General features: G+C 41.1%; 1 protein-coding gene across 3 annotated transcripts; it reads right to left on the bottom strand.

The window, feature by feature from the left end:
- Positions 1 to 11,540: 11,540 nt before the first annotated feature.
- Srek1 (splicing regulatory glutamic acid and lysine rich protein 1) lies at positions 11,541 to 48,322 on the bottom strand. Of its 3 annotated transcripts, none has more exons than XM_040728857.1 (12): positions 48,037 to 48,322; positions 39,592 to 39,725; positions 34,125 to 34,240; positions 32,870 to 33,034; positions 32,235 to 32,413; positions 30,787 to 30,917; positions 29,828 to 29,942; positions 24,004 to 24,123; positions 23,349 to 23,669; positions 18,332 to 18,427; positions 14,605 to 14,743; positions 11,541 to 13,667 (listed from the first exon to the last, which is right to left on the bottom strand). In XM_040728857.1, the coding sequence occupies exons 1-12, from the start codon at positions 48,195 to 48,197 to the stop codon at positions 13,518 to 13,520; spliced, it is 1,827 nt and encodes a 608-aa protein (XP_040584791.1). In that variant the 5' UTR covers positions 48,198 to 48,322; the 3' UTR covers positions 11,541 to 13,517. The 3 variants fall into 3 exon arrangements, with proteins under 3 accessions (XP_040584791.1, XP_005065650.1, XP_012981573.1); XM_005065593.4 differs by having other exon boundaries at positions 34,116 to 34,240; positions 48,037 to 48,320; XM_013126119.3 differs by lacking the exons at positions 39,592 to 39,725; positions 48,037 to 48,322 and adding an exon at positions 34,530 to 39,091 and having other exon boundaries at positions 34,116 to 34,240.
- Positions 48,323 to 72,089: the final 23,767 nt, after the last annotated feature.

Below are 72,089 nucleotides of genomic sequence, written 5' to 3'. Positions count from 1 at the left end.
CTCCCATGTTCCATCTGAACACACACACACACACACACACACACACACACACACACACACACACACACACGATTCTAATGGAAACTAACAATATTTAATCACAGGACAATGTAAGCCTCTAGCTGGAGTTTAAATTGTTCAACTTAAGTGGTTAGTTTCACAGCTTGTTCCATCATCAGCTTAATCTCTCTGTTCAATGTCTGCATTTTCATACCTTGTCTCAAGTGTGCCTACCTCCATATGCTCCTGAGCCTTCTGGAATCCAAGTTCCCTGGCAATGAGATCAGCCTCTGGCTGAGTCGGGTTCCCGGGGTCTTTAAAGAGCTGAGTTTCTGTGGTCTGCCCAGGAACCCATCCTTATAAAGCCTGCTTCTTCTTGGAGCAAGGGCAGGATGCTCAAGGGACTGGGCTGAGGCGTCAATCCTGCCAGTACCTGCTCCTTCCTCTTAAAACCTGGGAAGGATTCGCTTTAAACCTAGCGTCTGAGCCTTTCCCAGGGAATTTGGCAATGTGTCCCCACCGTCCTATTTTGTGGCTGCTGTTTGTTTCTAGACAGGGTTGTACTATGCAGCACTGACCGCCCTGGTATTTGCTATGTAGCACAAGATGGCCTTGAACTCCAGCACTCCTGCTTTAACTTCCTGAGTACTGGAATCATACATGCGCCTCCACACCGGCCCAAGTGTTTTTATGAAGTGAATTTTTTTTAACAAAAAAGAAAACAAAAACAAAACAGTATGTAGTTTGGGGTGTGTGGCTCAGAGGGTGACACTGCTTGCTCTGCCAGCATGAGGACACAAGTTCAAACCCTCAATAGCCACCCATAAAGCCAAGATGACTGTACATGCCTGTACCTCCAGCATTGAAGAGCAGAGAGGGGTGGATTCAGTCAATCTAGCCGAACCAGTGAGTTTCTGGCTCAGTGAGAAAGCCCTGTCTTAGAGATGGTTAAATCTGAGAGCAATAAAGACACTTGCCATCTTGCTCTGGACTCTGCATGTACCTGAAAAGGCATGCAACTGCACATTTGTACATCATACGATATATCATACACAATCATGTGTACACACACACACACACACCACACACACACACACACGCACACGCACACACACACACACCACACAGAGCCTAAAGCCACAGATTAAAAATGATGACCGCAGATTTCTGCTTATGGCTAAAATAGAGTAACAAGAATTATAAACTACGCCGGGCGTTGGTGACGCACGCCTTTAATCCTAGCACTCAGGAGGCAGAGCAGGCGGATCTCTTTGAGTTCGAATACAGAGCGAGTTCCAGGATAGCCTCCAAAACAATACAGAGAAACCCTATCTCAAAAAAAATTATAAACTACATTTACCACCATATTTGTAATAGTAAAAAAAAACATATATACAACCATTGTGACATGATAGATAGGTAGATAGGTAGACAGACAGAAGACAATCAGAAACTGAGCATCAGGCATTGCAAATCAGTGCCCCAGATTACATTAGAAAATCATAGCTAAAGTCAAGGGAGGGGAACTCGGGCCCAACCTAGTAACCTGTGTTTAGGAGATAAAGTTAGAAATCCACTAAGGTCAAGGTAGCCCGAGATTATAGGACAGAATGTGGACAAAGGAGCTGCACAGAACAAGCTCTGGGGATCTGCAGACCACCACAGGGCCATTGTGTTGTCAGCAAGGGACAGCCAAGATGCTAGCCCAAGCTGGGGAGATGTGGTTCTACCTCTTCCTCGGGATCGTTGGTGCAGTGGTTCACAACAGTGGAGGAAGCAGAAGCGGGGAACAGGGTCGGATGGCTGGGGGTACCATGGAGACAGCACTCTGGGAGATGACTTCGATGAATCAGTTCAGCTTTATTCCAGAGTATAGGAAATATATAGGATTGGGAGCCTGGGGACAAAATCTAATCTGCATTAAGTGGCATACTCCTATCATAGGGCTTGTATATGGCAGCAGGGTTCTATAGCAGAGCTCCTAGTCCAAGTCTTAGTTACCATTGTGCAGCAAGGGAGTCTTCTAGCCAAAAACTGTGACAAGGGTCACCCTAGAGATAAATCAGGCATCCAGGCTTAGAGACAGCTTTCAGATAAGGTCAGTCCTCTGGGCCCAGGGACATTCTCAAGGCAAGGGCAAGTAGAGAGAAGGAAGTCTCTATGGGGGAGAAGGGGTCTCCACATCTCTGAGCTTTGGAAAAAGCTGACAGGCCATGACAGACTCCAACCTTTGACCAGCCAAGCCTTCCAGCAGGGAAATGGCTTAGTCCGTTAGCTATGTGCAGTACAAACATGAGACCCTGAGTTCCATCCCCAGTGCTCCCTTGGGAAAACATGGTTTGGTGATGCGCCTGTAATCCCAGCACTGGGGAGGTGAGCAGTCGCTGAGTTGAATCAGCCAAGTGCCAGGTCCTAGTGAGAGGCCTTGTCCAGAAGAACAAAGTGGATGCCTCCAAGGAACCACACTTGAAGTCAGCCGAACACATCTGCACACATGTCCCCAGTATGAACATGCACAAATTTCTGCATGCCCACAAAGAAATCCTCCAACCAAAGCCCAGAAAATAACCTTTGAACAATCATAGTCTCCCCAGAGCTGAAAAGGGCTGACAATTGTGATCTGGGAAAAGTGGATAAGAAAGACAATTCCCAGCTCAGCAGGTGTTTGGAAGAGTTACTGCTTCAGTAGTGGAATAAAATGGGCCCTGGAGAAAAGGCCAACCAGGGCCTCCTTAACAAAACTTTAAAAACTATGCTTAGAAAGAAAGTCCCTGAGGAACTCAGGTGACTCATAAAACATGCATAAACACACACACACAAACCCTCAAGAATATCCACAAGATACGAAAATACTCAGTACCCAGTATGGTAAATCTTACAAATTACATGTTACAGCACTTCATATGTAAGCCTGTAAAGATATAGAGGAAATAGGAATTTGAACAAACAAGTATCTGAGGCTTCAGCTATCTGTTTTAAGGTACCAGAGGTAAGATTAAAGCAGATAAACTATAATCATGGGCTCAGGATGCAGCTCAGTGATAAAGTGCTTACCCAGCATGCACCAGGGTTCAATGTTCAATCCCCAATATTGCAAACAAACAATAAAAGACAAAAATTATTTTTTATTTTCATTTTTTGTCAAAGTTTTTCCCTAGATTTTTTTATTTAAATTAGAAATAATCTTAGTTTACATATCAATCCCAGCTCCCTCGCTGTCCCATCCTCCCATGTCCCCCACCAACTCCCCCATCCCATCCCCCTTTTGCTTCCCAGGGAGGGTGAGGCCTTCTATAGAGGATCATCAAAGTCTGTCACATCATTTGAGGCAGGGCATAGGCCCTACCCCATGCGTCTAGGTTGAGAGAGAATCCCATTGTGGAATGGGCTCCCAATGTCTATTCCTACACTAGGGATAAATACTGATCCACTACCAGAGCCCCATAGACTTCCCAGGCCTCCTAACTGACCATGGGGGTCTGATTCAGTCCTATGCTGGTTACCCAGCTGTCAGAATGGAATCCGTGAACTCTGTCATTCTGGGGACCATGAGCTCCCCGTTGCTCAGGTCAGCTGTCTCTGTGGGTTTCCCCAGCATGGTCTTGACACCTTTGCTCATCCCTCCTCCCTCTCTACAACTGGATTCCAGGAGTTTGGCTCAGTGCTTAGCTTGTTTCCATCAGCTACTGGATGAAGCCTCTAGAATGGCATATAAGGTAGTCATCAATCTCATCATAGGGGAAGAGCATTTAAGGTTGCCTCTCCATTATTAGATTCTTAGTTGGGGTCATCCTTGTAGATCTCTGGACATTTCCCTAGTGCCAGATTTCTCTTTAAATCTATAATGACTTCCTCTATTATCTCTTTTCTTGCTCTCCTCTATTCTTCCCCTGACTCAATCTTCCTGGTCCCTCATGTCCTCCTCCCCCTTCTTCTCCCCATCTCTTTCTCCTAAGTACCCCCACCACGTGCTCCCAATTTGCTCAGATCTTGTCCCTTTCCCCTTCTCCAGGGGACCCTGTATTTCTCTTAGGGTCCTCCTTGTTTCCTAGTTTGTCTGGCAGTGTGGATTGTAGGCTGGTAATCCTTTGCTCTGTGTCTAAAATCCATATCTGAGTGAGTACATACCATGTTTGTTTTTTTGTGACTGGGTTACCTCACTCAGGATGGTTTCTTCTAGTTCCATCCATTTGCCTGCAAATTTCAAGATCCCATTCTTTTTTCCACTGAGTAGTACTCAATTGTGTAAATACACCGTATTTTCTCTCTACACTCTTCAGTTGAGGGGCATCTATGATGTTTCCAGGTTCTGGCTATTACAAACAATGCTGCTATGAACATAGTGGAACAGATGTCCTTGTTGTGTGAATGTGCATCCTTTGAGTATATGCCTAAGAGTGAAATTGCTGGATCTTGAGGTAGATTGATTCCCATTTTCCTGAGGAGCCGCCATACTGATTTCCAAAGTGACTGTATGAGTTTGCACTCCCACTAGCCATGGAGGAGTGATCCCTGTTCTCCACATCCTCTCCAGAATAAACTGTCATTGGTGTTTTTGATTTTAGCCATTTTGACAGGTGCAAGATGTTACAACAGATTTGTTTTGATTTGCATTTCCCTGATGGCTAAGGATGTTGAACATCTTATGTGTCTCTCAGCCATTTTAAATTCCTCTATTGAGAATTCTCTATTTAATTCTGTACCCCACTTTTTAATTGGATTATTTGGTGTTTTGGTGACTAGCTGCTTGAGTTCTTTGTATATTTTGGGAATCAGTCCTCTGAAAAGACAAAAAATTATAAGCATGTGTCAGTCCATGGAATTCTGGCGCATGACAGGCCTTGTAAATGACATTTCTTGCTTAAGAGTGCATTCCCTCATACTAGGGCTACTGAGTACACACCCTGGAAGCTCACACACAAATAAACAAGCCACACTTCATCAGCCTTGTTAATCACTGAGCATTAGTAAACTCAGAACACTGTAACTTTCAAAGAAAGCAGTATTAAGTTCCAGTTTTTGGTTTTTCAAGACAGGGTTTCTCTGAATAATAATCCTGTGAACTCAATCTGTCTGCCTGTCTCCCAAATGCTGGAATCTATGACATGTACTACCACACCTGGCTAAGACCCAATTAAAAAATAAAAAAGAAGAAACTATACACTTCTTAAAGATGAATAATTTAAATACTAACATGCTGAAAAACTGAATTAAAACAATGGTAAAAGAGATCATGCAAATGCAAAAAAACTCACATACTAATTTTTAAAAATATTTTATTTATTCATTCATTCATGTTTGCTTACTTATTTATTGTGTACACAGTCTTCTGCCTGCATGCCAGCAGAGGGCACCAGATCTCATTCAAGGTGGTTGTGAACCACTATGTGGTTGCCAGGAATTGAACTCAGAATCTCTGGAAGAATAGTCAGTGCTTTTAACTGCTGAACCATCTCTCCAGCCCCCCATATACTAATTTTTAAACTGTTAGCATTAGTATAAAGGAAAGATTTCAAAGCAAAGAACATTCCTAGGAATAAGAAAGGCAACTTAATAATGATGAAAGGATCAAATTAATGTCAATTATTTGACAGTACTAAACATTGATGAGCCAAATAACAGGACCTCAAAACACATAAAACAAAAAAGAAACTATAAAGGACCTCTCACTGACAGAAAGCAAACAAAATGAACAAGAATATAAAAGAACAAAAGTTACATCTTCGCAACAGGTACACAAGGAACACTTACCAGATGGAATTTATGGACCATTAAGCAAGAATAATTAAGAGAAATAAAATCATACAAATGTTTTCTCACTACATGAAATTAAATTAGATTTTAAAAAAAGGAAAGATCTTTGGGAATTTCCAAGTATTTGGGCACTAAGTAACACACATTTAAATAACTCATGAGTTAAAAACAAAACCCAAGGGAAATTATGAAGTGGTTTGAACTGAATGAAAACAAAGAAATAATATACGGTTATTTGTGGGGGTGCAGAGCATTAAAATGTCAGTATAGAAAAGGTCTCAAGTCCAGCTGATCCGAACAGGGGAGAGCTCTTGGACTCCAGACTGACAGCTGGGAGGCCAGCATGGGACCGATACAGACCCCCTGAATGTGAGAGTCAATGAGGAGGCCTGGGCTACCTATGGGGTCCTGAGCAGTGGATCAGTGTTTATCCCTCGAATACTAACAGACATCGTGTGTCCATACACAAAGAGGGTTGCTCTCTCAGCCTGGACTCTTAGGGGAAGTGCCTGGACCCTACCCTGAGTGAAATGATAGATTCTAGATATCCCCTATGCTGAAGTAATTGGCAATAGGGTGGGAGGATGGGGGGGATAGTGGGGGGGGGTGTGGGAGGAGGGGAGGGAGAGGGAACTGGGATTGACATGTAAAACAAGCTATTTAAAATTTAAAAAAAGCAAAAAAAAAGAAAGAAAGAAAGAAAGAAAAGGTCTCAAGTCAAGGATTCCAACGAATAGGCTAGGGGGAGAAAATAAAGATAAAAAATAACAAAATACCTAAACCTGTAACACACAAAATTACAGAAAGACAATGTAAACAATGTGACTTGAGGAAAATAACTGTTAAGTGTCCCTCTAAACTGATCCAAACAAAGAGGAAGGCAAGTTTAAAGAGAGGACAAGTGACAGATCTTTTTTTGTTTGTTTTTGTTTTTTTGTTTTTACAAGACAGGGTTTCTCTGTATTGTTTTGGAGGCTATCGGTCCAGCCCGGCCTCGAACTCACAGAGATCCTCCTGCCTCTGCCTCCCCAGTACTGGGATTAAAGGCGTGCGCCACCACCGCCCGGCCAAGTGACAGATCTTACATGTTTAGAGGAAATATGAACAATTTCACATAAATAAATTTATCAACTTAAAAAGACTGCACAACAGCTTATTTTAAAGCACAAGTAAGTCTACTTGTTAATATTGAATTTGCCATTAAAAAAAAAAACCCAGTGTCAGTGAGATGCTCAGCTAATGAAGGAACCTGGGAATCTAAGTGTAATTCCCAGGACCTATACCTATGTCATGGAAGAACAGACTCCCTAAAGTCCTCCTCCAACCTACACACACACACACACACACACACACACACAGACACACACAGACACACACACACCAAAGTAACTAAATATTTCAGGCTCCAATTGGCTTCGCTAGGGAATTACACTTAACAATGTAGTACAAATTCCCTCAAAAAATTAAAGATGAAGGAACATTTTTAACTTGTGCAATTAGACTAGCATGAGCTTTTTACCAAAATGAGAAAGCCTGAACAGTTTAAAGGTTAATTAAGAAGCAACATATACTGTAATAAGTTGGGGTCAGATGAATTAGGAGTCTACAAAAATAATGAAAATGAAAAGGCCTTAACTCCAATACTGTAATTACCTTCCTGCCAGAGGAATTTACCCCATGTGTTTACAATCATTCCTGAGAAAGGATTTGTTGAGAACTTGGGTGGGGGGAGGGTGGATTGGGCAGTGATGCAGGCCTGACCTGATAGTGCACTGAGTTCAAGTCCAGCCAGGCTGCACAAGACTCAGTCTCAAAAGAACAGTGACAAGGGTCTTTCAAAGGTGAACGAAGGCCGGGCGTTGGTGGCGCACGCCTTTAATCCCAGCACTCGGGAGGCAGAGGCAGGCGGATCTCTGTGAGTTCGAGGCCAGGCTGGACCGACAGCCTCCAAAACAGAGAAACCCTGTCTCGTAAAACCAAAAAAAAAAAAAAAAAAAAGGTGAACGAAGAGCCAAGACACACACTTAGGATCATAAAATATTTGTAGAAAGAATAGTTTATGACTGACAGCCTCCAAAACAATATAGAGAAACCCTGTCTCGTAAAACCAAAAAAAAAAAAAAATGATAATAATAGTTTATGACACTAGTAAGCTATCCAGTCTTATTCAGTAAGCTCTTTGTGTCAAATGTTTGGAGACTGGAGCTCAGGAAAATAAAAGAGAGGTCATGCCTATATGACTCCACTTACAACCTCCAGCAAGCATATTGTGACTATTAAACATACATACTCTAAAGATAACTAGCTAGTCATTCACGCTGAGGCTGGCTTTCCCGATGTTAAAAAGAAAAAAAGGGTTGTATTATAAAAAGCACATTACAATACTGTAATTATACTTGTGATCCAATGTGTCAGCAGTGGCTGCTCCAAGTGGCATCCCTGTATGAAGTCATATGAGAAAGCCACATATTGCAGTCCGCATCTGCTATGGAAAGTTTCCTACAAAGCCTCTCCAGGCCCTGCATATGCCGCATAATCCTTTGGGAAACCAAAATGGCTAGTTCTGTCTGAGAGGGCAGCTAAGACAAGGGCCTCACTCCCCACAGACGGACCAGCCAAGCCACAGGTCCTATTAAATCTAAGTCCTGATCTGCACAGCTGGCGGTCCACGGTATTTGGTGCGCATGCACACTATGGCACACAATTAGAATGATTTCCGGGAGTCAATTCTCTTCTACTATGTGGGTCCTTGTGATGGAGATCGGGTCACTGGGCTTGTGGGCACATGCCTTTACCTGATGAACCATCATCAATCCTAGTTAATTTGTTTGGTTTTTTTTTTTTTTTTTTTTTTGGTTTTTCAAGACAGGGTTTCTCTGTGGCTTTGGAGGCTGTCCTGGAACTAGCTCTTGTAGACCAGGCTGGCCTCGAACTCACAGAGATCCACCTGCCTCTGCCCCCCAAGTGCTGGGATTAAAGGCGTGCGCCACCAACGCCCAGCTTAATTTGTTTTTAAGGAGGTAACTTTGACTAACTGGTTAATCTCACTTCAAAGGCCACCCTCAGCACACAATTGACTCTTACCTCCCCCAAAGCAGAGAAAGTCTTTCAGTTGCTATTAAGACACGGTAGCCATTATCACTAGACAAAACCCCCCAGGAAGCTGATGCCATGAACAGAAAGGACTCCAAGCAGCCATCACTGGAATACCACCAAATGTTTGATGTGGAAAGCCTCAATTATAATTACCTATAAGACAGGACTGCCCAATATGTAAAAACCTGCCTGGGTGGTCATTTCTGAAGCCTGGAAGAACAAATCACATTCCAGTTATAAAAACAAGCTGTGAATATGTAAATGTGTCCCAGAAGATAAAATTATTACAACAGTGGATTTCAAGATTTTCATTTTATTAAAAATATAGCAACATAATAGCAGCAGCATTTGATAGCTCTTCACTAGTACCATGTCAAAGTAGTTCTACTCACAGACACACCTCGGCAGTATCATTATGCTTACATTAACTTTTCCCTTGATAATCGATAGCACTGTCCTAGTAAACTACTTGAGACCAAGAGGGCATTTTTAACTACCAAACTGTCACAGTATAAATACACAGTATTTTTAGTCTCGTATTGAACTCAGTCCTGGGTGCTCTCCCTCAGCCATGTCTTGCCCACTGGACTGTTTACTGGTAGAATTCCACAATTCTCTCAGTTTGAGTTTAACGAATCTGCACTTAAATAGTCAGAATGTTCCCACCAGCAAATATTAATAAGAATACAGAGACTGATACCCCATTTTGATCCTGGAATTTAAATGTCCTATCTCCCAAACTGGCAATTTTCCAGATTAAATTGATAGCTATGTATAAACATCAGGTTACAAATTAGAAATCTATCTTTAAAATATCGTTATGCACTGGGCTGCAGTTCAGTGATAGAGTACCTTGAAACCTGGGTTTAATCCCCAACACCAAGGGGAAAAAATTTAACTATAAACAGATCAATTCCAGAAACTACAAAAGTATCTTAGCCCAGACTGTAAAAAGATCTATTACTAAATCTAACCTGATTATGAACCAGAAATCATAAATGGCTTTTGTTTTTAATCTTCTAATTATGTATCACTCACTACTCAGGTGAAAACAACACTAAGTGTACAATAAAAGACAAAAAGCTGACCTACAGATTAAGTGGAAAACAATTTTGCTTTAAAAGATTATTTTGTTACATTCATATAAGATTCCTGCTTCCAGAAATAGGATGAATCCCTTTGAAGAGCTTTAAATCTGGCATTTGAAAACAATGTAAGTGACTATTAGCAAGTAAACATGAGAAAACATCACAGTGGGCAAACATATAAATACATAATGAACAGTCACTGCGTTTCTCCATTGTGGGGATGGCTCAACGTCATAATCCACTCAGGTAAATCCTCTTTTCAATGACTCACAGATGCAACCCTTATCCAATGCATCCCTCCAAAACGACCAATGCTAGCTGCTAACTCAACTAACATGAAATGAAATCATACTCCATCTGAAATGCACTGTAAATTGAAAATATTTTAAAGGCTATTAGTGAGCTCCCTAATCCTTAAAATTAAATAATCTCATAGGTTAACATGGGTATAGTAAAATATTTGATCTTTTTAAACTTCGAAAATAAAAGATAACGCAAGGGAACAATATTAGTATCTTAAAAGAAACTTTTCTTGACCAAAAAAAATAATAAACCATCTTGATTATAAACAAGGTTTTTATTTGTAATTGAGTATACCAAAGTTTAAGCCTCTAACATAAAGACAAATACATAATAAACACTGAGTCTGTTCAAAAGAGAATAAACACGGAGATTACAGGCTGAGTAGTGTTTTCAGTCTAAGTTAACTAGATTAAGGTAGAAACAATAACTACGGCGACAGTTACAGAAGTTAAGGACCTACTGCAGTCTTCCTGTAAACCACCAGGTCAGTACTTACACCAGCTCAGGGTGCACACAGCCACCAACAGTGTCAGATCGTGTCCAGAGCGAGGGAAAACCACCACACTTGCTGTCAGCAGGGGAGGGTTCTCTCATCTTACCTCAGGGTCCCCTGACAGTGTGAGTGACAAAAAATATTTTTGGTTTTTGTTATATTTTTCAAGGTAGGGTTTTCTGTATAGCCCTGGCTGACCTGGAACTTACTCTGTAGACCAGACTGGCTTCAAACTCAGAGATTTGCCTGCCCCTGCCTCCCGAGTGCCGGGATCAAAGGTGTACACCACCACTGCCTGACTGACAAACAACATTCTTGAAGGAAATAAAATATGGAGCAGGCCAGCCTGGTCTACAGAGTGAGTTCCAGGACAGACAGCCTCCAAAACAATACAGAGAAATCTTATCTCGAAAAAACAAAAAACAAACAAGCAAAAAGAAATAAAACAGCTTAATATAAAATATGAATAAAAGTGAAACCATGTGTGCCTGGCTCCCTGCATGCCTCTCTCGCACACCAATCCCACAGCATCTGCTTTACTTATAAGTATCCCTACTTATTCTGCATTTGCAAAGCCTTTTTCTACACTAATGATTATTTGAGCAAATAAACTCGCGCATGAGAAGTAGTTAGTGGTAGGAGTAAGTGTCAGTCTCTCCCATGAAAGCATTTGAACAGTACAGAGGACAGGAAAACACCTCCACTTAACTTAAAGGGCTGTTTTAGAGATGGTGCACAAGCCTGCATCAGCCATGTCGAAAGCCTCCGTGTGTCAAACAAAATAAGAGCGGGATGAAACTGAAGACTTTCCTCTAAAATACTGAACTTTATTAGAGAAATGGTACTAAAAAATAACAAAGATCAAACATTTGCTCTATTCTACGTACATATCATAAATAAGACAGCGGTTGAAGCGGGACACCTTCCTTCACAATCTTTCCACAGGTGCCCAGTCATTTCTGTATCAGAGTAAGCTGTTTACTAGCCAACCACATGTGGCTAAATGATTAAAATGGCCATCTATACTTTACATAGTAAAGCATTTTCCAAAGTTTAATGTACACAGTGACAAAAAGAAAACACACACATACGCACAGTAATCTGAACACCTGAAGATGATTAAGCAGCTTCATAATTGAACCAGGCTTTATGACTTGGAGAAAGGGCCTTTCTATTATTCAAATTATAGTTTCAACAGTATAAATGTGAAAACAAGACTCAAAGTTGGAACCAAGTAACTAAAGTGCTACTTGACTTTTTCAATCTGTAACAGTAACCCTTCCCATGAGGTAAGGCAACTGAGTAATCTGATTGTATTAAGTTGTATTAAATAAAATTAAAATTCATTTTAAAATAAGATTTGCAAATTAAGTTTTTGGGTTTTTTTTTGGAAATGTAACAATAATGACTAGTGCATTAACCAGAATTTATAGTTTTGCAGAAAACATTAACAGTTTTCATTTTACTACTTGCATACCTTCTATGAATAGTTGAGCCTAAGATTGGTGGATGACCATGTGTCTTTAACTCACATAAGCATATTGATAAACACAAAATCACCTCTGTATGCTCCCAGTCCTTCCTTTAAGTATAATTTCTGTATCACTAGAAGAAAATGATTGCGAGGTAATTATTAAGGCCATCCAATGAAGTCAACTAATAGGATTCCTTTGATTTGAAGTAAGAGTATATCTCCCTTTCAATCATCACAGTAGAAAACTGGTGGTCCCAAAACTACAATGTTGTTTGAAACTCTGCAAGTCTTGTAAACAGGACTTCCTTCTCTGACACACCCCTCGCACACTTCCCAATGGTTGTGAACAGAATACAGCCATCTAGATTCCATATGAATTGAGAATGACTAGCACATAGAAAACCCTAGAAAACAGTATACCACACATTGTAGAAGGCACTAAAGCTTCAGCTTGTGCTCCCATGGCCCATTTTGAAAACTCAGTTTCCTTTTTCTAAGGGCATCTTTGCCACCTACAGCTGACAAGACACACTGCAATATTATTCATGAGCTTGGAAATGTCAACAACGTTCAAGAAGAAATGCTCATTTTTGTGGCAGACCAATGATTCTAAACACTGAATACTAACATGTTGTTATTAGTATTCAACAAAGTTGCTCCCTTTTTGAAAGAGAACAGTAGCATGCATTGTCAGTTGGTTTTTAATCCACTTATTTAAGCAATTTTAATCTGTAAAACTGTTTTAAAAGAAAAACTGATGTCCAAAAACAGTGAGCAAAAGAAAACACAATAGTGAGAATTTACCACAATCACTGTTAAGTCCTGTGAAGTAAATGTTAAAACTTCTTACATACTTTGCACTTTACAAGAGTGTTGGTATATATTTGCACAAATTTCAAGCACATCATCAAACTGTATATATTGAAAATTTTTTTAAAAAAGTAAAACAATACAAAATTCAGTAACTAGCATTTTCTTTAAGAGCCTCCAATGCTCATCTCCAGTCTTTAGGGATAGTTCAACTCTGGATCTATGATGTTCAATTTATTTGCAATGCTTCTTGGCAAACACTAATGAACCACATGACAAGTGTGCCAGCCACCATGGAAATGCACAGACTTCAGAAGATGGTGAATTTCTGATTATTTTCATGATGCCCATGCTCAGTAACAAGATGTCCACCATGTCACCTCATAGCTGGAAAAGATGTTAGTTCCCATACGTGGGTCTCTTCCCCATTTACACCTTGCTGTGAACTGAAAGCTTTGGGTTTGATCCCACCGTGGAGGGAGTGATGAAGCAGGTGGTCCTACACCGCATCGGCTTTGCTGCAGAGGCTCTCTTCACTTGGTTGGCAATTCCCATTCTGCTGCACTTTGTTTTCTTCCTCAGTCCTTGGCGGGTCCTTCTCATCTGCATCTTGACTTACACTTGAATCTGCCTCTTTACTGTGTTCCTTCTACAACAAACATCAATGTAGTGCATGGTCACTACATCACACAATAACTCTAATTATGGAAGGCTAAATGATATAACTGCTTTTTGTGAATAAAACTGCAGTGTTTTCTTTCATTAAAAACTCATGCAAGCACATGTATCAATTTGCCCTTTGTACGTTATTTCCAACAAGAGATGGGCAACTCATGATAATAAAATCAGAACAGGTAAACAAAAATTGTAGCTCTTCAAAAACAGCCTCATAAAACACTAAAAAAGCCAAAGAGCTTTCCAAAACACAAGAAATAAATGTGAACGTATACAAAAGGGAGTAGCTATTCTTAGAAGTCTTCAAAAGCAGTCTAGATTCTACCCACATTCTAAGAGAGAATTACATGAGAACAAAGAATGCCTAACAAGTACTAGATGCTTAGTAAATAAGGCCAATGTCACTGATGATAACAACAAATTTCTACCAGTAGCAAAATAAATTCCAGAAGCTATATTTCCAAATAGAATTATACTAGATAGCAAAGAGAACTGATATAATTCACAAGTACTTACAATTTCCAAAAAAAAAAAAAGCTTATTAATTAGGGAGTTTTAGTTTTCAATTTTGGACTGGTTAAGGAATTTGGTTTTTTAATGATATATTTATAACACATGAACAAATCTAATTTTAACAAATTTGCTCAAATGAATGCTGAGGAAAATGGTATCAGATACAAACCTCAGTATCATAAGCATACCAAATACACTTGTTATCCAGAAGTTCTCTAAATTTTCTAATTGTATGCTATCTACTAATTTTTCAAATAAAGAATTAAGCTGCTTATGTTTTAATGGATTCTCATTCAAAATGTAATCTTACGAATGGCAGAAGTGCCCTGAGCCCTGGTGCCCTAAGGGGCACCAAGCATTCAGTTCCCCTGCACCCAGACCCTGGCTGAGAAGCTCACCTTAACTGGTGTGTTGGTCTTCTCCACCTTCTCCTTCCCGTCATTAGAACTCTTTTTTGTGGAGGTGGAACGCTCTCTTTCTCTCCTGTCACTTATGTGGTCCCGTTCTTTTTCTCTCTTTTTATCTTTCTTATTTCGGCTATGATGAAAATACAGGAGTTATCTTTCAAGAATTTAAAAACTTACTGTACTCTTGAAAACAGTCCTTATCTAACACAGGCCATCCAAAACAATGCATTGTACATAAGCATGCTAGTAAACTGGATTGATAAAGTAACCAAGAGAGGACCTGCAACCCGACCTATTCCACCCTTTGCTTCAGTCAGTGTTCAGGTCATTTTTACAGCAGCCACCAATGTGTTCCTATAAGACACAACTTGGTATTGTCAATTTACTACTTTTTAAGTGCTGAATACTTGAATAAGCCTGAGATAAAAACTATAGCCAGCTTATACTGTAATGATTGCTTATCCATAGATTCACGTGACCACCTATCAAAAGTATGTAGGAAAAAGCTGCATCTGAACTAAATACAGACATTTTTCTTTTCTGATAATGGGAACCCTTCCACTAAATTTGTAACCTCTATAGACTTTTTCTTTGCAAAATTCTCTGAATATACTACATACTGTTATATAATGTTTTCATATGCACCTTTTCGACATAATATATGAGCATCCAAGAGGGAGTAAAAAGGGACCAGTGAGATGGCTTAGCTGACATCAAGCATAATAACCTGAGTTTGAGCCTCAGGACTACATGTTAGAAGGGAATCAACTCCCCACAAGGTACCTTCTGACTCCCACATTCACACAAAATAGACAAAAGAATTTAACAGAGAATAAAAAGGACAGAGAACCTGATGTGGGAGAATAGCTACCAGCAAAATTTCAAATTTCAAATAGCCTACTATGTCCCTTGTCCACTTCATCTACGATTAGAAACAAGAAGCATCAATTCAAAAGCAAACCCAAAACACAGAACAACACACTACTTGTCACAAACCCCTAAGATTATAGAGGGAAAACTCTGTACAGCATCCGAGTGCTCCTGATTTGGCTATGATGAATAGCACTAATACAGAACCATGAGCAGCTCCCTACTTGTAGCTTAAAGACAGATACAAGACTAATGGAACAAATGGAGATAACTATGAAGCAGATGAAAATCTGCTGCAAAAAAGGTAGCATTTCAAGCCACTGGGGAAAAGTGAATTTTCATCATTAAGAGTTTTGGGGGCAATTGTCTAATCATTTGCAAGGTGATAAAATAGGATCCACATGTCATTCTACATAACAGAAATAAAGCAAACTGGTTTAGAGACCCAACTTATTTTTTAATTAAATGACTACATACTAGAAGCAAATATGGATGAATTCTAGCTACAACTAAACCTCCAAATACGTAAAACAAAACAAAATCCATAAATTTGTTTGCAGGAAACTGTACAAGGCAAAATAAAACAAATAAAAAGGGGGAGGTCTAGGTCCTGCTCCAAATGAACACAGACTTTGAAGATCCCCCACAGAAAGCCTCACCCTCCCTGAGGAGCAGAAAGGGGATGGGATAGAAGGTCAGTGGGGGCAGGGGAAGGGGGGGAGAGAACTGGGATTGACATGTAAAACAAAAAACATAAAAAACCCCTCAGGTCCTCAAAGTGTTTTTGTGTGTTACGGCTTCAAAATCGAAGGAACAATACAAAGGAGCATCATGAACACTGCAACACAGAGGCTAGGATGGCGGCTCCATACATGTTCTTCCAGAGGACTGGAGCTCCGCCCCAGAACCCTTATCAGCAGCTCACTATTGCCCCTAACCCCAGAGGACTGGAGCTCCGCCCCAGAACCCTTATCAGCAGCTCACTATTGCCCCTAACCCCAGAGGACTGGAGCTCCGCCCCAGAACCCTTATCAGCAGCTCACTATTGCCCGTAACCCCAGCTCTTTCCAAACTCTGTAGACATGCAAGTGCTCGTGCGTGCGTGCACACACGCGCTCACACACACACACACACACAGAGACATATACAATTAAAAGTTTTAAGAAAATACAACTTAACTAAAGAAAACAAAACCAAAACAATTAGTATAATAAACACCATAACACAGCAATGAAAGATCTCACAGAAGGCAAAATTTGAATGCTATTAAGAACACCAGCAAAAGCTATATACAAAATACAATTCCTACAAAAACCATTAATAGCAGATACAGATCTGTCCTAAAACTCCTATGACATCTTGAAGGCTCTCCATATAGCTAAAATGTTCTTTTAAAAGAGAACAACGTTGAGGCTACAGAGGTGTACTCTCGTTAAGAGTACTGGGTGCTCTCACAAGCTCCTGGTTTGATTTCCAGCACTCACATGGCAGATCATAACCTCCAGTTCCAGGAAGCTGACATCCTCTCCCAGCTCCACAGGTTCCTGCACACGTTGTGAACACACACACACACACACACACACACACACACACACACACACACACTCACTCACTCACAAAATAAATGAACATCTATTTTTAAAGCAAAAGAAAAAACAGGGTTAGGTGACTCATAATTTCTGATTTCAAAATGACTACAAAACCACATTAACTGAAAATGAAAACATGGTAGTGCTAAGGACAAACATTCAGGTCTATGGAAAGCCTAGGATAAACTCTTGATGGGTAAATGGATGTTTTCAACAATGGTGCTGGGAAAACTTGAAATTCACATGGCCAAAGAATGAAGCTGAAATCCTACCTCTAACCACATATAAAAATTACCTCAAAATACATAAGAAGGCTGACGAAATACCTCAGAGTGACAGCAAGGGTTCTGTGACCTGACCCATGAGTTACTTTCGGGAACCCACACACAAGTAGGAGGGAGTTAATCTCACAAAGATGCCCTTCAACTTGCACACACATGCCCTTCCATGCACATCACACATGACAATAAACAAAATTTTAAAGACAAAAATAGATCAAAAGCAGACATACCAGTTCATCACCACAAGGTTTCAAGTTTAGTCTGGCCTTCTGGCATATATATACCAATAAGGCCTAGAAATAGTCATTGACCACACAAATATACAATGGTATGCTATCTTTTGTGTGGAGAAATAAAAAGTTGCAAAATACCCATATGCCTAACTTTACAAAAAGAAAGAGACAAAAGAAGGACTGGGAAGAAGAAGGAAGCCAGAGCACTGTCACAGAACCAGTTAGAACTAGCTGAGCATCATCAGAAGCAAAAGGACAGTGTCTGTCTGTCTCTCATATGGAGACATTTCTTTTTTCTTTTGGTTTTTATGAGACAGGGTTTCTCTGTATTGTTTTGGAGGCTATTGGTCCAGCCCAGCCTCGAACTCACAGAGATCCGCCTGCCTCTGCCTCCCGAGTGCTGGGATTAAAGGTGTGCGCCACCACCGCCCAGCTGACATTTCTAATAGTTAAGAGTGGCAGAAAAGTACAGCTCCTACCTATTTCAAGATACTTTGTCTGAGGAAAAAATTACCCATTTCCATCCTGTAACTATAGAAACTTGGGAAGGGGGGTGGGGAGTTCCTATACGGATGGAGGAGATGAACACATGGGTGGAAGCTGATGGTTTTAAACAGTAAGATCTTCCATCAATTCTGAAGAATACAAACAGTCATTCAAAACACAAACTCAAAACAAGATTAAAGAAGGAACCCTTTTCCACTTGCTGCTCCCTCTTTATGCTTCACCAGATGCCTGCACCTACCTCCTGGGAGATGGAGACCTCGAAGACTTTCTTTTTATGGTCTTTGATGTTCTTGGAGATCTGGAAGAACTCCTGCTCCTCCGCCGCCGCCTTTCCCTGAAAGACAAAACATGCTACTTTCTAAAATCAGCAACTGAAATAAAGGGTTCCCAATTCAGTGAGAGCATCTCTCCAAGACTAGTATGATTAGTTTATCTTTTTAGTGTTTTTCAGACCTTGACACCAGCCTCAGGCTTCCCACTGCTGACATTGTAGGCTGCATATACCACCAGCTTAGCTTATTTTTACTTTTATCAGGAGAGGGTTAAAGGGACCCTAGGGATCAAATCCAGCCCCCTCCACATGACAGACAAGTGCTTTGTCACTGTGCCACTCCCCTATCCCTTTAAGAACCCACTAAACCCTTTTTAAATGCTTGTTTTATCACCTGATTTTAATGCAGATCAAATTGTAAACCATAAATCTTATTATTGACAAAACCATCATCTAAAATTTCATAAGAAAATACAGAACAACCTCCTCTTCTTCGACATACTTTAAATTCTTGAAGTTAGTAAACAAATTGATGGGAGTCACTATATGTTTCAGATTCTTCCCCATCCTATCCTTCATTGTACCTCTGGCTCCCCTTTTCTGCCCCACAGCAAAGATTTTCTAACAAAGTCTGCCAAAGTTGAAAGACATGCTACCTTGCTAGGGGTGAGATGTGTTAGAGTAATAAAAAGGCATTTAAATTTTTATTGGGAAGTCACTTTCCCCTCTAGCTTGCTATCATTACTGTTATCCCAGTAATTGAAAATTGAAAGCACAAATTTATACAAGTAGTTAAGATCTGAAATTTAGATAAGGAAATAATTTCCAAAAAAAGGTTAGTGATATTCAATAAGATTTAAAATTAACATATAATGCATATTCTAAACTACAAGAGTAATTAAACAAAAGAACCTCACCACCTCCAAGGGATGATATCAGGATATATTTATCAAATGATCAATTAATATAGCCAATGATCTTATATAAGAAGTTCTGCTAAGGGCTGGGGAGATTCCTCAGTGCATAAAGTGCTTGCTGCCTAAGCATCCAGGTAAAAGGCCAGGCACCATGGCACATACCTGTAGTCCAGCACCAGAAGGCAGAACCAGGAGGATCTGGGAGACTTGCCAGCCAGCCTGGGCAGTCAGTGAGTTTCAAGTTCAGTAAGACCGTGTCTCAAAAACTAAGCTGGAGAGTGAGATGGAGGCATTGACACTGACCTCTAATGGCAACACAAACACACATAAATGCACGCACATAACACAAACGCAAAGGAGCAGCAGCTGATAACCACTGACCACACAACCAAAATAGCAGCCCTCCTGAAATTCAAGTTGTCTTTACTATTTATTGCTTTTAATTTTCTTTCACAAAAATTAAGAATAGAGATTACTAGTTGTATATGTAGTTGGCATTTTAAAGGGCCAAAAAAAAAAAGAAGCAAAGAAAAACCTGTAACAACAAACACTGTTTAAACTGGGTCTACTTTTTCAACTGGAAACAAAGAAAATCCACAAAACTCAAGACTTACAGGGATACTTGGGGGCTAGAAGATAACACCTGTAAGTATTAGGAACAGAGCCTGGCACATAGGAGGAGCTTGATAGATTTTTGTTTGTTTGTGGGGAGCGGAATAGAATGTTGGGGAAATCAAATCCAAATCTACTCACATACGGTAGAAAAGCCTTTCTGCCTTTCTTTCCATTTCTTAACATTAATTTTTAAGCATTGCATTTAGTTTTAGTTTGGTTTTGGTTTTTTTGAGATAGGGTTTCTCTGTGTAGCTCCAGCTGTTCCAGAGTTCACTCTGTAGACCAGGGTAGCCACAAAGTCACAGGGAAACTCCTGCCTCTGCCTCCTGAGTGCTGGGATTAAAGAAGTGCACCTCTATGTCACATTATCTAAGTAAAAAAAAAAAATTTGAAAATACAGATTAGGAGAGAATGTTGACTATAAAAGCATGAAGTAGAGTTTGGTGGAACAGTTATAATGTTCCCCACTCAATAAACAAATTAGAACATTAGAAAATATGGGACCTATTGCTTCTCGGCCTTTTGGCTAAGATCAAGTGTAGAAAATATAGGACCTGTTAAACAGTAAGAAACTGTACCTACTGTTGAACACAGATATTATCACTTACCAGAGCTCCTAGAGCAATGTGTGCATGTGTGCCTGTGAGCCTGTGAGCATGAGTGCCTGTGTGCATGTGTACCTATGTGCCTGTGAGCCTGTGTACATGTGTGCCTATGTGCCTGTGAGCATGTGTGCCTGTGTGCATGTGTGCCTGTGTGCATGTGAGCCTGTGTGCATGTGAGCCTGTGAGCCTGTATGCATGTGAGCCTGTGTGCATGTGTGCCTGTGTGCCTGTGAGCATGTGTGCCTGTGTGCCTGTGAGCCTGTGTACATGTGTGCATGTGAGCCTGTGTGTCTGTGTGCATGTGAGCATGAGTGCCTGTGATCATGTGAGCCTGTGTGCATGTGTGCCTATGTGCCTGTGAGCATGTGTGCCTGTGAGCATGTGTGCATGTGAGCCTGTGTGCCTGTGAGCATGTGAGCCTGTGTGCATGTGAGCCTGTGTGCCTGTGAGCATGTGAGCCTGTGTGCCTGTGAGTGTGTGCATGTGAGCCTGTGTGCGGGCATTTATTAACCAACTCCTCACAGCCCATCCTTGTCTTTTGGTCTCTAGGTCCCAGGGTTTACTTAAGAGTATGTTCAGGGCTGACTATGAATCTTTCAACTCCCTTATAAATAAAACAAAGGAGCCAGACAATGGTGGTGTACACCTTTAATTCCAGCACTGGGGAGGCAGAGGCAGGTGGTCTCTCTGAGTTTGAGGCCAGCCTAATCTACAGAGTGTTCCATGACAGCCAGGGCTACATAGAGAGCCTAGTGTGCGCACGGGGAGGAGGTGGGGGGCTACCATGGAAGAAAGCCACTAGACATTACAGTTACCAAACAAGCGTATGTTATTCATTACAAAGGATTCAAACCATGCGGTGCTGTGAAGCAGAGTGTCTGGACGGCACAGTGGCGGGAAGGCACCCACAGCACCATCAACACAATCACTTGCAAGCAGGGTGCAGCACAGGTTAAGCCCATCCCAGGGCAAAGACTGTCTGTTTCAATGTTTCTATGTCAAGCCCTTCTTACAGGTATTACTACTTTCAACTTCATGGTTCTGTTGCAGTTTTTCAAAAGCAGGTACAAATGCTAATTATAAAAAAGTCACACTTTTGTTTTGCTTTTTCAAGACAGGGTTTCTCTATGAAATAGTCCTGACTGTCCTAGAACTCACTGTGTAGACCAGGCTGGCCTCAAACTCAGAGATCCGCCTGCCTCTGCCTCCCAAGGGCTGGGATTAAAGGAGGTCACCACCACCATCCAGCAACTTCACACTTTCTTAAAGGAAGAAAAGGTACTACACTTCTGATAGCAGGGCAGGGGGCAAGGAAAGGCCTGTCTTTACCACGGTGTAATGGTCTCACAAGCTTGTTGGAAGGACTAAATAGGGTGATACATCAAAATCAGCCAAGAACTAGAATTGGCCTGTTATACCAACAACCAGTAAACACTACAATTAGCTTTTATTATGTTTTAATAGGCTAGCATAAAAAATAAGCTATCAAATAATTTTTTTTTTTGTTTTTGTTTTTCAAGGCAGGGTTTCTCTGTGGCTTTAGAGGCTCTCCTGGAACTAGCTCTTTTAGACCAGGCTGGTCTCGAACTCACAGAGATCCGCCTGCCTCTGCCTCCCGAGTGCTAGGATTAAAGGCATGTGCTACCACCACCAGGCTAAAATAACAATTTTTCAAAAAGGAAATATATTCCTTTATCACCCTGTTTGCAAAGAAAACGCGACTTTAAATTTTGTTCAAACATTTATTTTTAAATATTTTTAAAAGACTAAGTTTAGCCGGGCGTTGGTGGCGCACGCCTTTAATCCCAGCACTCGGGAGGCAGAGGCAGGCGGATCTCTGTAAATTCGAGACCAGCCTGGACTACCAAGCGAGTTCCAGGACAGCCTCCAAAGCCACAGAGAAACCCTGTCTTGAAAAACCAAAAAAAAAAAAAGACTAAGTTTAATTTATCATAGAATCAGCTGAAATAAAGAGATAAGAGAGTTAAACAACCTTGAGGAAAATTCTCATTCTGTAGCTGTTACTATAGAAACCTGCTGCCACCTGGTGGCAGTGTATCTACTAATAAGTGGAAACAACAGTCCTAGGAGGAAAAAGCTCGAATCCTTAAAACTAACAAGAATCAGATCTTAAACATCACACAAAAAGCATAATGGAAGTAAAAGTTAGCTCCAAAGACAGAAAGGACTCATGCTAGAACTTTAGAAATCATAGGGTGTGCTAAGATTCACCACCCATTCTAGAGAAACACCAGCCTCAAAGGTCAACTATCACACAGAGGAATTTTTATACAGACACTTAAAAATATCTTCCCCATCACATGCCATCCTCTAAGAAAAATAATAAGGAATAATTAACTAGACGTAAGTATTGCATTATGAAAGGCAGCTGTCCGTCCAAACATCTTACCCAGGAGGTTCAATGATGTAATGACCCCTCTGCTGAAAAACAGTTTACTTGTTCAATTAAGGGTAAATGCTACTACTACTATACTGGCATAAAGTAGTAATCTTTCCATTGCGGTTAAAGCTGTATTCATTGGTCACCAGCAATCCTCTTGGTAAAAAGTTGAAGCAGAGCGCAGTCGGTCAGCAAAGAGCTTATTGTCAAGACCTTGTCGTGTAAACATGAGGACCTGAGTTCTACCTCCAGGGCCCACATGGAAAAGCACAGCAGTAATGTGGTTAACAGTAATGGTTCGGTAGCATGCAGAGACGGGCAGAGCCCAGGGGCTCACGGACCAGCCAGCCTAGCCTACTCTCCTGATGATTGAACCAGACCCAAGGTTGCCCTTTGACCTGCCCACACAAACTACCCCAGGCATGTGCACCTACACACAGACAAACCTGCTGGTACTGCGAGATCTTCTCGATGCATTGTAGCTTCTGGGTGGTGTTCTGGACTTCTTCTCCTTCTTCCGTTTCTCATCGGCCTCCTTCGGTTTGTCCTTTTCCCGCTCCTTGTCTTTGTCCTGCTCCTTGTCCTTGTCCTTGTCTCGCTCCTTTTCATGGTCCTTTTCCTTCTCTCGGTCTTTGTCTTTGTTTTTACCCCGGTCCTTGTCTTTTTCACGATCCTTTTCCCTCTCTCTCTCCTTCTCCTTTTCCCTCTCCCTCTCCTTCACTCTTTCCTTTTCTTTCGCCTTTTCTCGTGTATCTTTTCTCTTGTCCCTTGAAAAACAGAAATAAATTGTTACCTAAAATAATTTTATCCCAAAATAGAGACCTGTTTTTCTACAGCTACCAATACAAAATCATCTGCAATGACACAGACATTAGAAATTTCTATGTGACTCAGATGTGTATCTGAGGCTGCTAAGTAGAACAATTACCAGGCTGAGCTGATTCACACTGATCAGATTTGCATCAGAGGCAATCAGTATTAACCACAGACATTAAAGCAACAAGAAAAAGAAAGCTTTCTCTCATGATAACCTAAACCACAATTTCAAATGACTGAAAATAATGATAAAATCTACATTTTCCTGGTATCTCCGGAACTCACCGTGAACGTGAACGACTCCTTGACTTCCGCCTCTCCCTAGATTTAGAGCGTTTTTTATGTGGACTCTTGGATCTACGTCTATCTTTCTGTCTTGACCGTGACCTGTTATGAGATCTACTCCTAAAGAAAAACAAATGGTAAGCAAATCAAAATTTATTCTTATAATTTCAACTGCACAAAGTTAGAAACTCCATTTACCAATATTTTAAATGAGCCTTCTATATAATATTTTAGTTATATAACACAAGAAATTAAATTTACTTATTGGAAAATTTATCAGCTTTATTACTGCATAGAACACAAACCAAAAATAACTTACTAGTCATTTTCTGTGTAAGAGTTAAGTGAGTACTTTTCAGGGATAGCTTTTCTTTTCATCACATTATAAGCCTCAAATTTGGAGACTGTTCCCTTTGCCCAATTTGATATCACCAACTGTGTTTAATTCCTGGCTCCCTCGTAAACTAGCTATGAGTGATTCTAAGGGGAAGGATTTATATGCTTCAACAATGTCTATAAAGGGCCATGCACTGTTTGTCACAACAAACATTAGGAAGGATGTATAAAGGATGAGAGATAAGAAATCAGAGGATGAGCACCAGAATGCATTATAAACATGTGTAAAGTTGTCAAAGAATACATTAATATAAAATATTTTAGCGGGGCAGTAGCGGCACATGCCTTTAATCCCAGCACTGGGGAGGCAGAGTCAGATGGGTCTCTGTGAGTTCAAGGCCAGCCTGGTCTACAAGAGCTGGTTCCAGGACAGCCTCCAAAGCCACAGAGCAGCCCTGTCTCGAACCCCCCCAAAAAACTTTATTACTCTAACACCCCCAAAAAAACTTTATTACTCTATTATTCTCCAAGAAAAAAATTGTTATTTCAATTCTAAGGTGGCCCCATTGAAATAATGTGGTATATCTCAATGTTGTTTTTTTCATAGTAAAATATCCCAGGCACTATTTTCTAAAATATAACAAAATAGAGCTGCCAATTTAGCTCAGCAGTAGTTTGTAGAATTTGTAATGTCCTGGATTTGACTGCCATGCTTCTCTGCAGTCTAAATCCCATCTATAGAGCCCAAAGTTATCATGAGGACTCTATCAGATGATATATGCAAAATGCCTGGTAGCCTCTAGCACAGAGTAAATGTTTAAATTAGGCAAACAAGCAAACTTCATCTTTATTTAGTCCAAAGGAGCCAAGGACAAGTGAACTTTCCACAGCTTTTTTTTTTTTTTTTTTTTTTTTTTTTTGGTTTTTCGAGACAGGGTTTCTCTGTGGCTTTGGAGGCTGTCCTGGAACTCGCTTGGTAGTCCAGGCTGGTCTCGAACTCACAGAGATCCGCCTGCCTCTGCCTCCCAAGTGCTGGGATTAAAGGTGTGAGCCACCAACGCCCAGCCTTTCCACAGCTTTATATAACTAAAATCTGTCTACATGGTCATGGTTTTGTATTAATTGTGTTATTGAGTGTATGATGTGCACACATGTGTGAATGCATACCAATGTGTGGAGGTCAGAGAACAACTTGGAGAATGGGACCCAAGGACTGAACTCAGGTTGTCATGCTTGGTGGACATCACCTTTACCTGCTGAGCTACCACACCATCCCCACTGACAGTCGTGTTTTAACAAATTAGAGCAAATCCTACACAAAAAGGATAAAAAAACAAACAAACAATGCTTGCGGTATGCTGTGAGACCAGAATCATCCCTTACTAAGCACATTTTCACTTACATGCAGCTAATTTCTAACTCTCTACTACTAGTAAAATTATTTTTAAATTTAAAGACAAATAGCAACTTACCATCATATTGTATCAAAGTTCAACTTACATTAACTTTTTCTCATTAAAACACTATGTCACATAGTTCCTATTCTGCTCTGTGAAGTTTCTGTAACCTAAAATACACCATCTGGAAAACTGCCCCCCTTTTCTAATACTACCTCTGTGAATAAAACAAATACCAAAATGTGGACAAAATAGAAATAGATTCCCCAAGTCCTAGCCAAGGGCAGTCACGCCTTTCTCTCTCTTACCATCAAAAGAGGAGACTGGAAAGCAGGGAGAGGGGTTAGCTGGTGGGTACAACTATCATCGCCCCTTTTTTTGTTTGTTTTTTGTGGTTTTTTTAAATTGGTTTTTCTAGAGAGGGTTTCTCTGTGGCTTTGGAGACTGCCCTGGAACTAGCTCTTGTGGACCAGGCTGGTCTCGAACTCAAAGATCAGTCTGCCTCTGCCTCCTGAGTGCTGGGATTAAAGGCGTGCCACACCACCACCTGGTTTATCACCCCCTTTTTAATTAACACATAGTAACTGCACCCATTTATGGGATACAATGTGGTAAATGCATGCATGAATACAGTGCAGTGATCAAAGTCAGTGACTTGGCACCCTTCTCAAGCATGTGACATTTCTTTATTAACAGGAGCCTTTTGAACTCTTCTAGTTCTTTCTAAAACATATAATAAATTATTGTGAACTATAATCATGCTATGTGTTGTAGCATGTGAGAACTTACTCTGCCTACTAACTGTATTTTAGCATCCATTATGCAACTTCTTCTGCTCCCTGCAAATTGATCAGAACTCATTTCTCCTTTTAGGAGAGCAACTTTTGAAGCTCTTTCATGGGAATAGTTTTCTGACTGGGGAAACAAAGATCTAGAAACATCTGACATTATAATCTACACTACTCTGCTAAGTCAGCTGGGGAGCAGGACAAAGCGTAGGGAGATTCTTTGGTGTCAAAAACCCTAAATCTTGTATCTTTAATTAAAGATCCCATGCCTCTATTCAGAGATAACTCATTCTCTTTATCTTTAGCCTATGTGTACTTCAACATGCATGTGTAAAACATGTTGATCATGTGTATATATACATGTGTGCAAAGAGCCATTTATTTCTAGTATTAGCCTCAGATACATCTACAGAAATTCACTCATGAAGAAAGAGCAATTGCCAATTTTCAATTTACATATAATAAGCAGAACAGTGGTTCTCAACTTTTCTAATACTATGACCCTTTAATACAGTTCCACATGTTGTAATGACTCCCAACCATAAAATTATTTCATTGCTATTTCCAAAAAGCTATAATTTTGCTACTATTATGAATCGTAATGTAATATGTGATCCAAGGGGTTGAAATCCACAGGTTGAGAACCACTATCCTAGAGGCAGCGAACAGTATGCAAATTCAAAGACCTTAAAAGTAGCCCTAATTTTTAAAAGCATGTAAAGTTTCAAAAATTATCAAAGAAACTGATGTTAATGAACAAGTTTTCGTTTTCCTCAACCTAAGAGCTTTACTCTCCTCTACAGCCATTCAAAACAAGATTCAGGACACTAGTTGTGGTATTTGGCCCTCATAAACTCATAGGGAATAGCACTATTAGAAGGTGCAGCCTTGTTGGACAAAGTGTGTCATTGTGGGAGTGGGCTTCGAGGTTTCTTATGCTCAGGACACTGCCCAATGTCTCAGTTCACTTCCTGTTGCCTGTAAGATGTAAGACTCTCAGTTACTCCTCCAGCACCATGTCTGCCTGCATGTCACCATGATAATAATGGACTGAATCTCTGAACTGTAAGTGAGCCACCCCAATTAAATGTCTCCTTTATAACATTGCTGTGGACATGGTGTCTCTTGACAGCAATAGAAACCCTAACTAGGACAGCAGTCTTTCATTACTCTTCAGCAGTTTCATACTTCCTTGATCTTTACCCTGTCAACATGCAGCAATCCATCACCCATCCTGGTCTCTATACAGCTGTATCTGTTCTACTTTCCCACTTCGACTCTGGTTCTAACTGCACTTATTTTCTGCGTGTTTCTGAGACAGTGTCTTGCTACATAGGTTTGGCCAGTCTGGTATCTACTCACTATGTAGACCACACTGGCTTAGCTATGAGGCACTTGATTTTGAGCTTGCCTAAATAAGAGCTTGGAGACAGTAAAATCACCAAAAGAGTTTTGTAAACTTTGTATATACCATACCATAAAAGGAGCTAGAACTATTTCCTATCTCATCTTTGACTCAGCAGCAATGAAGACTCACTACATTTCAGGCATTGTGGTAGTTTTAATGAACGTGGCCTCCATAATCCCATAAGAGAGGGGCACTATTAGAGGTGGTGGAGGAACTGTGTTACTGGGGGTGGGCTTAAGGGTTCAGAAGCTCAAGCCAGGTCCAGTGTCATTCTTTCTTCCTGCTGCCTGAGATGTACCACGCTACCTCTCTAGTACATGTCTGGCTGTATGTAGCCATGCTTCCCACTGATGACAATGGACTATATAAGTCAGCCCCAATTAAATGTTTTCTATGTAAGAATTGCTATGGTCATGGTGTCTCTTCACAGCAATAGAAATCCTAATTAAAGACAGGCATTGAGGGGGAAGTCCTTCTGTGTATATGCTTATGTCTGATTGGTTGATGATTAAAGCAATGTTGGCCAATAGGGATGCAAGATAGAGTTGAGGAGGATTCTGGGAAAACAGAGGCACAGGCAGTCACCATGTAGGACGCCAGAGGAGTAAGAGGTTTGGACCCTTTCTCCAGTAAGAAAAGACCATGTGGAAATACTCAGATTAGCAGTTATAGGTTAGTAATTAAAGTCAGAGCTAGCCAATAAGAAACGACAGCAAATGGCCAACAGCTTCATAATTAATATAGTGTCTCGGGTGTTATTCAGGGGCTGAGACAACATTGGGACCCAGGCAGCTGGCAGGAAAGAGTACACATTACAAGGCACGAGTCTCAAGGAACTTCCAATCAAAGCAGGACATGCTACAATTTGCACTCTGAGGTATCCATTGCAACAAACACAAAGCAATTACATATAATAGAAAAATTAAAATGCTGAAGTTATAATAAAAAACAGGACAAAAAGAACTTAAGAGAGGACGGCATTGGTGTTTGGGCCACAGAGTAGACGGACTGAAGAGCTGCAGTGTGAGCACTACTTTCAGCATTAGCTTTTCTCAAACGGTAGAATGAAAACAAGACAGGGTTTCTCTGTGTAACAGTCCTGGCTGTCCTGGAACTGGGTTTGTAGAACAGGCTGGCCTTGAACTCACTGAGATCAGCCTGTCTCTGAGATTAAAAATGTGTGCCACCAATGCCCAGCATGAAAACACTTTCTGTTGAGTATATATAAAAGGCTAGTTTACCAAAAAAAATTAAGTATAAAACATACGCAAATAGGAAAAACACTTCTAAAACTAGAGATTATTTAAAATATCAAAAATGAAGAATCAATTTGAGCTGGGCAGCAGTGGCTCATGCCTTTTTTTTTTTTAATTATGAATACAACACCCTGCCTCCATGTACACATCAGAAGAGGGCACTAGATCTCATTACAGATGGTTGTGAGCCACCATGTGGTTGCTGGGAATTGAACTCATGACCTCTGGAAGAGCAGTCAGTGCTCTTAACCTCTGAGCCATCTCTGCAGCCTGGCTCATGCCTTTAATCCCAGTACTCAGGAGGCAGAAGCAGGCAGATCTCTATGAGTTTAAGGTCAGCCTGGTGTACAGACAAGTTCCAGGACAGCCAGGACTACACAGAGAAACCTGGTCCCGAAAATCCAAAAACCAACCAAACAAACAAACAAACAAGAACCAATCTGAAAAACTTTCTTTCCTTTGCGCACACAGCAAAAGAGAAAGGGGCTGGGCATCAACTGGTATACCCCATAACTACACCATTTTCGGTAGAGCATTAGTTAACAATAAGCACACTACCAGGTAAGCACACACTGACATCTTAACAATTTGTGATACAAAACTGAAAAATTATTAAGCACTGATAATATAGAGTCTCACCTGTGCTTTGATTGTGATCTCTTTCTTCTAGAATGGGATTTTGAGCTAGACCTGGACTTTGAACGTGTGTGGGAACGAGATCGACCGCCTTTCCTTTCATTGCTCTTTCCAGACTCTGGGAGGAAAAAACCACTTTGCAGCGTAAGCTCAGAACAATCAAAGATCCCAGTTAATAATTAGGCACAAGTGGAATATACCACATATAGTGCAAGGGGCCTACTCTCTGTACATCCTCCTCCTGTGCAATTATCCTTCAGAAACATCCAAGAAAGTCATTGCATAAACTCGTTGAGTGCAGCCACCCTGCAGCAGTACATATAAACCAGATGATTATAAACAGCTGTTCGTAGTATTTTGTTGCTGCCATAACGTATGATTAAAACATGTCTGCAATTCCTAAGACAGTGAGGCTAAGACCTTCCTGCATTTATTTTGTTAGAATTGAAGCTAAATTCCCAGAGTGAACTTAGGAAACCTAATTAAAGCTAAATCAAATAGACATTTTAAGTGGATTTTAAAGTATTTAGCGACACAAAAATTTGAGCAAATTTTCTTTTAATCCTGTAAAACTTAATGTGTGTCTTCTAAATCATATGCCCTTTCTCTTGTCTTAAAATTAAAACTTTGAGGGAGAGTCAGGCTGCCTATTTTTAGCATTTTACACATTTACTCTTTCCTTTTTAGCACCACAATAACATTGACACTCTGCTTTAAGCACACAAGCCTCGACAGCGACCTGCTACCATAGAGAACTCACTAAGGTAAAGTGTGTCAGTTCAGTGTCAGGGAAGGGTATTTCGTGCTGACTTGTTCTAAGTAACCCACTTACTCTTGTTCTTGAGTTTCAGTCTTCTTATTTGTACAATGAAGGAACTGAGCAGTGTAGTCCTAAAATTCCTTCCAGTTCTAAGAGTCTATGGTCTTTAGACTATGACTGTACAACGACACTGCGGCCTTACCTGGTTCAATAGCTGCTGAGATAAATGACTGAGCCTCCCGTACTCGCTTCATTACTTCTTCTAACTCCTTAGCTGCAGCCTGAGGTGTCATCTCAGGAGGTTTTACTATTGCATTGTTGGAGTGATTTATTCTAAATTAAAAATATTAGTATATCACAAACACACACCATAGTTTATATAACATGAAACAATTGTTAGTATGATACACATATTTATAAATCTGAGGATATCGCAGCAGCACATAAGGAAATAACATGGCTAATAATACAGAACAGTCAACAGCAACTTGAGATAACCGTGATTAATCTCTCATTCTCACCTACCATCATTTCTTGCTAAACAAAGGAAAAATCAAGAAAAACTGAAGCCTACCTTACTTCAACTGTTGAATAGACTATTACAAATGCTTTTGCACATAATTCAGAAAAAATTACAATGCTAATCAGATTTAAATGGACCACTTCTTTTTTCCTTTTTTTTTTCTCTTTTTCTGAGATATGTTTTTTCTGCATAGCCCTGACTGTCCTAGAACTCACTCTGTAGACCAGGTTAGCCTCAGCCTCACAGAGATCTGCCTGCCTCTGCCTCCTGAGTGCTGTGATGAAAGGCATGCACCACTATCACCAGGCACGAACAACTTCTATTCTTAATTAGATTCTGCTAATAACCTGCAAACCCAGACAGGATGAAGGGGAAGGTAACTACATGGCCATTTAATTTAATACTGTCCCATGTCTGAGTCAGACATAGCTTTAGAGGTGCAAAGCATCTGGTAAACATCCCCTAGTAGGCAAGGCGGCTTCTGTGACACACACAGACAGGCACACCTGCTGTGTGTATCTTACCCATTCCACACTGAGAAGACTGAGGACCCAATAACAGTGACTCAACTCATCATTTAAGAATAACCCATCAAACTACTAAGAGATCAACCTATAAAACTCAAACCCACATTTGCCTTAATAATCTGCATGAAATACACTTTATGGTCTCGAGTATCTTAAAAGTGATATGCAGTTTTCACAAATAAGGATGGACATGAGCAGATTAAGTCTCATTGTCTGACTTAAAACACTTCTAAATACTTAACACTACTTATTAGGATTTGAAATTTACTAAAATTCCTACTACGAAAAGTTCTATAGTTCAATTACAAGTTGCTCTTAATTTTCAATCATCACAAAACACACCTGACTTACAGAACTGTGCAGAAAAATGCCTGAAGCCTTATGTATCATATACAAACAGTTAACGGTCAAGTAGATACTAAAAACAGAAGAAAGAAATATCTTCAAATACAACATGTTACAGTGTCATGCATTTCACTTATACTTAAGTCTCTTCCTTTCTACAAATTGCCAGTAACTATTTTTTTAAAGTCTTAATTAAATCAAATGCTTTATAACTTTTTCAAAACCATTAAAATTTCTTTGTTGAAGATTTCTTACTTCAGTGGCCTGTCTCCAAACATAACTCCATTAAAAGCAAGGGCCCTTGGTACAGAATTTTGGTCTGCAAATTCCACAAAAGCAAACCGAGTTGGTTGAGTCTCATCACCTGCCATCCGAACAAACTTCACTTCTCCAACTTGTTTAAAAAATTCAAGTAGTTGATCAGCTGTTGTCGTCTGAGGAAGCAGAGTGATACTTTAATACAGCATATTCTTTCTTTTTAAAATCAGGTAAATAAAGCAATTAACGTTTACAGCGAGAAGGGAGTACATTTTGTTTAGTGATGGGGCCACTGGCAAGGTTCCCATGCTCCTGTCAATAGCCCCTTACCTATGCTCCTCTAAGATCCAGATTACACTTCCTGGGTCACAAGAAACCATCAGAGGTCTACAGAAGGGGGACTAGCTGGGAGGAGAGAGGGGGTCATAGGGGTGGGGGAATCACAAGAGAGTAATAGGGAAAATGAATACGATCAAAATAATATGCATGCATGAAAACATCATAATGAAACCCATTATACAAAATATGCTAATAAAAATAAACTTAAAAATAAGTAAATAATACTTTATCAACAGAATTTTTTTAAGAAGAAAGAATAAGCGGCTGCTGCCACTCGGTTTCTTCTTAGTTACCTGCGAATTCAAATTTCCAACATAGACTGTCCTCCTAATCTCATCAATTTTGGAAGGATCCACATTTCCCATAAGTGGTGGCTGTGGGATCTCTCCAAGGGTTGGAATATTGGGGTCCAGTGCTGCCGCCGGTATAGCTCCCAAACTGCTAAGTGAAACACCAAGCTATAAAAGACAAAAGTAAACCATAAGGAAGTTTTCATTAGTGTCCAAAACATTGTTCTTTAACATTGCTACCAGTAGATCAACTCAACATGAATGGGAGAAGTAAATGGACTCCTTGCTTTAAGTTACATGCATCTGAATTATTAAGAGTGAGATCACATTAGTTTTTTATACAACAATGTTTTTAACTACCTTTAAACTGATACTAAAAATGAATACTAACTTTCAAGGTTCAAGGTAGTTGCATTCTGTGATTTGCATAAACAGTATTATTGTACACTGTAGGAAAGAGGTAAGGTCAGGTTTCTGAGAGCCTGTAGTCACAATACCTCTGTCTATCAAGCATTCAGTACAGAACTATGTGCCTTTCTGTCTGGTGGTCCCCTCAGTCAACATATGTTAACACTGATACTTGGTCAGTAAAACAACTTGGAAGCTTTTCTACATTTTCATCACTAAGGACTGAGCTTTTTTAAAAGCACTGTATGTGGTGAAGTATTTAAAGAGCAAAATCACATACTGGAAAAAAAACGCAAAGTTTCAAAGAATATGGCACTAAACAAGCTGCCATCACACTCATTAGCAGCATAAGTACTGAAACAAAAGTCCAGTCAGGGTTACAACATTCTTTTACTAAGAAATCACAAGACATTAATTACTGTTTAATTCTACAGAGAAAAATTTCAGGTTTTTGTCACACCTTGTTTCATCTTCTCAGTCATCAGATAACCACTTCTCTGAAATACTTTCTTTCCATGACTAATGCTCATTTCTCTTTTTAAATGATTTAGTCCTTCCAGTACTCTTGACCTGGGAAGTGATTAGCACCTCCAAGTCTGTGCTATCTAAAGTACCAAGTTTCCATAACTGATTTTTCTAATAATCCTATCTGAATTCTGAAATTTAAACAAGTCCCCAAGTATTTCAGAGTAATCCCCCAGACAAACTCAAATAAGACGACATGGGGTATATTTTTAAGCAGGGACTTTGGATGGTTGCCACCAAAACAAAGTGAAAATCACTTCTTCCTCCTTCCTCACCAGTTTGCACAGGTCAGTGCCCACCCAGTGGGAGGACTTACACTACTCACTGCCGTCAGAGGGCTGGAGGTCGGGATGGGAAGCAATCCTGCACCAGGCACCAGGCTTGTCATGGTTGGAGCAGGAGCCAGTAAAGAAAGGGCTTTGGCTTCCTCTGGGATTTTACCTGCAGAGGCAAGTTCCAAATATTATGGAGAGCAGAAACACCACTGTAACTTTACACTATGATTTTACAATTACCCTTGCACTTAAAAAATAATAATAATAAATGAATCTATTTATCAGATCCATACAAAGAAACAAATAAGAACAAAAGTAGTCTTTCCTTTTATCCTGCTCTATTAGGAAAAATAAAAGTGAGCAAAACTTCAAAGACTAGCAATCTCATTAATGGAACAATATTTTAAAAACTGAATAATGTAGACAATTATTTAACACTTTGAGCTATGGGTCACCTGTACTGGAAACTTAATGTTCATGAACCAAACGATATCAAGCATGGACGCTTTCCCAGGACGCTGTTTTCGCGGTGATCGAAAGTTGTGTTACACATGACAACCGTTCGTGTTGGCTGCGTCACTAATAGCACACAGAACATCAGATACAGAAAAGAAGAACATTTTTTAAAGTTTAATCCCCAGAAATGGCAAATAACCAAATTAGTCAAAAAAAAAAAAAAAGAAAAGAAAAAGAAAAAAACAAATGTGCGAATTGAAATCTGTTCCATAATGCATGTCTCTTCTAGCCTGTTACTGGAGCTACCTCCTGTGAGCAGACAATTCTGACAACCCTCCAAAACTCCACTCAATTGCAGATAAACAGAAGAAAACAGAAAACTAGAACATGTATCAGCTTCAATTAAAAAAGTCCATACCCACTCATCAATAAGGCACCTCACTAACATCAGTAATGCCTACAAAGAATCCAATCCCAAAAAAATTCATGGGGCTGAACAACATTTCCCCAGTCTCAGGAAACTTAAAATACTAACTTTCAGATGCAATTTATGTATACTTATCTGAATAATAGTGACTAAGACTTAAAAATGCTTTTCTTACACAGCCTGTAATTTTCTAACAGGAGTAATACAAAAATCACTTTAGAAGTAAAGAAAAATGCCTGCAACTTAAAAAAAATGAAAAAATTACTTTTAACTTCATGATCTGCCATATTTAGTTCTGAATTGAAAAAGTTGACAGATTAAAACTCATATTTTCCCGTATCTTTTTGCAAAAAAAGGTATATTTCTCAAACTTGATTGCATATATATATATAAAATCATTCTTATTATTTAGTAACAGTGTCTTAAAACTGTGCTTTAAAAAAAATTACACAAACTGAAATCTATGTGGCAAGTTTTCAAAAGCATCCTGCCTGGTTTCAGTGGTAAAATCCTATTTAAAACAACCAAATGTAAGAAAGAATCTCCAAACAACTTCTTCTGGAAAGACCTCTGAGCATGGATGGAACTCAAGTTGGAATTTAAAACTTTAAATAATAGTTACAGCTTATCTATAGAAAATTAGAATTACAATTTAGTGGCTATGGCAAATGTATACTTTCTAATTCTACAGCATCTACATTGAATTTAAATAATTTCAAAAATGAAGTTATTACTTTAAAGCTGAAGAACAAATTTCTCACTCAACGTGCAGACTGGTAACAAGGTAGGCCTTACAGAAGATATCAAGCAACAATGAACTACTAGTTACTGCTATTACTATACATCTACATATGCCCACATATACACTATACTATTCATGTTAATTACCACATTCATCTTATCTACTAGAAATAGATAGTATTTTTTTAAGGTTTAAAACCTGAACACCTCTGGTGAGTTAACTACAGTCCTGAGGTGTGCACTCTATGCTTCCAGTACCCTAATTTATGCACCTAAAAGAGTTCCAATCTAGTAATGTGCCAAATTTAATATTGCTTGTCAATAACCAAGCCCAGCTACCTATACAGTATAAAGGCTACACAGACAGTAAGGTATTCAACATTAGCCAAGCTCATTACTTGGTACTGTGAAGCCTCAGTTCTATCTTAAATATCAGCAGGCTACCAGATTCTCCCTACCATTTATATCATTAAACTAAAAATTCAGGAACTATAAGCTCAATATTATTTTGGTCTTATTCTATTAAAGATACCTTAAGAAAACTTCCATTGCTTTATTCCCAAAATAAAATTTATCCTCTAAAACTCAGAGTATAGAAGTATAAAACAAGTAAGCATTTAGCATTTTCCCCAAACTACACTTCAAAGGAAACTGAGGCAAACATCTCTCATACTGACTTCAGAATCCACTTAAAAAGCTAGTAACCTCTGAAGAATTCTCAACAAAAAAATTCAAGCAAACAAAAAAACATTCATGCAAATAAATAACCAATAGTCTTCTCTAATATCCATTCCCCATAGAGGCAACAAAAGGCTTCTTAGGACCAAGCTAATAAAAGACAAAAGACCTCCCGCTACCTTCACATTGTTAAAAGAAATGTTCTTAATTTTCCTTGATGGTTGTACATGCCTACAGTTCTAGGGGAAGGATAAAAATTAGAAGCCATCAGTTGGTTTTATGAGAGATGTAGACTTGAGGAAAAAATAATAAGCACTGAACCCTTCAGAAAATGTTCCTACTATTCTAGTGTAAGTGTTTTAATGTTTGAAAATCAAAATGTCCCTCAACCCACAAACACCAATTAAAAGGCACCAACCATCTTCCCAGCACTGCGCTCTAACTTACTGCATGGCAATTAGTTCATCTCAAGGTTCAGCTCTGGTAATCGTCCCCCATAAATTTGCAACATGTTATGAATTCTTAATGGAATACCATTTACAAAGAACTGGAAAACCAGCTCAAGTTAAAAGTGAGAGAGATTTAACAAAACAAAAACAAAACAAAAAAAAAAGGGACAAAATAAAAAGAAATGAAATTAAAGTAAAACAATAAAACAGAGACAGGGCGTCCATCTTCTGCGGTTCAGACTCCGATCTCATTTCCCCAATGAAGGTTTCACTTGGCGGCAGGTTTAGTGGCATGGCAAACAATGCCTGACTCAGGCAAGTGTAACAGGTCTGCCTTGGCCAGTCTAGTCATCTAATAATGCACAAATATCACATAGAGAAAACATACAAAACCAAATTAATAGTCAAAATCCATCTGCCAGAAAATGTGGACATAAAGTTATGACTGACGATTAGGTTCACACCTGCTATGTTGATCTTATTTTTTCTAAGTGTTAACATTTATAAAAAGAAATCTGAAATGCACACAACAACAAAAAGGGGTCATATTTAGACAAGCATAATGAAAGTATATTTAATCAAAACGGCATGTCTTATTAACATAGTTCATGCTCAATTGGTCTCAACACCACTTTCCCCACTCTCTCCTCACTCCCACTGCTGTCTGAACTAAAAGCCAGCACACTGAAACGGAAAGATCTGGTGAGATGTTTCCCGTGGTCTTTCTCATCTACATACATGCTGCCCCCTGGCACGGAGGCGTCCAGTGAGCCAGGTGCACAGGGCACACAGCACGGCACACCTCCTATCTCACAGCACCTCCCCCTGCGGGCCTGCCTCCCTCCCTCCCCTGGCTTAACAGCTGTGAAATTCATTAGTTGTATTTGACAAAACTAATCAAAAATGTGTATCAGTTTCTTCCTAATACCAGTTACAAATGTGGAAGTACAAAAATGCAGTAAATGTTAGAGTTGCAAGTCCAAAATGGTAAAAATGTTCTTACAAAAATCATAGCTTTAAAAATATCTAAGCAGTTATAACTGATAGTGTTTTTATAAATTTCTACCAAGTAAAACAAACTACAAAAGATATTTCGATGTGCTCATAACCTTGAACTTCCTTACAAATCAGAGCATCTGATTGTATGGGATTATAGCAAGGTTCCAAAAAAGATTTAAAACTCTCCATTCAAAATGAGAAATGATAAAAGCTTACACTATAATTTTCTGATATTTCCAGGTAAGAAATCTATTGGAATATTTCCTGTGCAGTTTCAGTGCATGAAACTTTGTAGAATACCTCTTCCTCTCTTACCTTACTCAATTTGGAGCTCACTGTGCTCTTAAAGCGTACCAGGTAAGACTCTATTGGCAATTTACTTAAATCCATCTTCCCTCTCTACTCTAACCCCTGAAACATGAGAAATATGCTTTCAAACTTATCTGGGGGAAAAAAAAGAAACTAGAACTTCCTGTTCTGGGATTTCATCTGGGAGGAACTGTCCCTTACAGCTCTTAACATTCCAAAACAGTCATTTTGAAACAAGCATAAAATTCCCAAAGTGCAGCAAACTCCTGATGCACTAAGTGATTTTAATGTTAACCTACTAACTACAACAAGTTTTAAAAATTGCATATAAAAAGCCCACTGAATTGTTTCTAGCATACTTTTATGCTATAAAACAGTTACTATCAGCTAGCAAAAGAAAATGTTCATTTCCAAGGACATTTAAATTTAGAAAATAACTAAATTTTAAAATCTACATATATATATAAGCCAGTCAGTACTCTAAGTTAATTGTACATTAAAATCAGAAGCCAATTATACATGAATGCCTCTGGAAAAACAATTTTTTAATAACAATTAGCTCTTAAAGTAATTCAAGACATAAAATTTAACAGATATCTGAAGGCCTTTGGCTCTGCTCCACCTTTGGCATCACTCCTTGATGGAGGCTTTAGAATTGCTTTCCAGTTACCCTCCCCAATAAAAGCCAATCGAAAAGTTCTAGGTGTGTAACAAAAATTGCACTGTGAAACCATAGTCTTGCAACAATTCAGAGAAACTTAAGAGGATATTTGAAAGAATAAACCCGAGTATTTTTCAAATGAATATTAAAAATATCATAGCCCCAATTTGGCTGAATGTGCTTTACTTGGGAAACTCTTAACTGTCCCATGAGTATATTTACATATGCATTTTAAATACTTTTCCATACCAACTTAAGTTTTTCCTTTTCTTTTCTTTTTTTTTTTTTTGGTTTTTCGAGACAGGTTTTCTCTGTATTGTTTTGGAGCCTGTCCTGGAACTCGCTCCATAGACTAGGCTGTCCTCGAAATCACAAAGATCCACCTGCCTCTGCCTCCCACTTACAGAGATCCACCTGCCTCTGCCTCCCGAGTGCTGGGATTAAAGGCGTGTGCCACCAACGCCCAGCCCCAATTTAAGTTTTTAAATTTCAAAAAGTTCTTACAATCAGCAAATTGGTTACAGAAAAGCCAAAGCCAACTATAAAGGGCAAATATTTGATAAACTTCCTAAATGTTCAGTTGTAAAATTTCAAATATCCATAAGTAACGAACTAACCACTTCTGAGTAATTTTCTATCAGGTATTTTTTTTCTTCTCCAAATTTCATTCTCATTTTAATACACACAAATGTGAGTGTGCACAAACAGACTCACGCATAGAGTACTGACCATTTTCTAGGAAAGCCAAACAAACAGGACAGATACTAGAACAATAAGAAAAACTGTGAGACACCAACCTTCTGCACAAGGAACTACTATCAGAGCTCTGTCAATAAAAACCGTGTTAGTTAGATGCTGGGCCACACCAACGCTTGATGGGTCACGAAACTTAACATAACATACTTTGGATGAAAAAGCAAGAGGTGTGTTGCTGCAAGATAAAAAGAAAACAAACGGATTAATAAACATTTGTATGGTTTTATAATTTTCATTTGAAATTTCTTACACCAGACTTAGGTAATGTTCATTGCTAAAGATGATTAACACACAAAACAACAAATTTTAGTCATTTAAAAACTGACTTGTCTGACAAAACCTGACGTGTAAAAGTTAAAATCAATAAGCCCTTGAGTGGCATTCCAAAACCATATTCTCAGACAAAACTACTTTACAGAAACTCCAGTTCAAGACTTCAAATTGTAGCCTCTCCCTACCCGAACTGATTGATTACCCAACATTTATATCACGAAAAGCAGAGCTAAAACCATAGTTAGTGGCATCACAGGAGGGCCTGGGTTCACTGCCAACAATGAAAAAGAAATCACTGAAATAATCATACAATTGGTAATATGGAATTAAACAAAGAAGTTTTTGCATATACCAGATGGCTTCAGGCTACAGTGCTTTTCAGAACAAAAATAAAAGGTTTTTTCAAACAAATGTTATATAATTTATTTTGCAAAACATTAGACACTAGTCCATTTGATTAAACTCAATCTAGACAGATCTATAGTAAAAGGAAATCAGCATGAAAAAGTTTGTCTATAATATGATCTTACCTCCTTTTAAAAAAAATCACTACTTTCATGGGCACTATGTTGTTATCTATGCTATTTCTCATTAAAACATGGAATAACTGTTTAACCAGTAATTACAAAGTCACCTTTTTAAAAAGATTTATTTTGCCGGGCGTTGGTGGCCCACACCTTTAATCCCAGCACTTGGGAGGCAGGCGGATCTCTGTGAGTTCGAGGCCATCCTGGTATACAAAGCGAGTTCCAGGAGAGCCTCCAAAACAATACAGAGAAACCCTGTCTCGAAAAACCAAAAATAAATAAATAAATAGAAATAAAAAGATTCATTTTAAGTGTGTACACATATGGATGTTGGTGGGCATGAAGTCTACAAGAGGCTGGGACTGGAGTCCCAGTGAGCTGCCTAAGAGGGCAATGGGAACTAACACAGGAGTGTCCTTTAGACACTGAGCCATCTTTCCACCCCCTCTACAGTCATTATTACTAAACGCTTCTCTGTAACCCTTCACACCCAGCAACAAATCCATCTTTAAAACAATGCAGAATAACATAAATGGTTAAAGTTACACTATCAACCGGTGATTGTTAACACTGCTAGTCAAACTGACTAGATTCACAATCTTGAAAGAGACAGTTCTATGCATTATTATCTAGATTGGAGGGATTGAAGGAGGAGCATTCCTTAGGCTAAAGTCCTATATATAGAACACAAAAAGGAGAAAGCCAGGTGAGCACAGTATTGAGGACTCTGCTTCCTTGCAGTGGACTTAATGTGACCAGCTGCCTCCTGCACCTGTTGTAACAGCTTCTCCTCCATGGACTGTATCCTTGGAACCATAAACCAAGTAAGTCCTTCCTTCCTTAAGCAGCCTTGATCACGGCAAAAAGACATATATATACATATATGTATATCCGAATACTGTAATAAAGCATATTTGTGTTTACAACTTAAGTCAGTGTTATAAATATGTGTTGGAACCATTCAAGTTTTTAAAAATACTAATTTTTTTCCTATTTGACTCAATTTACTCCCCCACCACACCCCCTGCCTAAGGTAACCAACTCACGGTAGCCCTCACCAAAAACCCCTCCTCAGCAATTGTCTAAACCAAAGCCTTTTACACAGTGTCACATAAGTAAAGATAGCCCCATTTAGATTTAAGCCACCACCGTTACCAAATCTCCAACTGAGATCATGGGAACAACCAGATCCAAGAGCCTGCTTGCTGAATGCCAACTACACTTTAATGTACCCTTACCTCAGTAAGCTCACCTTCCCTTCTTCCCAGCCCCACCCTGCACCCTGTATTTCCTATTTAGTTAAAAGTGAAAGTCACATCTCTCGGGTCTGCTAGCTGGCAGTCAGTAGTATGGCAATAACTGGTACAATTCCCCAAAATTTCCAATGCTCCTTAAGTGCACAGTAAAATTCCACTTTTCTGCTTCATGAACTCAATTGCGTCCAAATCATTTGCTTTGCTGTACTAAATATCAACAGAACTAACATCTCGGTTCTGCAGAAGTCCTGAGAGCCATGGTTTAGCCCTTTTCCTCTGACACAGCCAGCAGCAGTATTCAAGAGACAGAAAGCTGATTGTCCACTTCATCTCGGAGTGCCTCCATGAAAAGCCAGTCTCAGTGAGAACTACCAAGACGGGTTAAGAAATGATCTCTTGTCAAACTAGAACTTGGGTTGCCAGTCCTGAGTCACTCCTGATCCTCAACCTTTCCAACTTCCTCATCCAAGCTGTCAAATAAATCCTGAGACCATCTCCCAAATACAGAGTACACTAAGTCCTCATTCTCACTATTGATGTCTTAGTTAGGACCTCAGCAATGCTCACCCAGATTATCTTACAGTTTCCTAATCACTCACTCTTTGTCTAACTTTAATCCCTTGTTAATGATCTTCCACAAAAGTGCCAGTGTGATTCTTAAACCCTAAATTGCATCACATCCCTTAAGATTAAATTCTCTCGAGGCACTTTTGTGTTCCTGCTTCATTGTGTATAATTGTGTGTGACTGTGTGTGTGTGACTCTGTGTGTGTGTGTGTGTATTATCTCCAAAACTTCAGACATACATGTGATTCCTAGAACACATTCTGAAAACACATATTCTGAACATGAGGGCTCTGTACATGCTGCTTCACTTAGGGTATCAGATTTCCTCTCTGTCTCCTTTAAACTAACTCCATTTTCCTTCAAGGCTGAGTTTCAAGTCCTCTGTAACGTATCTAAAGATGCCACAAGCACCCTTGCTAAGCATCATATGCAGCTTCAGTACGGGCATTATTAGTACAATTTATGCGAACCTCCCAACACATCCTCTTAAGTTTCTCTAGCCACAAATGATTAGTTACTTGCCACAAGAGTTCATTCCACTGGCAGACCAACACCACCTAATTTGGGTGGCAGGCTTGACCAAGTCAGTGAACTCAAAACAATCAGACTCCTTCTGGAAAGTAGTTCCTGTATCCTGTAGGTCCACAAGGAAACAAAGAAGATACACAAAAACAAGCAACCTCTTGAGAGAAAAGGGCACAGTCACTCTGATTGCTGCTACCTTTCTGATTCCCAGTTCCAAGACCCAGGAAGCCTCGATGCTCTATGGTCATTACAGCCTTTATTTGTCAATTTAGCAAAGATCTTTATAAATAAACAATGTCAGCACTTATGTGAAATTGGCAACACTCTGTCCTTCCCAGCTAAAGCAAATCAAAAGCCTACTACAGCCCTAGGAATTTCAACAGGAATATGTTTAGCCCTCTCTCTAATCAAGAGTCTGACAAGCTTTCACTAAAGCTACAGTTCCTAAGCTGCCAGACCCTTTAGTGAAAAAAAAATGCAAATCTAAATAGTCACTACTGAAAATGAAAAACACATCCTAGATATCTCTAGTTAAAATCCACTTCACTTTAAATTTAATATTCATGGGCATAGCAAACTAGTCAAATTTATAAAGAAACTACATGGGAAACCAGGACACTGATTTATAAGTGGCCTATTCTGAAAAGCGCTACCATGGTACATACATGTAAGGTATATAGTTCTTACCCTTCCTAATGCTGAGACCCTTGAATACAGTTCCTCACAGTTGGGCTGGCCCCCAACCATAAAATTATTTTTGCTGCCACTTTATAGCTATAATTTTGCTACTGTTATGAATCATAATGTAAATATGTTTTCCAAAGGTCTTAAGCAATTCCTGTGAAAAGGTCATGTGACCCCCCAATGGGTCACAACCCACACGTTGAGAACCACTGCTTTAGAGGTTCTATCAAAATCACATGAACAGATAATTTTATGCAAGAAAATATTAACCAACATAACATTTATGTATGGACTCCAATAGTACTTTCAATAGCACAATTCTAAGGCTTTCCTTATGAACTGCTGACATTGCCTACAGACCAACCAATCACTGCTGACAATCAAACACTTCCAAATGTACGAAGCTTAAACTCATTCATTTGTAATTAAATATTAAAACCAAGACCAACATGACAGAATTTTAAAAGCACTCAACACAGCACATGTCTTCAAGAGTTACTTTAAAGCACAGCAATACGCCAAATGCTTATTACAGATTAAGTGAAAGACGCTTTAATCACAGTGTATGAATCCTTTTATTACACTGTATTATAATAAGTACATATAGGAAACCAAAAGAACAAACATGCTAATGGAAGGAGTTTGATGGTGTGATGGTAAGATCACAGACTTTATTTCTTGTTCTCTATTCTATATAAAATGGTTGCTATGGTCAGGTTATGATGTAGCCCCAAAAAGGGCCCTGATGTGCTGAAGGCTGGGTCCTCAGCTGCTGCTGTCATTTAGGTCACACAGATGAATGCACTATTAGGATGCTGGGGCGCCCAGAGCACCAGGCTGTAGCTTTAAGATTTTATCTTGTCCCTGGTCTTCCTGGGGTCCAGCCTCCACTGCTTTCTGCCTGGCCATAGGCTGAATCATTAGTCAGCCAGTACAGACTGAAACCTCTGAAACCCCGAGTCAAAGTAACTCCCTGCTTGAGGACCTCAGGTGTTTTGCCTTGGTAACAAAAATAACAGACACAGCATATGTTATTTCTTTAAATTAACTAAGTTACTTTAAGTAGTTACAGACTTTACTTTGGTTCTTTGAACTCGGAAAACCAGAGAAGTAGGAAACCAAAGCAAGCAAGAAAAGCTCCCGGATCAAAGAATTACGGCAAGAGGCAAGAGTGAGGAGGGGCAGAGTTGGGAGGGGCAGAGTGGGGAGGGTTAGTCAACTGAAGGAGGGCGCAGTGGACCTTGTGTGCTTGCTACACTGCTGCTTAAACTCTGTAAAACTTCACTGAGCTGCACACCATGATGTTTGTTTTGCTGTATGAATATTGATTGTATCACAATAAAAAGTTTACTGTAAAAAGCAATTTGTATAAATAGGTTTTCATGGACTATGAAACTCGACTACTGTGCAAAAAGTTGTACAGTAATTCGGGATACTTAATTATCTGGCAACACAAAAAGCATGACGAATAATTCTGAACATGTTCGATGACTGTCTCCATACATCCTTTTTAAACTTCCTGAGCGAGTGTGTGCACACGGGGTGGAACTGTAGAGAGGTCAGTGGACAACTTTCCGGAGCTGAGCTCTCTCCTTCCATAGTGGTTCTACCACGTACCCCAAGGTATCAGGCTTAAGAGGCAAACCTTTTTATCTGGTGAGCCATGTTACTGGCATGCTTACATGAATGCTTGGTGTTTAAAAACTAAAATGAAAGTGCCCCCGAGGAGACAGCTCAGTGGGTAAAGCACTTGCCACACAAGCAAGTAAAATCTGTAGGACCCTGGCACTCACATTAAAAGCAGGGTGTGGTGGTAGGCATCTTCAGCACCAGGGAATGGAGACAAGCAGATCCCTAGAGTGAGCCAGTTAAGCCAGTCTATAAGAGCATCAGGGTCAGTGACAGACAATTTTCAAAAATAAGGTAGAGAGCAAAAAGGAGAAGGTGATCAATGTGGACCTATTTTCACATTTCACTGAAGAAATATTTTTCCAATTACAAAGCAAATAACTACTCAACTAAGCATTAATCACAAAACAATGCTTACATGACAATCAAAGCAACTGTCATTATCTTTGACAAACATACTCACTAACTGACTGCAATTTTTTATTCTTCAGCCCCAAAATGCAAATATATCCTTTAGGACCAGCTAGCATAACTGCATTATGGAGAGGAAAACCTGCCAATATAAATTTATCAATATCACTGCAAAACCAGAATGAGGCTGCACTCCTGCACTTATGAAAACTAGGTAAAAGTTTCTGTCTGGCAACAACTTTGCTAAAGGAATTACTTTGTGACATAATGACTCTATTTTAACAAAAATAGCCAAGCTTTTTATTCCCTTTGACCTTTAAACCCCAAATAACATTTTCTCAAACAGGAAGGAAAGTGGGTATATTCAGGCCAGCCCTGAAAAAGAGAAGAGGGTAGACTCAGGATGCGTCTTCCCAATTGTCAGTAACAGGCAAGTTTCAAGCACACAAACGATGTTTCACTGGGGATGAAGACTATCCTATGATATATTTCTTCAGATACTCTACTGTCCTATAGTTAGTTTGCAAGCGTTCAAGGGCAGAGTACTTTACTGACTGGCTTCCAACCCTTCAGATCAGGGTCCTCCTCCTAACACTCAATTACTAAATGCTAAGTACTTAAAGGACAGCTGAAAGCGCCTTCAAATGCTAAAAAACATAGCACAAATTTTAATGTCATGGTTAAATCAAACCTTATGCAGTATACTTTTCAAAAATATACTGCTTGAATCTCAGCACGGTGAAATAACCTGTAGACACTTAGACGAAATGTGGTTCTACAAGATAAACTACCTCATAAAAATGCCAGCTTCATGACATTCTTTCTTTTTTTGTTTTTTTTTGTTTTTTTGTTTTTTTTTTGAGACAGGGTTTCTCTGTATTGCTTTGGAGGCTGTCCTGGAACTCACCCTGTAGACCAGGCTGTCCTGGAGCTCACAAAGATCCGCCTGCCTCGGCCTCCCAAGTGCTGGGATTAAAGGCGTGCACCACCAACACCTGGCATGAAATATTTTCTTTCTTTCTTTCTTTCTTTCTTCCTTTTTTTTTTTTTTTTGGTTTTTAAGAGACAGGGTTTCTCTGTATTGTTTTGGAGGCTGTCGGTCCAGCCCAGCCTCGAACTCACAGAGATCCACCTGCCTCTGCCTCCCGAGTGCAGGGATTAAAGGCGTGCGCCACCACCGGCCGGCAAAATATTTTCTTAAGTGAGAGAGGGGCCTATCTAGACTGGAAATAACTAAGTATCATGTGGTCGCTGAAGATACACTATATAAAGGGGGAAGAGGACCCCACAATACAATTAGAATAAATGAATTATTTTTTTTGTTGTTGCTTGTTCTTTTGTTTTATTTTTTCAAGACAGGGTTTCCCTGGTTGTTCTGCACACTAGGCTGGCCCTGAACTCAGAGATCCACCTGCCCCTGCCTCTCTGAAAGTGCTGGGACTAAAGGCGTGCACCACTATGCCCAGGAAGAACAAATGAAATTTTATTAACTGTCCCAATAAATCAAAGAATGCAAGTGAAGAGAATATTCATGGGTATCCAATGTATTATTTCAACTTTTTGGATGCACAAAATATTTCCAAGAAAAAAATGAGTTAATTTTAAATATCCAAATGCATAAGCCATCAATATGCAGTGGTTCCAATACTTACAGACTGTAGAGAGAAAAATGTTCTATATGCATCTATATGTTCTATATGTGAAATAAGCCGAATTATTTTACTAAATATTAGTAAAATTTTACTAAAAAACCGTGGGTAACAACTTCCCTATTCCTTCAAATTAGTTTAGCATAAAGGACAAAATTCTGTGATCTTTTTCCTAAAGTTTGTAAGAGTGAGAATGTTAAGAACGGGAAAACCATTACGAATTATTTGATTAGTTAACATTGCATAAGGAAATTTACCACTCAAGTACGCAACTGGGAAGCGATCTCGACATAAAAATACCAATTAAGGACTGGGTTTTAAACACATATACACAGTAGCGATAATTCTTGCACTGACTTATACTTTTTGAAAGGTTTGAGACAGTGTGACCTTCTAGGAGGAAAATTCAGGCGCTGCCAAAAGGAGGTATTGACGTGATCTTTTAAGATCGTAGATATGTGCTCGATTAGAAAAACCAGAAAGATGGTACATGTGTTGTATGATCACCCCGGGGAACAAAAACAGTCCTGATTCCAAGCTGTCATAAACAACAGAACTAGCACCCGGAGACTAACACCAAGAGGTCCGAGCCGTTGCAGGCGTTCTCCACGATTCCTCCCGGTGCAAAAACGTTACGAGCATTTGCCATGAGGGCTGCTGCGGGCCCACCTGCGGCCATCTTAAGTTCGGGGGGAACCCAAGGGCTGGGGGGCACCCAATTCGGTGCCCGCACATTAACCACAGTCCCGGAGGCCCGAGACGGGAAGCCACCCCTAAGCCCTTTCGCAGGCACCGCGCGTAGAGGTCCATCAACAAAACCCCAACCGGGAGAGCCGGGTAACCCGCCCGGTGCCCTCATCAAACATGGCCGCCCAGGGAAGCGCGCGGTCACGTGACGCCCGCGCTCCCCGCGCCCGAGGTCTCGATGGCGGCGCGCCCCTTCCCCCGCCGGGCTCCAGCACTCACTCTGGGGGGTAGAGCCGCAGCTCCTCGATATCGCCTAGGAAGGAAAAGAGCGTCCGCATCTGCTCGCTGGTCACCGCCGACGAGAGGTTCGTCACCTGGATCACCGCCGTGGGGAAGAGGCCGAAGCCTAAGCCCAAACCGAAGCCGCCGCCGCTGTTCATCCCGGCCCCGCTGCCGCTGCCTTCCCGCTCCCCAACGTCCACGACGACGACGCGTCGGCGACGGAGCCTGGGAAGCGCGGCCGCGCGGCCGTGAGCGCGCTCCCGCGGGCTAATGCGCGGCGCCGGGCACGTCTAGCCGCCCTCCGCGCAACTCCCCTGCTCTGGGGGCTGCGCGCGCCGGCCGGAAGTGTCGCCGTGGCAACGCGGCGGCTCCCGCGGGTCCCGGCGGCCTCCACCTTGGGGCCGGCCTGGGCTGCGGTGGCTGCGGCTGGGCTTCACCGGGCCTTCAGAGGTGTTTGCTGCGGGCCGAGGGGCGGAGGTTGTACCCTCGGACTCCATCACTGAAGAAGCCCGGCCCTTTCTGGTCGGCTCGGAAGACAGCGGAGGAAGAGGCTGAGCTGCCGTGGGGGAAAGGGCAATAACGTCTGGACGGTATAAATAAATAACCTGGCCAAACCGTAGCTTTATTGAACACGGGCTGCTGCCCCAGTTAACCGGTTTTTCAAAGATGGCATGCATCCTGATTGTGAGCGTTCTTGGAAATTTCCACACCGAGTATGGAGGTTCTGATTGAATTAAAGTAAATGAGTCAATGAAAGACTCGGCTGTCATTGTTTATGTACGCAATTTACTCACTAGCAGGCCTTCACATTTATACTGTGAGACAAAGGCACCTGCGGTCCACACAGATCTTGCACCTTAATTAGACACCGGAGCAGCTCTGTCCAAGGTGCGTCGTTAATGAGTCATTCCTGGGGGCCCAAATATCAAAACATACACTATTATTAAGACTTCATTACCCTTTTCATACTAACATTCGTACTGATGGTCTAGAAACAGTAGGACTGAGGGTGTAGTTACATGGGTAAATGTTCACCTTGAAAGCCCAGTGTTGATCCCATAAACCTGAAACTGCCATGCACCTGTAATCTCAGCGCTGGGGAGGTGGAGGCAGGACATCATCCTGCCTCTAGCAAGTTAAGGCTAGACCGGGTGGGCTACGTGAGATTCTGCCAATAGTTGGATGGATATAATGGTAGGTTAGAGGGCTGACACCTCATCAGGAAGCAGGGCAGTATTTCTAAACTCTGAGTTCTGTATTTTATATTTGTCACCTCTGTCTACTCACACTAATTGCATCCTTTTTTCAAAACAGGGTTTCTCTGTGTAGCCCTGACTGTCCTGGAACTCACTTTGTACACAAGGCTGGCCTTGATCCTCCTGCCTCTGCCTCCCAATTAAAGGCATTCACCACCACCCGGCCTAATTGTAAATTTACAGTAAGTTCCTTGTAAAGGAGTGCAACATTTAGCCGGGCGTTGGTGGCACACGCCTTTAATCCCAGCACTTAGGAGGCAGAGGCAGGCAGATCTCTGTGAGTTCCAGGCCAGCATGGTCTACAGATCGAGTTCCAGGGCAGCCTCCAAAGCAATACAGAGAAACCCTGTCTCGGGGGTGAAAAGAAAAAGAAAGGAGTGCAACATTTTATTAAATGCACCATGTATCTTTGTTTGTTTGTTTTGTGAGTCAGGGTCTCACTATGTAGTCTTTCTGGCCTAGAACTCACTATTTATACCTGACCTCGAATTTGTTGAGATCCACCGGTCTCCCAAGCCCCTGGGATTACAGGTATGTACCCCTGTAAACCTGGCCACATAATGGTTTTGTTTTGTTTTTATTATCAATGTAAAAGAAAAGCAATAACTTCTGTATAGGTAAAGTAGTTGTCTCCAGGAAACACTAAATGTGTTATTGTGTGAGTTTCGGATGACATACAAGGTTACTTGTATATTCCACTTGAACTGCAGTTTGCCGGCGCTGAAACTCACCAGCACGGGTTTTCTGACTTGGCACATGTCTTATCATAAAGAAGGCTCTCTGTGCACTTGAGAAGAATACGTGCCCTGCAGTCAGGGTGTCAGGCCACTCTCCTAGTTTGCTTTTCCTTCGCTATGATAAACACCATGACCCAAAGTAACGGGGAGGAGAGGGTTTATCGGACTTAAAGACTTCTGCAGACAGGAACCATGTTCTCTGGCTGTTCACAGGCTCATGGTTCAGCTACATTTCTTACACACCTCAGGCACACACACCTGCCCAGGGATGGATGGTACCACCCACGGTGGGCTCGGCCCTCTCTTATCAGCAATAAAGAAAATACTCACAAGCATGCCCACAGTTTCAGTCTGACTGAAGCAATTCCTCAATTAGGGCTCCCTCTTCCCAAGTGTGTCATGTTTGCTTGTTTGGTTTTTTTTTTGTTTTGGTTTGGTTTTTACAAGACAGGGTTTCTCTGTATTGTTTTGGAGGCTATCGGTCCAGCCCAGCCTCGAACTCACAGAGATCCTCCTGCCTCTGCCTCCCGAGTACTGGGATTAAAGGCGTGCGCCACCACCGCCCGGCTTTTTTTTTTTTTTTTTTTTTTTTTGGTTTTTTCACACAGGGTTTCTCTGTGGCTTTGGAGGCTGTCCTGGACCTGGAACTCGCTCTTGTAGTCCAGGCTGGTCTCGAACTCACAGAGATCCGCCTTGCCTCTGCCTCCTGAGTGCTGGGATTAAAGGCGTGAGCCACCAACGCCCGGCTCCAAGTGTGTCATGTTGAGAACCAAAACCAGCCATCCTGTTACTTAGGTCAAGCTAGTTGATAATGTTGTTCAAGACTTGTTTCCTTGTATGGCATGCACTATAGGACTCTAGACTAAAGACACCAGCCATGCTGTTAAAAGCACGGTGGTGTATAACTATGTACACTGCAGTTTCTGATAAAACTATACATTATACAAGGAGTCCTCCAGAAGTGGGGGAAGAGGGGGAGTGTCCTGTCCTGACATACTGATTCTCTAGCACCCTCTGCTGACAGTGTTTAATATTGCACCATCAAACATTCGTCTTCACAATGCAAAAAATCAAGGATGAATTGGAAAAGCAACTAAATTTGTCTCCTTTACGGTATGTGACCATTAATGTCTCTCTGTAATTGTTTAAAATTCTTTGGAGGCTGGAGAGATGGCTTAGCCGTTAAGAGTGTACACTGCTCTTTCAGAATACCTGAGTTATATACCCAGCACCCTTGTCAGACAGCTCATAACCTCCTGTAGCTTCAGCTGCAGGCAGTCCAACCCTCTGGTCTCCGTGAGCCTTGTTCTCATATACACACACATGCACTTAAAAAATAATAAATATAAATATTAAAAAATAAAATTCTTGCTTTAAAGTGTTAGCTTACTTCTTGGCCTCTCGGCCTTCACAGTCTAGTAGAGAAATGGATTAGGAAAAGCGAACATATCTCAAAGCCATCATGTGTCCAGTCAGTCGTTGCCCATGAATGTATGAGACACTGAGAATCCGAGAAGCTTTCAAGTCGGTCCCGAGGGTAACTCTTTTTAAGATTTGGTTTTACATGTTATTTGCATGCACGTATGGCTATAACACATGTGTGCCTCATGTCCCCAGAGGCCAGAGCTGCATTCACTCCCCAAGACAACAATCAAGATAAAAACAGAAGCCAGGGACGAAGTGCTTTGTTTTTCCTGCTGCCGTGACAAAATACTCTTCACAAATAAACTTGAAGGAAGGAAGAATTTATTTCAGTTCACAGGTCCAGGCTTCCGTCCACAATCATTGGGACATCACACCAGCAGGTGTGTGAGCACACGTCCCCTTACACCTGCAGTCTAGAAGCAGAGAGAGAGATGAGTTCTTCTGCCAGGATCCCAGCCCAGGGAATGCTGCTGCCCACAGTAGGCACGTCTTCCCACAGAGTTAACGCAACCATGGGAATCCTCCACAGACATGCCAAGAGGCCTGTGTCCTGGTTCATTTCATGTCTTGTTAAATTGTAATTAATCATCACACAGAGGACGACTAGTTTTGAAACATTTCCGTTTTATTTTTATTTTTTATTTATTATGTATACAGTGTTCTGTCTGCCTGCAGGCAGGAAGACGGTATCAGATCTCACTACAGATCAAATGGGCCACCATTTGGTTGTGAGAATTGAACACAGGACCTCTGGAAGACCAACTAGTGTTCTTAGCCCCTGAGCCATCTCTCCAGCCTGAAACATTTCAGTTTAATCCAGGTGTATTGTGTTTACTTAAAAAGCTAAGGAGCAAAAAAAAATGTAATCTAACAAGTATATGAATTAAGAATACTGGAAATCAGCCTTCTCCTCCAAGTGCTTGGTAATGAACTCAGGCCCTCTTTCATGTTAAGCAAGTGCTCTACCACTGAGCTGCACCCCAAAAACGATTTTCAGTTTACAAGAGGACCTTTATATGATGTGATTTCCTTTAAAGCCTCACTGCTTCTGCTAGCAAAGGGAAAATGAGTTTTCTCCAGTAGAGTGACACTGAGCATATCAGTCACAACCCAAGGCAGGACCCATGACCAGGAGTAGGCAGCCAACACAAACAGGAGTCTGTGCTTTTTTGCATTATTGTTCATTTTGATTTTTGTTTCTTATTTGAAGTTGGGTGAGTAGGGAGGATCTGGGGAGAGAACAGAATGTGATAAAAATACTGTACAAAAAGTTTAATATAAAACAAATACAATAAAAGCCTCTTCCTTACACATATATTGACTTGTGCAAAGCGCATGATAGCTTTGGTGGAGGATCTCTGTAGCAAGGTACTCTCAGGCTGTTGGTGTGCATTGTGTTGTATTGCTTTTTAAATGTTTTATTACTGTTCTATGTATACAAATGTCTTGCCTGTATGTATGTTTGTGCACTACATGTGTGCTCACGCCCCACCCCAGGGGAGGGGGGGCAGAGCGGTCCTCTGAATCTCTTGGAACTGGATGTTTGCCAGCTGCCAGGAGGTTTATGGGAAATAAACACTACCGCTCTACAAGAGCAGCCGCTGCTCTTAACCAACGAGCATCTCTGGTCCTGGTTTGCTTTTTTGAAGTGGGATCTTGATAAATAACACAAACTGGTCCTCAACTCTGGATCCTCTCCTTCAAACTACTCAGTATTGGGACTCCCATGCTGACCTTCGGGCTCTGGGACTCTGTGTTGAGACTCAGTGCTGATGCTGGGACTCTGTGCTGGGACTCCAGGGCTAATGCTGGGACTCTGGTCCTGGGATTCAGGTGCTCAAACTTCGTTGCTGATGCTGAGACTCAGTGCTGGGACTCTGGTGCTGGGACTTTGTACTGGAACTCTACGTTGAGACTCCAGTGCTAGGACTCCATGCTGGATGAAGCCTGGAGGTGGTGGTGCACACCTTTAATTCCAGCACTCAGGAGGCAAAGGTTTCTGTTTCCTTGATTTTTTTTTGTATATTCTAGATCTTAATCCACTGCCAGATGTATAGTTCCAAAAATTAGTAGCGTTTCTTGATACTACCAACAAACTCACTGAGAAAGAGATCACGGAATATACTACCGTTTACAACAGCATCCAACACAATAACATTTCTTGAGTGAACTAATGAAAGAGGTGAAAAACATTGAAGATTTCAAATCTCTGAAGAAACTAAGAAAGACACTAGAAAATGGAAAGACATCTGTGTTCATGGATTGGTAGAATTAATACTGTGAAAATTACCATTTTACCTAAAATAATTTACAGATTCAATGCAACCTAAGTCAAAATACATACAATATTCTTCCAAGAAATAGAAAGAATATTGCAAAACAGGGTTTCTCTGTATTTTTTTGGAGGCTGTCCTAGAACTAGCTCTTGTAGACCAGGCTGGTCTCACAGAGATCCACTTGTCTCTGCCTCTCGAGAGCTGGGATTAAAGGCGTGCGCCACCACCACCCCACAAAAAAAATATTCTAAAACCAAAAAAAGAGCACAGATAGGCAAAGAAATCCTGAGCAGAAATAATAATACTGGCACTATTGCTGTTCCAGGCTTCAAGATCTACTATAGAGCTACAGTAATAAAAGCAATATCTTACTGGCATAAAAGCAGATATTAGGACCAGACATGCGTATTTGAACACGCTTTTTGTTAACCTGAAGTTTTTTATAATACCATTTTATGTTTGTCCATTTTCCTCTTTTTGCTTGTTTGTTTTGTTTTTTCAAGACAGGGTTTCTCTGTGTAGCCCTGGCTGTCCTGGAACTCACTCTGTAGACCAGGCTGACCCCAAACTCACAGAGATCTAGCCACCTCTGCCTCTCGAATGCTGGGATTAAAGGCGTGTGCCAACACTGCCTGGTTCATTTTGCTTTCTTAAGATTTTTAGATAGGATAGCCCTATGTAATCCAAGCTGACCTCAAACTGAAATCTCCTGAGTTCCCAGGACTGCCAGGATTACATGCCTGCACCAAATACAGCCCTGTATGATTTTCCACTTTGAAAGAACTGTATTGGTGTCCCATTCTTCATTTCTTACCAAACCTTCTATTTTTGGTGGTGAGCCTAGCCTTTAATGGCTGAGCCATATCTCTAGCCCTATTATCATATATCATCTTTCTTCCTTCTCTCTCTCTCTCTCTCTCTCTCTCTCTCTCTCTCTCTCTCTCTCTCTCTCTCTTGATTTAGTTATTTATTTGTCTGTTTATTATGTATACAGTGTTCTGCCTGCATGTATGTCTGCAGGCCAGAAGAGGGCACCAGATCTCATTATAGATGACTGTGAGTCACCGTGTGGTTGCTGGGAATTGAACTCATGATCTCTGGAAGAACAGCCAGTGCTAGTGCTCTTAACCTGTATCTTCTTTATTCCACAATTTCACAAAGAATGTCAGCAATTTCATTTGTTTCTCAAAATGTATATTTTTTCTGCTTTGTGTTTTTTCTAACATGAATTTTTTGTTGTTTTGTTTTTTGCTTTTTGTTTTTCCGAGACAGGGTTTCTCTGTATTGTTTTGGAGCCTTTCCTGGAACTTGCTCGGTAGACCAGGCTTGGTCTCAAACTCATAGAGACCCTCCTGCCTCTGCCTCTCGAGTGCTGGGATTAAAAGCGTGTGCCACCACCACCCGACCTAACGTGGATTTCCTTTATCTTTCCTGTAACATCCTTCCAGAAAAACATATGCTACACATTCAGTGTCCAAGACTACCCTATATCCCTTGTATTCAATAATTCTTCAAAGGATTTGTTTTTAAGTGATTTATCTTTAAATTTATTTTGTAAATGTCTGTGTGCACATATGTGCAGTTACACGCAGATACATGTGGAGTCCAGAAGGGGATGTTGGATCCCCTCGAGCTGAAGTTACAGGTGGTCGGTAAACAGCCTGCCATTGGTGCCAGAAACCAAATTCCATTTCTCTAAGAGCAGCAAGTGCTCCTAACCATTGAGCAATCTCTACAGCCCCCCAGTGACCACCATTTTTACCAATTACCATTTTAAATATTCATATAAGTGAAGTTGTACTCTTATAGCATATATATATATACATATATATATAGGGGGGGGGACAAGGAGCTGGCGCCATGTGTAAGACACTTGCTCTTCAATCCTGATGACTGAGTTTGGCCTCTGGAACTACATAAAGGTGGAAGGAGAAAACTGAGCCTATAAAGTTGCTCTCTTACTTCTACACATGCACCACAGCATACACACACACACACACACACACACACACACACACACACACACGCATTAATAATTAGGTTTTTTTAATTGAAACTTTGGTTGTATTGTATAATATCCAGTCTCAATGTTTAATAACAATGATGGCAAGATGTCATATGTGGACATGTTTTTATTTTTCTTGGCTAAGTAACTAGAAGCAGTATTCCTGATTCATATGACTAATTGAAAAATCACTATAACCGGGGGTATAGATCAGTGGTGGAATGCCCAGCTAGTATGCACCAGGCCTTTGCTTCAATTCCAAATAGAGAGGGAGGAAAAGAAGGAAAAAGAGAGGCGAGGACATGGGGAAGGGAAGGCATCAGAGGCGGAAGTGCACATGGGGAGGGGAAGCCATCAGAGGCGGAAGTGGACATGGGGAGGGGAAGCCATCAGATGCGGAAGTGGAGGTGGAGATGCCCTCTGCGCCTGTTTCCTCCCACTGTGAACAGCACGACTGCGACTGTGGAGCCACTGTCTGTGCATGCAGCTGCACTAGCATCGCACGTGCTGTGTTTCCAGGTTGCTAGGAAATAGGGCACAGAGCGCCCGCTGTCATCAGCATACATGTAACAGATGCAGAACGACTCCACAAACGCTCTGGCAGCAGATTCCAATCCCTGATCGTTACGGTGTACACATATGTGTATATATGCATATATACGACTGTGCGTGTGTAGAAGCATATGCATATGTAAATAACCTGTTTGTAAGAGTGCCATAGCAACTCAGATACTGACTCACAGGTAAGACAATGTAATTCCTGAACCATAACCTGCAACTTCCAAATCCAATAGCTCATTACCAATCGTGACAGAAACAAATTTTCCTTAAGTAGGTTAATTTTCTAAAAATAATGTTCGGGGAGTCATTCCAATAGATGGATCATCTGGCCTTACACTGGATTTTTAATTTTATTTTCCACGTAGGGGTGTTTTGCTTGCAAGTTTATCTGTGCATCAGATACATGCCTGGTACCCTTGGGAGCCAGAAGAGGGTGTCAGATCCCCTGGGACAGGAATTACGGATAGCTGTGAGCTGCCATGTAGGTGCTGGAACTTGAAACTGGGTCCTCTGGAGGAGCAGCCAGTGCTCCTAACTATTGAGCCACCTCTCCAGCCCTTTATACTGATTTCATAAGCACCAATGTCATCATGTTGAACCCTCTTGAAAACAACTTCAGTGACTCCTTTGTTTTATGCTGCTGCAACTTATGCACTTAACACAGTGTACTTTACAGAAAAACGAGGCTTATTTAGCTCATGATTTTGGAAGATCAAGAACCTGGCACTAGCTCATGCTTCAGCTCTGATGAAGGCCTCATGCAGGTGGCATCAGAGGCGGAGCATGTGTCAAATGATTAGACAGAAACCAGAGAGAAAACCGAGACAGTCAACTCACCTTATACCCACGCATTCTCATGTGACTTAATCCACTTCTCAAAATTAGCATTAGTTCCTTTGGAGAAGTGCATGCCCGTGACCTAATTAATTAGTCTTAATTAGGTCTTCTACCACCTCAATATTGCCACAGTGGGGACCTTCAAGAACTTTAACTTTTGCGGGACACCCTTTACCCATATCCAAACCATGGCAAGTAGTTCAAGATATCTGATAAATTTATACTGAATATAAACTAGTTACAGATATCTAAAGGCTAGAGCTCACTGTAGAAAGCAAAGGCCAAGGTCTTTGCATGGTTCGGAGCCGTATTCAGAACAAGAAACAAGCAATGTTCTACTGCTCAGCTCTTTATGGACACTCCAGTTTCAAAAACGTTTGAAGCTATAACTTAGAATTTTTAAAGTCACTCATTTTCCCCTTATTGTTGGTTATTTTACTCTTTTTCTTTAAAAATGCTGGCATATACCTTGTGCTTGTCATCAATTTACATTAAGGAAGGGCTGGTATTAGGTGTGATTTTAACCTATTGTATAAATGGTCCCATTTCTCCATGGATCTCTCCCCATAGTAGAAAGTCTTCTTAGAGTCCTTCATGTGGGAAAGGTATCTTCCTGTAAGACTACCAATGTTGAAAATTCTGTGAGCCAACAGTCAGACTAAATGCCAGAAAGAGAACGCTCTTTGTTCCTGAAATAAACACATGGCTGCCACTGTCACGCATGGCCCAAGATGAGGATGAGTAAGATGAATTAGTCATGTACAGACCTTAGTTCATTTAAATCATAATGAGGTAACCTCATAGTGTGTTGTCATGGCAATCGAGCTCAGTGCTGCAGGTGCAAACATTTGGTGTATGCGCATGGGTGAAGAGCCAATGGAGCAAAGCCGCTATCTGTGAAACTCTGACGGAGTGCCTCGAGTCAGAATCCTGTCCAGATGTAGCCGGACATTGACTCCCAAGGGAATCTCACTTCTGGAGCTATGTACCTGATTGTAGCAGCTGGCCAGATGGGTGACTTTACACCTACAGAATAACGATGGAAAGGTGAAGCACAGAAGGCATAAAATTATGTTGGGTTTTGTCAAATGATTTTCCTAGATCAAGTGTGATAGTACTCCAGGAATGCAAGGGTAGTTTATGATTATTATCCTTTGATTATGCTTCTGGGCTCAACTTGCTAGTATTTTTGTTACAGCTTTGCACATGTGTTAATAATGACACTGATCAATAATTTTCTTATAATGCCTTTGTCTTTTTAGAACAGACATCGAAAAGTTTTGACAAATGAGGAGTTTCCTAACCATTCCAAAAAGCATGCAAAGTATCTCCATCACCCAAAATATTCTGTCATGCACCCAACTGTAGTTAAAGTCTACTTGCCTCTCTAGTCCTTGTCATCCTCTCATCGGTTCCCATCTTTGCGGGTCCATCTTGTCTAGGATGCCATGGCAATGAAACCATGCAGTGCGTAGCACGTTGAGACTGCTTACAATCTGGTATAATGCATTTGAGACTCGCTTATCCTTCTGTATATAGTGACAGTTTGTCTCTCGTGGCTTTGTGGGTTCTTCTTTCTGTTTTTTGTCAGTCCTATAACTCAACTGTCTCGATGTTTTGATTTTAAAAAAAGTCAGCTGTGCATCAAACTGTGGCTCCTTTGAAGGTAACTTTTGTCTTTCATGACAGGGTTTCTCTGTGTAGCAGTTCTGGCTGTCCTGGAACTCATTCTGTAGACCAGGCTGGCCTTGAACTCACAGAGAACTCATCTGCCTCTTTCTCCTGAGTGATGGGATTAAAGGTGTGCACCACCAATGCCCAGCGATGGTAACTTTTTAAAAAGCAAGTTTTAGGATTTTTACCTTCATCTTCAGTTTTTATGAAGTTTCACTATGATGAGTTTATCTCTGAATTTCTTATTTCTTTTCCTCCCTCAAAGCTGTTGATTTCCTACATCTGGATATTGGAGTCACAGCCTCTGAAGGCTCAGTCTTTGAGACAAGCACTGAGTCAATGCAATGTGAGTTTCATTCCCTCTCCAGCTCCAGGTTCCTGCTTTATTCCTAGAAGATGTTCATTGTTATTTCCTGTGTGTGTATGGGAGAGATGGAGGGAACAGAGGGATGGGAGGATCTTAGCTATGCACTTATCATTTTTGGTGTTTTGCATAGGCTTTCCTGGTGTAATAGGCAGTTTTCTCATAGTCCCCAATATTTCCAATATTTGGATCCCACTTTTCCTACGTCCTTTACTGCCAGACTTGAGCTGCCACTGTGTCACAAAGGGAATGTCCCACACTCCACTCTAACAGCTCTTTTCAGACGACATCAGACATTCCCGCTCCGCAGGTTTAGGAACTGCAATTGTTTTCTGCCACAGTCTTAGCACTTTTCCTCCTCCTCTTCTCCGCTCCCTTCCCCTCTTCTCTCCCCTTCTTTTCCTTTGTCTATCTCGATCCTTGTGTTGGCCCGCATTTTACTTTCTTTTTTACCTGCTCCTATTTGTCTGGGTGCCACAGACAATTTTGACATTTATACCAACACCTCACAATCAACCAGACCTGTACCCCAAGCCAGATTTGAATACCTAGTCGCCCCCTAGTCATCTCTAGATCGCCCATGTTGTTAACACTTAAAACACCCCCAAAGAGATCTATTATCATTTCCTGTCCCCCATGTGAAGCCTGCTGCCCTTTGCCCTTGCCAGCTCCCGGGTTGTATCTGTACCCTTCAACCCTCGTCAGCAGAGCATACTGTTTTCCAGCCTTGTCAGGCTGCTAACTACTCCAGTGTGCCGTGCTATTAGACATACTTCTTGTCCAGTGGTGTCTTACTACATGAGTGTGATGGGAAATATTGTCAGCTTGACAGGATCTATCAGACAAGATCCATTAGAAAAGCTTTTGGTCACATCTGAGAGGGATAGTCGACTAAACTAACCTCTACGCATATCTAGAAGAGATTTTTGGATTACATTTGCTGAAGGGAAGACTCACCCTGAATACGGGTGGCATTCCAGCAGCCCAAATAGCAGAGGGATCAATAGAACAGTTTTTTCCCCTTCTTTTTCTGGTTTTGGCCTTCTTGCCTTTGCCTCTTGCTGACCAGCCCACCTACTCTGTTGCGCCCATGATCTGCTGCCACTTCCATTGCTGGTATCATCTTTTAAGGATATCAGAGACAGCTCCTTCCACCTTCTAAGTGCACTGAGGACCAATGACTCCCCTCGTATCCTCTGGGCCTTCAATGCTAGGCTGGGACTGCTGAGGCATTCCTGGTGATAAGCAGCTACCAGGGACTCAATGTGAAGACAGTCACTGTTAGACCACGCAGACTGTATTCTGGAAGCCAACCTAATAAATGCCCCTTTAGTATGTTCATCCATGCTATGAGTGTTGTTCCTCTAGAAAGCCCTCACCACGAACACAGTAAGAGACCTGAGCCTACCCAAATCTCATTGTTCCTAACTCATTCCTGTGAGTCGATTGGTACCTGGAACTGCTAAATGGACACAAAGAAAAAGTCCGATATCCCTTGTTTCTGAAGAGAAGGCTACCTACCTAGGGCTGGTGAGTCTTCATTGATAAGAACGTGGCTTTCAGGCATGAGACATGTGCTTCTTAGACGCTGGCTTGGTTCCTCAGGCCCTAATCTTCCACTGCAGGGAAAACTGGAGGATGATGCTGGACCCTGGGCTGCCATCCTATCACGAGGAATACTGTTGCAAGAGTAACTCCCATCCTGGCTTCTGCGCAGGAATTCTCTCCCCAAAAGCTTGGCACATGAGAAACAATGCTCTTCTCATATTTTCTCCTATGACTATGCATAGAATTGGGAAGGTTATTACTGATTTAAATATTTTATTCTAGGGAGACAAGTTTAGAAAATAAAAACTTTCATCTAATTGATTTAGGATGGCCAGGAATCATTTATTCTTGATTTATGATAATTTTTAAAACAAAAGCAGAATATTATTCTCTATGTTTAATTGGCCTGTCCCCAACTCATCTGTCAGCCTACAAATATTTGTTTATCGTTAATTATGTCTTGTATGCTTCTGCATGCTAGAAGACCTTTAAACAGAAGTGCTTTGCTCTGACCGTAGAGCGAATACAGCTTCAGCTTTTGATTTTAAGGCTAAAAAAGATATGTGAAGTAAATGTTCACACGCAGGCAGAGGCTCATCTCATTTTCTTTCTTTAGTTTCCCGGGGTAGAAAATTATAAAGTGGAACTTCAGTGAACACCCCTCCTTGTGTTTTGGCCTTGCTTTCCCAGCGCCGCTCCATTGGTCTGGGGTGCTGTATCAGGCTGCTGTAATAAAGTGCTATGAATCACACAGTTTAAAGGGCGGAGATTCGCTGTCTCACAATTCTGGGGTACAGAGCATGAGAGCAAAGTGCCAGCCACACCATGCTGCCTGCAATGGCACCAAAGAAACAACCATCTCAGGCCTCAAACCTCCCTTCTGATAGTTCCGTGACTTATGGCAATCTCTGAGAGCCTCCTGTCTTCATATGCCATTCTCTCTCTCTCTCTCTCTCTCTCTCTCTCTCTCTCTCTCTCTCTCTCTCTCTCTCTCTCTCTCTCCCATCTCTATCTATGTGTGTGTTTATATGTGTGTACATATATGCATGTGTGCATGTTCCTAAATTTTCCCCCTTTTATGAGCTCAACCCATTACATGTTCAATGACTTTATTTCCAAATAAGGTCCCATTGTTGCATAATGGGGATTAGGACTCAACATATAAATTAGGAGAGGTGCATAATTTAATCCATTGTTTGTTCACCTAGAAATACCTACTCATTTTTCATGGTTCCTGACACCCTGGGATCTGTCAGGGACTCCTTATGATCCTTGCTTTATGGCCATCGGCTCAGTGCCCAGCTCCACCTCTACTGCACTTCCTTGGTAACCTTTCCCCACCAACTTGAATGAAAGCTGCTTGCCAGAGAGACCAGTTCGTTTTTCTGACTCCCTTGCATCCATCAGTGTGTACGCCACATAATTAATGATAAGCATTTGTCGGTCAGATGCTTGAGTTGGCCACATGCCAATTTAAATATAAAGAAGAATCAAGTTACATCCTAAAACCATGTTTCAGAAAGACACATGGCATGTTTTAGTTACATTTCTAATGTTTAGTTACATTTCAAGACACACCATAATCAAAGCAATTTATATAAGAATGCATGTAATGCCAGGTGGTGGTGGTGGTGGTGGTGGTGGCGGCGGCGGTGGTGGTGGTGGTAGTGGCGGCGGTGGTGGTGGTGGTGGCGGTGGTGGCGGCGGCGGCAGTGGTGGTGGTGGCAGCAGCGGCAGCGGCAGTAGCGGCAGCGGCAGTAGCATTGGTGGCACCCGCCTTTAATCCCAGGATTCGGGAGCCAGAGGCAGGCAGATCTCTGTGAGTTTGAGACCAACTTGGTCTACAAGAGCTAGTTCCAGGACAACCTCCAAAGCCATGGAGAAACCCTGTCTCGAAAAAACAAACAAACAAAAAGCCAACCCCCCCAAAACAAAGAAAAAGAATGCATGTAATTGAGGCTTGCTTATAGTTTCAGAGGATGGATGCGCCCATGGTGCCAGAGCAGTAGCTGAGACCTCACACCTTGAGACAACACGCACAGCAGAGACAGAGAATGGCATGGGCATTTGAAACCTCAAAGCCCACTCCCAGTGACACACCTCTGCCACATCTCCTAATCCTTCCCAAACAGTTCTACCAACTGCGGCCAAACATTCAAAAAATGAGTCCATGAGTGAGGTGATATATTGTACATGATTTATTAAAGCTTGCCTGAGGATTCAGAAAGCAAAGCCAGCCTCGAGCTACAGACATCAGGCAGTGGCGATACACACCTTTAATCCCAGGACTCAGAATGAAAAGGTAGATGGATCTCTGTTAGTTCTAGGCCACACTGACACTGACTGCATGAAATTGATCCAGTCCTGAAAGAAAGAGCTCCCACAAAGGTGGTCTCAGCACCTGGAATCCCACGCCTTTAATCACAGCACTAGGGAGGTGGAGACAGGAGGACGTGACTGAGTGGAGAGAGGAATATAAAGAGGAGGAGGCAGGAATTCAGAGCTTTTGCCTCTGAGGATTCATGAAGACAGGATTGCCATTTCAGCTGGGCAGTGGTAAGATCTACCGACTTGACTGCTTTGCTTCTCCGATCTTCAGTTTGAGGCTTGAACCCCAATATCAGACTCTGTGTCTTTTATTTTTTGTAATACATATGAGGACCATTCTCATTCAAACCAACATACAGCATTTTTCCAATCAGGCTCAGCTTTTGGGAGAACTGTATCATCTAATATAGTTACCACTAGCCATATGTGACTATTTAAATTCAAATTAGTTCTGAATGTAATTCAAATCCATACTGAACATAATTTTAAAATGCAGTTTCTCACACTAGTCACATTTCTTTCTTTCTTTTTTTTTTTTGATTTATTATATAGACAGTATTCTGCCTGCATGTACATCTGCAAGCCAGAAGAGGGCACCAGATCTCATCACAGATGGCTGTGAGCCGCCATGTGGTTGCTGGTAATTGAACTTAGGACCTCTGGAAGAGCAGCCAGTGCTCTTAACCCCCGAGCCATCTCTCCAGCGCCCCCCCCTTTTTTGATTTATTATAGACAGTAGCCCCATCCTTTTTTTTTATTTATTATAGACAATATTCTGCCTGCATTCATACCTGCAAGCCAGAAGAGGGCACCAGATCTCATCACAGATGGCTATGAGCCGCCATGTGATTGCTGGGAATTGAACTCAGGACCTCTGGAAGAGCAGGAAGGGCTCTTAACCACTGAGCCACCTCTCCAGACCACACTAGTCACATTTAAAGGTTCAACTGTCACTTGCAGCTGCCAGCTATGGTAATATACAACATAGACAAGAGAACTTGTCCATAACTTCAGTAATTCCTACCAGAGGGTGTCAGGCTAGATAGTAATATGCCTTCGAAACTTTTTGCTCATTCATACATATGTGAGTGAGTGTGTGTCACTTGTGTGCAGGGGCTCAAGGAAACCCAGATATTGTGTCACATCCCCTAGAGCTGGAGTTACAGGCCACTGATACAGGTGCTGGCAACTGAGCCTGGGTCCTCCTCAAGCCCTCTCAGCTGCTGAGTCATCTCTCCAGCCCAGAAACATCCTCTTTGAGGAGATAAACCTTGCTCAAAGACACACCCCCAACTTAACATCATTATTTAATCCTTTCAAGAAATAACACAAGAGTAAGTTAACTCTTTGACCTCAATGTACTCGAATATTAGTAATTTCCCCTTTCATGAGTGTATCTTAACCAATTTCAGTAAATTTGTTGGAAAATATTTTGTTAATGGAAGTTTGTTACATTTGAAAATCATCTATCACAATGAAAGGTTAAGAAAACCCCAGAAAACGCCTTCACAACTATTCCCCAGGAAGTGGTCACTCACTCTCTCTCTTATTCTTGACATGAAATGAAAGTAGAGTCCATGTTCTCACCATACCTGTGAAGGTCATGGTTACTGTGCACACATGCTGACCCCAGTGTCAAGAGATAGAACAGTGCTGAATTTTACCCCGACACAAAAGCTATTAACTTGAACCTTTTTAGAGTTTAGTACATAGTTTAGTATCTGGCTTACCTTATCAGTTTAGAAATTTCCCCATGGCATTTTACCCTTAACCATCAAATCAGGAGGTTCTGGATCTCATGGAAATGAAGGAAGAAACAACTTCACGACAGATGGCAAAACCCCCACAGACTTCCAACTAGACCATAAGAGACTGAAGGTCACCTTATGCATCACAGAAAGATGCCTGTGTTAAATACCATAATAGATATATGGGTTGGCCTGCTGACAAAAGTAGAAATGTAAGACTGGCAAAAGCAAGTGAAACTACTTAATATGGAAAATAACTTGCAGGTGTAGTGAATTCAGAGGTGTACTTCAAGCTTTTTCAATCTCGTATTTGGTTTTGAGTTATACACAAAGTCTGCATCTAAACTTCCCTGCTGGGGCTATCAAGATAGTTCAGTGGGTAAAGGCCCCAGCTGCCATGTTCAACAAGGTGAGCTTGATACTGACAAACCCTATGGTAGAAGGCTGGAAAGAGAAACTTCTCTGATCTTTGCATGTATGCAATGGAATGTGTATGTGTTTAAAAATATCAACTTCTCTTGTGTTGCTGGGAGGTAATCTGCTATCATATTCAAGAATGGCTGATTTCAGATGACTTCTTTTCCTCAAAATTTAGAAAGCATGGCATTTAGAAAAGTCCCAGAGCCCAGCATGATGTTGCACACTTGTAATCCCAGCATTTGGGAGCCTGAAGCAGGAGTTTGAAGCTAGTCTGGAGTCTATAACAAGCCCCTGTGGGTGGGGGAAAGGAAGGAGGGGGGAAGTGGGTAAGGGAAAGAATAAGAGAGGGAGAATGAACCACAGTGTGCTTATGCTTGTATAAAATGCTGTTTCCAGGCTGGTGAGATTCCTCTGTGGATAAAGTGTTTGGGACCTGCGCTTGGATCTCCAGAGCCCACATAAAGCTGGCTCAGAAACATGCATCTACGATCCAACAGCCACTCTGGTGACATGGGAGACAGAAACAAGAGAGTCCTGGAAAGCTCAAGGGCTGGCCAGACAGCCTGATGCACACAACATGATAGCAAGAGGGAAATCTGTCTCAAGGTAGAAGGGCTGACTGACACCCAAGGCTGTCTGTCCCTTGGCCTCCACAGGTGTGTTGTGTCATGTATAAGCCATCTCTGAACACAAACACATGAAGAATAAATAAACAAAATGCTGTTTCCACTTGACCTGTGTCTCACAGGTATTGTTCTACACTGCCTTTTTGCTTCCCTAATTTCCATTTAGAATTTTATGAATAGACCAAATATCTGGTTTGTTTCATTAGTTAATCCCACTCTCTATTTGCGAGGGTACCAGTTTGGGAGTTTTAAAATATAGTATTACCATGTAAGATTCAGAGACTACAGAAATCCTTTTTTTCTTCTTGTTATAACCAATTCAAAAGTCATTGTTCTAGCTCAATGATAGATGGCAGACTGCTTGTTGAGCATATCATAGGTTCAATCCTGCAAAGAACTGCAAAGTTTAAAAAGAAAACAAGCCAAAATTCTAAAGTGTATCTTACCTCTTTTATACTTAGTAGAATTCAAAATAATCTAGACAACACTGGGTGTAAAATTTGTATAGTTTTAAATACATAGGATATTTATTATTTTATAAATCCTCCTTAAGATTTTTCAGAATGAAGGATTTTTTGTTTATTTGTTTTGTTACTGAGCAAAATAAAAGCTTTCTGGTCATTAGTGAGGTCAAGTAATAAGTAGTACTTAATTTTCCTAATGTACTAATTCAGTGGAATCCTCTAAGAGTTCCAAAAGAAATTGACTTTTTCCAATGTATTTGTCCACGTGTGTACATGTGAATATGGAATCCAGAGCAAGCCAGGTATCATTCCTCAGGCATAGTCTATCTTTTGGAATTTGCTTTTGAGACAGATTCTTACAGGCCTTCAGCTCACCATCTATGCTATGATGACTGGTCAGTGAACCTAGGGGACCTGCCTGTCTCTCTCCCCCACCCTCTTTTTGATTTGTTTTTGTTTTTCCCAGCACTAAGATTAGAAGTATTCACCCCTTTGATAGTTTCAATGTAATTTGCCCCCATAAGTTCATAGGATATGGCACTATAGGGAAGTGTGGCTTTGTTGTAGTAGCTATGGATTTGTTGGAGGAAGTGTGTTATTGTGAAGGCAGGCTTTGAGGTCTTGTATATGCTCAAGTCACACCTAGTATTTCACTTCCCTTCCTGTTGCCTGCCGATCAAGATGTAGAACTCTCAGCTCCTGTACCATATCTGCTTGCAAGCAACCATTGTTCCACCATGATAATGGACTGAACCTCTAAACTGTAAGTCGTCCAATTAAGTGTTTTCCTTTATAAGAGTTGTTGTGGCCATGGTGTCTCTTTACAGCAATAGAAACCCTAAGATAGAATTTGGTATCAGGGACTGGTGTATTGTGATAGGCCTGACCATGTTTTTTTTTTTCTTCTTGGAAGAATTTGGACTTTGGTATTTTGGTGTAGAAAAATAGTGGAATGCTTTAAGCACTGCTCAATGGACCATACAAGTAGGAGCATGGAAGACAATGGTACTAAGAATGATTTGAACTGTGGGGGCTGACTCAAGAAGTTTCAGAGAAGAAATATATTGCCTGGAGACTGTGCTTGTGATACATTGGCGAAGAAAATGGCTGCTTTTTGCCCTTGTTCAAAGAGCCTGCCTGAGGTTAAAGTGAAGAGATTTGGATTTAATTCCATAGGCAGAGGAAATCTCATAACAGCATAGTACAGATTTTGTCATGTGGTTACTGGTGTTCATGCTTATGAAAATTTAATGAAAAGGCGCAATCTGAGGAAGAAAGAAACACCAGAAAGTGGGATTGGACTAAATCCTGTGTTCAAGGAGACAAACAGATTAAGAAATGGGTTAAAGGGAGTGGTAACCTCAGGGCAAGATCCCACCTGACTAACTTTCCAACTTGTGAAAAGGAATTAAAGAAAAGTTTAAAGCCAGGTGTGGTGGTACACACCTTTAGTCTCAGCACTAGGAAGGCAGAGGCTGGTAAATCTCTGAGTTCAAGACCAGCCTGGTCTAGAACAAATTCCAGAACATCCAAGTTTAGGCAGTGTAGGAAACCATGGAAAATGGAAATATGGTGAAGATGCAACTGAGCAGGGGGCCATATTCCAGCCCCAGCAAGCAGAACTGGGCAGCTTTCACCATGTGGTTCTGGCACTTGAGTTAAGATAGAAGGGGCCACTGAGACCATGCATGTGTCAGGGGTGTCCCTGAATGGAGGCCTAGAGAGGTCATTGAATGAAGCTGTAAAGTTGAAGCCTGGATTGCCCTGGAGACCCGAGACGTTGTAGATGCCAGAGCTATGGAATACCTACAGAGGAAAGCTACTAACAGGGAGTGGAACCAATTCAAAAGAAATGTGTTGCAGTCAACAAAGCTGAAAGAATTGGAGAACTGAAGAGCACTTTGACATTAGACATGGAGATGCAGTTTGGAGTTTGCCCAGCTGGTTGTCTTGCTTTGGTCCAGTATTTCTTCACTATACTCCCTTCCCTACATTTTGGAATGATAATGTTTATCCTGTGTCATTATATATTGGAAGTATGTGATTTATTTTTATAGGGGATTACAGTTGGGAGGTTACATGAATTTCAGAAGACTTTGAACTTTAAAACATTGTTGAGACTGTGACAGACTATGGGGACTCTGAAGTTGGACTAAATCCATTTTGCATTATGATATGGTTGCAAGCAGCTTATGGGGGCCAGGGTGTGGAATGTGGTAGTTTGAAAGTATTTAGCTCTCATAAGTTCAAAGGGAATGGCACTATCTGGAGGTATGGCTTTGTTGGATGTGTCTCACTGTGGAGATGGGCTTTGAGTTCTCATATATGCTCAAGCCACAACCAGTATCTCATTTCGCTTCCTGTTGCCTGCAAGATGTAGAACTCTTAGCTACCTCTCCAGCATTGTGTCTGCCTGCACACCAAGATATCAATGGACTGAACCTCACCACTCCATTCAATGTTTTCCTTTGTAAGAGTTGTTGTGGCATGGTATCTCTTCACAGTAATAGAAACCCTAAGACAACAACCACCATACCTTTTTTTAAAAATGTAGTTTCTGGGGATCAAACTCATGTCCTTGTTCTTGCAAGGACCTACCACCTGCACTAACTCCCTGCCATTTTTTTTGAGACAGGGTTTCTCTGTATAACAGTTCTGGTTGTCCTAGAAGTCACTTCATAGTCCAGGCTGGCCTGGAAGTCACAGAGATCCACCTGCCTCTACCTCCCAAGTGCTGGGATTAAATGCATAGGCCACCACCACCAGACCAATGTATTTTATAATACAAATAAATGCTTGATAAATGAAAGTTTAGCTTGTTAGCAACACATTCAAGGTATAGTGCAAATAATAAGGGTGAAAGAGAAGAATTACAGCTATATACATTTCTCAAGTGTAGTACCAGGGGCATCAAAAATATTTAGACCTGTCATACGTGTAGCTGCCTCATTGATCAACAAACAATGCATGAAAACACACAACCAGTTAAATCCAGTTCATTTTAAAATAAAAAATAGTGTAATTAAAGCAGGGATCTTTTTGCCTTTGTTCCTAAAAATACTGGACATGGTACTGAGTTGTAAGCCAACGGGGTGGGGAGCAGATGGGACTCTTGGCAGTCATTAGGCAAGCCTGACTGTTGGCAGCGGGAAGTACCTAGCGCTGTAGCATATGGTGCTTAAAATACCTCCAGCAATTAAAGAAGTGCCACCCTGAGTCTGCCAGTCAGGAGACATCTCAACTACTTTTTCTGAAGCCAAGAACAGCTCTTTTGTAACCTGTGGGGCCGGCCATCCAGCCAGTTTAGGATTCACTTTCTGATTTGCTCCTGTCTGTTTCCAATGAATTCACAAGTTCCTGCCTAGAACTACCACTCTTGTGAACGCACTGCTGTTGCTGCTGGCTGAAGCACACATGCATAAATTGTTCATTCATTCACAAGTTGTACTGAGCGCAGCAGCTGAGTGCTTTAGCATGCATATAACAAATCTTGTCTTGAAAGCAAGTTAGCATGGGGCTCTCTGTGAAAGCCCACAGCGCTTCTTCCTGCCCTTCTCCTATTTATCACCTTCTTTTATAGTTGTCATCCTTACAATGGCCTCAAAGCCTAGCTATGTGTTTGCTATGACCTCTCTTCTCTTCTCTTTCTCTTCCTCTACCGCTGTCCCTGACTACAGAGGTGAAGTATAAAAGTCCCTTGTAGGGGAACAGAGTCCTTCAGAGAGCACTAGGAATCTAATGCACAGCCTGTGTCAGAGTAGACATAAAAGGACTCTCCAGTACCCTTCTGAGACTAAATAATACACACGACAATGTGGGAAAGACACTAGAGCATGTGGCAATTTTAAAATTCTTATTACGTAGTGCAGACTGGCCTCTGAAGGCAGGTTTCTCTGTGTAACAGCCTGGAACTCACTCTGTAGACCAGGCTGACCTCAAACTCTGAGATCCGCCTGCCTCTGCCTCCTGAGTGCTGTGATTAAAGGCGTGTGCCACCATTGGTCTGCATAAAATTTAAAACGCAAAGAATGGGAAAGTTCAGGGTTCAGAAAATGCAGAGTTCGGAAAATATATGGTGAGGACTGTCTCCTCGTATCCAGGTCACAGGCCTGTGAATTGTTCTCTGTCCCGTTCCTTCCTCCCACCCCCAAGCACCCGGTTAACACATCTAACATGTTCCAAAAACAACTAAGCAAGCCCAACACACATTTCTTATTCCTGATTTCAATTCATACACCTCTACCCACCCTTCCCTGCTTGTTCCCATCACTGTGCACATCTTATCTGAATAGGCTGCGCACAGCTCTCTCTCTCCAATCTCTCTACTCTGTAACTTAGCTGGTGCCTGCTACCCTTACCATGGATTGTTGCAACAGCCAAGTTAGTTAGGCTTTGTACCGCAGCCCTGGGCTGCCCACCATTTTACATCCTGTAGAGGCATCTTTCTGAAGCGCAGGGTTACTAATTTTCTCAAGAGAAAACAAAGCAAGTTAAGAAACTCTTAAACCCTTTGCATGTTCTCACTGATCCTTGGTCATTACACCCTGCTTCCAGGGGGTATTCTGGATGCAAATATAATTCAAAGGGGGCCACAGATCTTGGAAGCTCAGTCACATGGCTCTCTGGCTTTCCAGTCATGGAGGACACAGGAGTAAAGAGGTTCTGGAATCTTTCACTAAGGTTAAGGGAAGCAGCTGAGGCCAGGCATATGGCAGGAAGTTCTTGAATAGAGGGTCAGAGAGGTCATTGTGAGGTGTGAAAATGAAGCCTAGATTGTGTTGGAGATGCCAGAGAGAGCGCAGCACACACGGGACGGAACCAATCCAGCCAGCAAAGCTGGAAGGACACAGCCATCTAAGACCTTTGACTGCAGCTACAGGACTTTGAGTTTGCTGGCTGTTTTCAGTCTTGCTTTGGTCCAGTACTACCTCATTAGGCCGCCTCTCCTCCCTTTTGAAAGGTAACGTATATTCTGTGTCACTGTTGTTGTAAGTATGTGATTTGCTTTTTCTATTTTATTTACAATTAAGAGATTACTTCGTCTCAGAAAACTTTCTCGGTTGGACTAAATGCATTTTACAGTGGTATATATAGCTCCAATCCTAGGGGGGCCAGGCGTGGAATGTGATTAGAGTGAGAAAGGCCCCCACAGGCTCACATGTTTGGATGTCTGGGCTTCAGCTGGTTGAACTGTAGGTCTACTTGGGAAAGATTTGGAGCCCTAGCCTTGTTGGAGTTGTGTAACTAGGGGATGGGTTTTGAGTTTTAAAAGTCCATGCTATTCCTAGTTGCCCCCCTCCTTGTGGTCATTTCTAGATATGAAGTCTCAGATAACACTCAGCACCAGGCCTGCTTGCTGCCATGCTCCCAGTGAAGGTCATGGACTCTAACCCTCTGAAACTGCAAGCCCCAAATTAAATATTTTCTTTTTTAAGTTGCCTTGACCATAGTGTTTTGTTATAGCAATAGAAAAGTAACTAAGACAACCATCAAGTCTGGGAAGTTTTTTTTACCACCATAATGGTTGTATCATTTAACATTTTCATTAACAGTACACTATACTCTAAGGTCTCAAACCTCCTGCAGACCACATATATACATTTGTATTGATATGTGATCCATTAGTCACTGAAGCAGGGAAGGATGTTATTATCAATTTGACATTTTGTGAGTTGTCGCAGTTTCACTCTTTACTGCCTTCTTTTGTTCTGTTTCCATTCCTTTTGTATGGAATGTGTTGGTCCCCTTATCATTTTCCATTGATATTGTCATTGTTTTCTT

The sequence above is a fragment of the Mesocricetus auratus genome, unplaced genomic scaffold (genome assembly GCF_017639785.1).
Source record: "Mesocricetus auratus isolate SY011 unplaced genomic scaffold, BCM_Maur_2.0 Super-Scaffold_100020, whole genome shotgun sequence".
Classification (NCBI taxonomy): domain Eukaryota; kingdom Metazoa; phylum Chordata; class Mammalia; order Rodentia; family Cricetidae; genus Mesocricetus; species Mesocricetus auratus.
This window is presented reverse-complemented; position numbering and strand designations above follow the sequence as displayed.

Coding starts and splice junctions, on each gene's coding strand:
- Srek1 (XM_005065593.4), bottom strand. CDS start 48,197: ATGAACAGCGGCGGCGGCTTCGGTTTGGGCTTAGGCTTCGGCCTCTTC. Junction 39,726..48,036: donor CTGCGGCTCTACCCCCCAGA/GTGAGTGCTGGA, acceptor TTTATCTTGCAG/CAACACACCTCTTGCTTTTT. Junction 34,241..39,591: donor AGTAGTTCCTTGTGCAGAAG/GTTGGTGTCTCA, acceptor TTGCCTCTGCAG/GTAAAATCCCAGAGGAAGCC.